At 39.5% G+C, this 62,786-nt stretch overlaps 1 protein-coding gene across 5 annotated transcripts; it reads right to left on the minus strand.

The window, feature by feature from the left end:
* Positions 1-12,375: 12,375 nt before the first annotated feature.
* gab1 (GRB2-associated binding protein 1) lies at positions 12,376-60,564 on the minus strand. 5 transcript variants are annotated; one of them, XM_079337431.1, is made up of 12 exons: positions 60,381-60,564; positions 29,005-29,133; positions 28,074-28,239; positions 24,869-25,091; positions 23,510-24,195; positions 21,816-21,910; positions 20,211-20,511; positions 17,895-17,987; positions 17,027-17,120; positions 16,361-16,484; positions 14,343-14,471; positions 12,376-14,236 (listed from the first exon to the last, which is right to left on the minus strand). In XM_079337431.1, exons 1-12 carry the CDS (start codon positions 60,450-60,452, stop codon positions 14,078-14,080), a joined length of 2,271 nt encoding a protein of 756 aa, XP_079193557.1. In that variant the 5' UTR covers positions 60,453-60,564; the 3' UTR covers positions 12,376-14,077. The 5 variants fall into 5 exon arrangements, with proteins under 5 accessions (XP_079193557.1, XP_079193556.1, XP_079193560.1 ...); XM_079337430.1 differs by having other exon boundaries at positions 24,869-25,094; positions 60,381-60,563; XM_079337434.1 differs by lacking the exon at positions 60,381-60,564 and adding an exon at positions 47,463-47,715 and having other exon boundaries at positions 24,869-25,094.
* Between the last annotated feature and the right edge of the window lie 2,222 nt (positions 60,565-62,786).

Here is a 62,786-nt window from a genome sequence, read left to right on the forward strand (position 1 = left end):
GATCATCATGAGAGCCAGGCTTGCATGAATTGAATATTTTGTGCATGATTCCCACAATCCTGCACTGATCAAACAATGACTCTGTAGACGTGTGCCCAAATCACAAACAAAAAATCGTCATCTTTTTATCTATTTGTTGTTTTTTTTATCACCAGATTTATTTGGGGTTGTTTTTTTAATCTATTTTTTTTTTATGTCTAGCCGCCTCCATCTATTCCACAATCGTGCTTTAGGAAAATAAGTGTCAAGAGGATATTTTTGTACAGCTGACTCAAGAGTTGGACAAGGAGGAGAAATTGATTTTGTCTGAAGGAAGAAAGTGTGCATCTATCTGGATTCACTGATGTTACGTTGTGAGTTGTTTTAAATTCTATCCAGCACTGGCTCAGCTTTAATGTTATTTCAGGTCAAAAAACTGGGAGTAAAAGCTCGAGAGGCAGTGAGAGAAAGACAAGCAGACAGATAGATGGCATGCAGACAAGAAGATAAGAGGTTACTGGGTGTGTTGAGGGCTAAGAGAATGAAACATGGACTGCCAGGATGGGAAGATGAGAGAGAGCGACAGATGCGGTAAACAGAACTATCGATGACTCTGCCAGGAAGCACTGTAAGGAGATGCATTTGATCAGACGTACATCCAACAGTCAGGATGTTCATTCAGAGAGACAGGTACATTGGAGTAAAGTTCAACCACGATTCAGACAAATATTGGCAGAATAATAAAAGTAAAGTCAGCAAAATATATATGGGCCAAGAGTGTAACATGGGCCAAGAGATATAACACCCACATCAACAGCATGCCAAAAGAAAAAGTTTAGCTTAGAAGCAGAAAAGTTAAATCTCAAGGATAACTGGCTCGTAGTGTTTTGGTTCTTGAAATGATAAAATGATCATTTCAAATCGATGTTTTGAAAGATTTAAATGTGCAAAGGTGAAAATGCACGTTGTGAGTTAGTCTCCAAGCATCCTTCACTTTACTTCACATGCTGTTCTTATATGAACCTATTTCTAAGATTATAGGGGGATTACTGAACAATAATGCATCTTTGAGATCAGAACTGACAAACTCATCAGTAACAGTGATGGCTGGGAGGTCAGAGTCGCAGCGTTGGATCAGCAACCCAAACTCAACCCGAGGCATCACAGGACAGGAAGAATAGGGTGAGGCATTACAGGACATCAATACTCTCATACAAGGTCCAACATTTTTGGGCTTGGGTATCAAGAACTACCCAAGCCTAATAATTAAGGCACATAAATGTGTGCTCTGCTTTTTGTTTTCCAAAGAGCAAGATAAAGAGTCAGATATGGGTAGATTTTCCATTTTTCAACATTTCAAAAGGTATTTTCACCACAAGGCAGTCAAATGATTCGTACATAAATAGCCATGTTTACTGGGTACAAAAAGTGTTGACATTATTACCATTGACATTTCATTACTTGAGCGCATAATGTTAAAGGCTACAATAGCTCAACTTAGTTAGCATTAAATTTGTCCATGAGCGTTCTGGATATACAGCACGTATTAAGAAAGTAATGAATGGTACACAGAGGTTTCCCTTCTCCGGCATCGTCTGCAGCTTTATTCAACATACACGCAGCTGGTACAGTGATTACAGTAATAACGACTATTTTACGATCTAGGGACATGTAACTCCAAAGGAGAGGGCACATTTCAAAAAACAAAACAAAAGAAGACAATAACATGCAAGATAGGTAGTACAGCTCTTTCAAGGAAACTGGACTATAAGGTCACCAAACGCTGAGCTACAGTATGACCACGAGCAGAACTTAGCCCTAATGGACTGTCGGATAAGCAAGAAAGGAAAGAACGATCAGTGCACATCAAAACGTGTTTGTTAGCAACAGGGGAAAATATACTGAGACATTTTGTTTAAGAAAAAGTGATGATATCAAAGTGTATAACTACTCTGTTAAAAGCTAAATCTCAAAAATAAGTAGTGTAGTGTGTAGTTAAAATTATAAGAATCATCAAATGTTTTACAGTAACATAAGATAGACGACTGTGTCAATATACAGAATTATGTGTTTTAGAAACATTCATTAAATAACAATAATGCCAATTATTGATGCATTTTTATGTACATCACTTGCTGCAGCTTATAAATGTGGAGCTGATTGGAAATACTCCATATACTGCTGGAGCTTCTGTGTTTTGTAATAGTTGTTTTATCTGAGGTCTTAACAAAAGAGTCAACCCACTGACAGAGACGTGTAATACCTTGCACGTAATACCTTCCTCCAGTACCAATGATATAAAAACATAGCATACTCCCCTATAAACTCAGTCCCACAGGGAAAGTGTTTAGTTACTTTCCAGAAATCTTTTGAAATACTTTGTATCTAAGTTTTGGAGCCAGTCTGGCATTAAAAAAAACAAAACAACAACATTATGTGGATTACAGCAAATGTATTATTCACAGAAACATTTGTCTTTATGAAGTGGATTTCCCTGATGAGGTAACCTACGATGAAGGGTTTTAGATGTTTTACTAGTTGTTTTTTTGTGGCTTTTTTCTATTGCAGTTTAGTTTAAATTCAATTTAAATGGTTTGTTGGTTTAGTTTTTATTTTGTAAACATTTCCAGTTGACAGTTTTCAACTTTTGAAACCGTAACACATTTTTATTAAGTCTCCCACATTGCCTGGGAATATGAGGGGGTAACTGTGACTTATTAAGAATTACATTGTAGGGCTTCAGAGGAGCTGCCTAAATTATTAACTCATATGTAGTCAGCCTGCTGTCAACATAGTATTTAAAGAATAATATACTGTATTTACAGCTGTCCAATGAAAATGCTAAGAGTTTTGGTTTAGTTTTAGTGTACGTTTATTTGTCTCTGTACTGTTAATGGTCCACAGAAAGATATCAAGCAACGTCTTTAAGAATACCCTGTAAAATGTTGTATAACAGGAAGACCAATCCAATAAATGATCCAATTCCTGACACAAATCTGTGGTTGATACAAACTGAGATCTGGGATCTGTTGTACCAAGTGTAACTAGACAGAATCGGGACAGAAAAGAAAGATCTCAGGCATATTGATTGAACCATCTTTTGGCAAGTGTTGCATCTATGATTATTATTCTGTTTTTGAAACTATTCAATATAGACAGCAGTATCAATTGTGTTCTACATTCAACTATTTCCAGTTGAAGATGCATAGCTGCAACAGCTCCATCTTTTCATTTCTCTCCCAGCCCAATGATGCCTGCTAGGGCAAACATGTCTCATGGGGAATGTTCATTATCAACCCTTGCAGTGTGTTCCCCATTAATATGACACAAGTCTGCATAATATGCTCAAGTTTGTAGTGCTGACTTTTCACTCATACTAATGGCATTAATTAACTGGGAATGAGCTATTAGTTTGACTACACAGTACCTTAAATTGGATTGTACATTTTATTTTTGGTACACTATATCATGGCTTTGCCCCCCATTGAGACCAAAACACAGAGCAGTCCCTAGACATATGTACCTCCTCGCACACCAATCCACCCTCCAGACTGCTTCCATCCATTCAGGCTTAGTTCCAAGAGGACAGGACATAGACCCAAGCTCACAGGCTCCCTGCTGCTCAGGGAGAGCCACTGAGCGTGCTTCATAATTATTCTGCTGGCCCTGTAAAGAAGCCAAAGACTATCTCCCTGCTCTATTACTCACACACTGCCAGAGACACTGCAAAGAGGCTAGGTAGGGCCACAACTGTAAACAAACCGCACAGACCAAAGTTGTACTTTAATTTAAACAATTCCCCTGTTGTGACACACAGCAGTAGTAAATATGCTGGTCCCACAACAGCGTATGTTACACAATTTTGCTTGTATAAAGCATTTAATGTTAAAGATGGATGGCGGTTGCTGGTGGCGCAGTGTTTAGTGCGCTCGTCCCCATGTATGGAGACTATAGTCCTCAGCGATTGGACTTGTAAATACATTGGAAGAAAGCATGAAGCCATACGAGTAAAGAATATAATATAATCTTCTATATAGCAATAAAACATGAATAATTCAGTGTAAATATCCCGACACAAACCAAGTCCAAAAATTGGCAGCAGGCAGCTGGAGAGGTGCCAGTCCACTAACTGAGCACTGCCGAGGTGCCCTTGAACAAGGCACCGAAACCCCTCACCAGCTCAGGAGCGCTCATGCTGTGTGTTCATGTTTATTAAAACAGAGTGTAAAACTGAATTTCCCCTTGTGTGAGTAATATATTACTGTTTATCTGTGGGATTAAATGTGGCTCTGTAGCAGGACATTTAGTAAAGGCTTATTCTGAATTCATAAATCCAAGGTAAGTTCAACTTATATCTGACTGCTTTTGTGTTTTCACAAACATCGGGTAAAGAAGACATCAATCCAAGATATAAAAAAGGCTACAACAATTAGAAGAGACCTTACAGAGGACAAAGGCAAGAACCTGAACCTCAAATTCTGCTGAATGTATAAACGAGGGGGGGAAAAAATCACAAGCTGATGATCCATTGCAGTCTAATAATGATAAACAGTCAGGGGAATAATGAGCCTGGATCATAAACTAAATTAAATGAGCAAAAGTTATCGTCTTTAAAACCCTAAATTACCCTTAAAATCACCTTTACTGTGACCTAACAGGAGAGACTCCTTTTTGTCGTCAGACAGTCACTGTACACGCATGAATGAATAGAACAAGTACAGTATAGACAGCTTTATGTCAATCCACATGCTTATTACAGTAATACAGTTGCAAATGCAGTACAGCACTGCAGTGTCTAAGAAGGGGACCTCAAGAGAAGGGACTGCACTGAAAAGGAGTACAGAGAGGAAACAATGTAAGCTAATCAGATCCATTATGTAGTTACTCAAACAATAGCTCCATCTAGTGGAGCAGTTGGCTATAACTACAGCAGTAAACAACTTGAAGCTGTGCAAGATGGCTCCTGCTTATTCACAAATGTTGGCTTGAGTTCATCTCTCCGAAGGCAATAAGCATAAGGTTCTACAGTGAGAGGTGTTGCAAAAACTAGATACGTTAAAAGCTGCAAAAAAAAAATTAAAACAGGGATTCTAAACTGGTCTTGCCTCAAGACTCACTACCAACTGCTTCATGAAAAATCACAACTTTGACACATTTTTTTCCCCACACCCACTGAAAACAACTCTGCAACTCCACTTGAGGTCCTGAGTCCCAGTCTGCCGACACTCTACGGTGAACAGTTGTGTAAAGTCCTGGCAACAGCTGAAATGACGTGCATTTAGAGAAACAGGTGATATATTCAGAAACACTGCACATCCCTAAGAAGATGTAAACATCCAAAACAACATCTGTGGATCCTTCCCCATGTTGAATATCTAACTCTTTAATTCAGTTGAATTTTGTGAACCTATTTGACAAAAACACCTTATTTTCCCTTTATTTCTGTAAAAATGAAACCTTTTCCATAATGAATATCTGGTAGGCCTACTGCCTGCATGGATGTCAAATTTAACATTTTATCACATATGTTTTATCATTCACATGATAATGAACAGGAAAGACACACCTTACACAATTAGACACATTTAAAACATAATTAAATTTCTAAATCAGTTTGAAGTTCCATCATAAAAATATCCGTCTTTTTTAAAACGTCAAACAAATGTCATTTGTTGCATTAACAAGTGTTAATTATCGAAATTTCAAAGCTGTTAATCACACGTCACCACCTTGAGACTAAGATATGTCGGCACAGAATATTAAAGAACAAATATGTATGATACTCTGTCTGTATCGGGGAGAGAAGAAAAGTGAGAGAATGAGAGGCATAGTGTAAAGGCATACGGACAGAAGTGCAGAAGCATTGTGTTACTCTCTGTGTGACTCTAACATCTATCCGCAGTCTGGAGTTTTCAACAGTTTCACAGCTGTCTTAAATGAAGGATCTCTCTGCAGGCTGAATGCACACTCACAGATCAGCGTAGGTGTCTGTAATCTCACGACATAATAATTGGTAGGGACAATTCATTGGTATGAGTGAAGGTCATACCTGTACAGGAGTGCAGTGAAACGCTCTTGTGATAAACTGTTAACATCTTCCTCTTGTCTCCTTTCAATTTTCTTCCTCTTCAGCCTGCTTTCTGCTGCATTGAATTGATTATGATACAGCCTTCATTGGAGCTACAACTGACAAATACACCAGGTGCTAAACTACGTGCTCCATGAAAACACCAGAACGCCAAGATGGCGGTGCAGACGGATTAGCTTTATGCACTTTAAGGTGAAACCAAATCATTTTGTAGTACAATTGTATTATGACAATAAAGGCATTCTATTTTATTCTATTCTATTCAGACTGACAGGCTGTTTGTGGCTACTGAGTATTGAATGCAGGACAAACCAGGTAGATGTGGGGATAATGATCCGCTAGTTTCCTGGCTAGTGGAAACACTTTATTATTACTTCACTGTCATCAAACAATGATGCCTTTTCTACTGGGAAACCCTGCTCAGTTACAAGTTCAATCTCCTGGTTGTCTAAAGTCCCGTTCCCACGCTGGGCAACAGTATGGTAGCCATCTGTCAATGTAAAGGCTTAAAACTCACCTTGGCTACAGCTCTTAGCGTGTCATTGAGTTTCCTGAAAGTTAGGGCAAGTTAAACAGCATTTCAAGCATGGTGACGTGACTCAGGCTTCGTCCACTAATATTTACAAACAAAGTCTCACCTTGAGTAAAGAGAGCGAGAGCGAGAGAGAAAGAGAGAGAGCGAGAGAAGCTGTAGTCCTATTATTACATTTTTTTTTCTTAAAGGTCACTATGTAGTATGGGGAAGAGGATCTTCTTCTTCATAAATTCATTGATTTTATGACTGAGCAAACAAAACAAAGACATTTTCTTCAGAAATATGGATCAAAACATTTAGGTAAGAAAATGTGTCGCAGGTGTATTGTCACTGCGAGCTAAGCTTCATTACATCTTTTTAAAAAAGTCCTGGGACCAGATTGTCATGTGTTTGACTTCAGGAAAAAAAGGAAGTATTCTGTTTTAGTTCTTAGCTCCTGTGTGAACTACTGGAGTCTGGGTGTGTGGAGAGGAGAGATGACTGTCGGCTTGTCACTATTACTCTGCAGCATTATTCCAGTATTCGCTCTGTCAAACTATATTCATAATCAATCAGAAATAAACTATATATACTCAAAAGCAATGCTTATTCAGATAATAAATAAGCAGTCAGAGGGTTTCTTTAGTAGCATGGCTGCGGGAGACTTCTTCTGGATGATAAAATCTGTCTTCTTGGAAAACCTTTGAACCAAATCAACAGCTAGTTCAGATTCACTTGGACATGTGGGTACATGTATTTAGTATGGCCTTAAAGTTCATAGAGATAAGTTAACTTTTTGTTAGAGGGTTTTGTGGGTCTGCAAGCTGACGGGCCCTCCCACATGAGAGACTTACCAGTACTGGTTGTTGCCCTCTGTTGGCACTGTTGGGCTGGTTTGTCGCTGTCCTTTGTCGTCCTCCCTGTATTGGAGCTCCATGGTTGACCCTTTTCCGTGCCGCCACAAAGACGCCGGAAGCTTCAGCATAAAAGCCCTGTGTTGGATTAACTACCACAGAGTTGATTTCAACACCTTTTCAGGGTTTATATAGCTCCACACTTTTTAGAGTCAAATTAAAGGGATACTTCACCCATTTGCATGAAGCTGTGTATCATTAGAAACATGGTAGTAGTGTTGAATGGTCATGAATCCAACCCTCATTTTGCCCTGAGACGAGAAAAATATGTTTTTCTTTGCCTGGAAGTTTTCTTCATGTGATGCAATATGACTCTTTTTGCATCACATGAAGAAAACTTTCAAGCAAAGAAAAACACATTTTTGATTAAATCAGTGTTTCAAATAATTGTTTTTTAAACAGCAGGCAGCCACTATTTACTTATAAGCAAACAATACACTTGAAAAGCTGATGTTTAGCACTTTAAATTCCTCTTTAAGTCTGAAAATGATGCACTTGGCTTGGATCACTGTCAGGTTGAAATTGAAGCTCCCATGGTCTCACCCTCCATGTGTTGATCAACTTTAAACTGTATTTCATTGGCTTCATGAAGGATCTCAGACAGGTTTCTGACAATGGCCTCAGCGATTCCACTTTTTCAGTCCACCCATTTTCTGAGATAAAAAAAGGACACAAATGTTGTGCACAAAGCCACATTACAACACAAATAGGCCTATAGGTCAATGAATGCATCACACATACTTGGGGCCAAAAGTGAGGGGGTAAATATGATGGCCATAATGCTTGGAAGGTGAGAGAGAGAGAAAAACAAACAAATAAAAAAACACATAGCTTCAACTTCAAAATGTAAACAAAAGCGCTTACCATCATTGGTAAAAGGTTTAAAAGTTATTTGTATTCAATGATAGCTGAATGATTTTAATGGTTAGCTAACTACAAGATACAGCTTGCTAACATTAGCTTGTCAATGTTACTGTAGCCATGTAGTTCATAGCAATAAACAAGGCGTTTCAAAGTACATATTCTCCACAAATATAATATTTTACGTAATTCATATAATTAATTCCCTTTATTTAATTAAATTAGACTGTATTTCACTTACCATGTAGAACTTCACAGGAGCAAGACTCTCAACTCTTCTTGTGTCTCTCTAGCACAAAATTTGTACTCAAGAGTATAGTTACTTTAGAATAATATGACTCAAGTAAAAGTATAAAGTAGTCATCCAAATAATTACTTAAGAGTAAGAAAGTATTCAGTGAAAAAAAACTACTCAAGTACTGAGTAACTTCTGATTTATTCTTTCAATAAATAAAAGCTTGAATATAATCACATACACACAAACATAACAATGTGCAAATTCTTTAATAAAACAATGAATTACATTTCTACAAAATAAATTGTCATAACTTTAATCAACTTTTTTTTACTTTAAACTCTCAAAACAGCACAAAAGGCTCAGCCAGCAGAGATTATTTGGAGGAATACGAACAGAGTTCTGTGTCCATAAACTGTGTTTTGCTGAAAATTCATGTTCTGACCCAAAGAGTCACTCAGTGAAGTGACTGTTAAACTTCAACAGTCTCAAGGTTCTTGCAGTGAAGCTGTGAGCTCTCAGCAGTGAACAGGAGACCTGCATGACTAAAGAGTCTCTCACAGGCTGCAGATGCTGGAAGACTTGTGTTGACTTTGAGTGACAGTTTCTTGATCTGAGGAAAGGAGTGTAAGACATCCATACCTCCGTTGGACGGACATGAAAGGTACCTCTCCATCTCTCCTGTTTCTGATTTTCCTGCCCTCATGGATGCAAAAAAATCATCTTCATCAGACTGGCTGCTGTTTGACCAAAATATTAGAAACATCTCAAAACAGTTTCAACACTACTGTGCTACTTCAACAATAAACATGGTCAAATCTATCCTTCTCTGACAGTGTCAATCAAAAATTTACTTTTTTATCTTTGTAAAGACAGAAATCATGGCAGAGTTTTTGTAATGGATCAAATCAGATTGTACAAGCGGACCGAATGAAGTTGCAGGTAAGTGTATGTCAAAGTCTACAGATTCACATTTAAATTGATACATAAGTATATTTACCAGCTTTTAAGACGCTCTCTTCAGAGATCCAGGATGTCCTGAATTGTGCTACGAGTATAGCTGCAGCTATCAGCTCAGGTTCTTTCATGATGTCTCCAAAACATCTGGATCCCATCCTGCAGGGCGTCAATGAGAGGTCCACACACTTTGCAAGCCGACTCCAGCTTCTTCAACTTGTCCTGCGACTGGTGAAGTGTTGGCAGCAGAAAGCCCATATGCACAGATGATTCCCCTTGGAGGATGTTATGGGCCATGGCAACAGGCTTCATTACAGCAGTGTACTCAGCCAAAAATCCCATTTCAGCTGGATTGAGCCTATAAAAGAAGTAAAGAGGAAAATTAGCTATTTCTAGTACATATATTTATTTCACATTATCCATGTTAAATAAAAATGAATAAATACACTATTTCATCCAAATCAACAACAATTATAACACAACCATGTAAAGAAAACTAAATCATATTGCAATATATTAAACTTAAGATTCACCCATCTTAATCAGCAATGCTGACATCTGTTTCATTACTCTTTAACAAAAAAATGTTAAAGAGTGGTGCAATACCATCACACTATAGCCTACATTGTCCGAACATGCATAATTTACCTCAACAGTGTCTCTGTCTCTCTGGATTACTTTGCTTGCTAATTTTGTTTTGTAATGTAGAATCATAGACTGTAAATATTACGCGCAGCATACACCCACAAGTTGTTATTTACATTACAATATATAAAAAAAAACCTCCTTTGTCAACCAAAAGAAATTGTTGAGTTAAATTATTCTTAATGTCTTGTAATCGTGACGGGTCTGGACTGGTGTCTCTTAAACTCATGGATATAGGACAAAAGAAGGCAAGACTTGCTAAACATTAAAAGAGATGGCAGGTCATTATTATCATTTTTAAAGTCACTTTGGTAGTATTTATGATTTCATTAAACATTTTCAGTGTCCTTCCTACCTCATCGACCTTAATGCTAATTAAAAATTCAACAAAAAAAGTCTACCAAACGTGGAAAAAAATGACTTTTGTAAAAGGTTAACTTTTCTGTTTTAACTGTTTTTTTGTATGTTTATACAGCGGTATGCAAACGTTTGGGCACCCCTGTAAATTTTCAGGATTTTCCTTTATAAGTCATTGGTTGTTTTGATAAAAATCTCAGTTAAATATATCATATAGGAGACAAACACAGTGATATTTGAGAAGTGAAATAAAGTGTATATGATTTACTGAAAGTGTGTAAACAGTAAAGTAATGTAAACAAAATTAGGCATGTGCATAAATTTAGGCACCCCAAAAGAAAAATTAACTAAATATTTTGTGCATCCTCCTTTTGCAGAAATAACAGTCTCCAAACGCTTCCAATTAGAGTCTGGATTCTTGTGGAAGGTATTTTAGACCATTATTCTTTACAGAACATCTCCAATTCAGTCAGGTTTGATGGTTTTAAATCACACCACAAATTTTCAATAACATTCAGGTCTGGGGACTGAGATGGCCATTCCAGACCATTTTATTTGTTCCTTTGCATGAACGCCTGAGTAGATTTCGAGCAATGTTTAGGGTTGGTGTCTTATTTAAAGATCCAGCCCTGGCGCAACTTCAACTTTGTCCCTGACTCCTGGACAATGTTCTCAAGAATCTGCTAATATTGAGTGGAGTCCATGCAACCCTCAACTTCAACAAGATTCCCAGTCCCTGCACTGACCACACAGACCCACAGCATGATGGAACCGGCACCACATTTTACTGCAGGTAGCAAGTGTTTCTCTTGCTGTGTTCTTTTTCCGCCATGAATAACATCCCTTGGTTTATCCCAAATTACGATATTTTAGTTTCATCAGTCCACAGCACCTTATTCCAAAATGAAGTTGGCTTGTTCAAAATGCTTTAGCACACCTCAAGTGACTCTGTTTGTGGTTTAAGAGAAAAGGCTTTTTATGCATTACTTACTTCCATACAGCATCTCCTTGTGTAATGTGCGCTGCTGAATAGTTGAATGATGCACAGTGATACCATCTGCAGCAAGATCATGTTGCAGGTCTGTGGAGCTGGTCTGTTGGTTGGCTGTTCTCACCATCCTTCGCCTTGGTCTGCCACTTAGGGCCTTAACTAGAACTGTGCCTGTGCTCTTCCAATTCCTCACAATGTTTCTCACAGAAACTGAGAGCTTACAATTTTGAAGTAGTTTTCTGTACCCTCCCCCTAAACCATGATGTTGAGCAATCATTGTTTTCAGGTAATTTGAGAGTTGTTTTGATGTTGCCACTCTTCAGAGAACATGTAAAGAGGAGAAACACTTACAATTTGCCTCCTTAAATACCCTCTCGTGATTAGTTTAACCTGTGTATGGAGCTGAAGGCTCACTGAGGCGACCAAACCAATTTTGAGTTCCAATAATTAATGCTAAAGGTATTGAAATCAATGAAATGTCAAGGGTGACTAAATTTATGCACATGCCTAATTTTGTTTAAATAATTATTGCACACTTTCAGTAAATCATTTACACTTTATTTCACTTCTCAAATATCACTGTGCTTGTCTCCTATATGATATATTTAACTGAGATTTCTTATCAAAACAACCAATGACTTATAAGGAAAATCATGAAAATGTACAGGGGTTCCCAAACTTTTGCATACCACTGTATAACAGTCTTGTCCTTACATGGGGGTCACAGAATTGCTAACAGTGCTAGCCATAATAAAAATGTCAAAGCGCTTTTAGTAAGCTATGTACTGGAAACGACCATAACTTATGTAAATAAAAAAAAAGACAACAAATACATAAGATTTTGGATTTTATTTAGTCCACTTTTTAAAATTTACATTTTCTGTCAAGATTCATTTAAAAAAAAAGGTAAAGCATCGTCAGCTTTGCAGATCATATCACAAGGACTGCAAAAAGGAAAGAGTGAAGCAGAATGAAGATGACTCAATAGGCACATTTTCAAATGATACATGTTAATCTTATTGATGGCAAAATATGTACAGCGATGATTTTACCTTGTTGTGGTAACACATGCGCGGGATGTCTGAGTGACAGTTCACAGGTTAGTAAAGCAGAGATCTTTGCAGACATAAGGCCTTTTTCACCGTATATAAAAGATGTATCAAGTTTATGTAATGAAGCAGTCATTTTCCCAAAACTGTATGTCACTTAAATTGGAAATAAATTAAAGAGGAGAGAGAAATGAAGACTATGAATGAGTCAAACTAATTGACCAGCATTTGTCAAACTAAGCATTCTGAGTTTAGCAAATGTTCCTCCATATGAATGATTTATACTGAGCTAAAAGTGGACAGAAAATCCACCTTTTGAAATAACTTAAGAAAAAAAGTAGAAATGGATAGTTGTGTTAGTTTGCATCTTTAAAGAGTACCTGATTTTTGTCTCTCTCTAGTCTACGTTTGATACCTTTGCATAACTTATAGAAAACCTGTAACGTTCTTTTTAAAACTCACAGTAATTCATTCATTAATCACAAGACCTGATACCACCACAGACAGGCACAGAATTCTACCCTGCAGAATCCACAAATCTTCGAGTCAAACACACTGGATATTCCATACAAATAAAGGTCACTTTTCCTGTTTATATACATAATACTTTTGTACAGTCGTTGCACTTCCATTATAACAGATTGAAGCATCTCCACATACTAAGTAAATGGACATCAAATCATGTTCAGTGGATTAAACCTTGAGTGAATCCAAAGCTTAAATAAAGCACTTGGTTATATATGAAATTAACAAGTTCAACTAACTTTGCATTGAAAGAAAAACAATTATAAAACTCTGTCATACTGGGTTATCTTAGGGATCAGAGTGCCTAGGACACTGACCGAGGTCAATATAGCATTCCACTATAACTTTGTGAAGAAATGGTTAATGGTTTAATAACTTTGACCTAAGAACGGTGCCCATGGTAACGTCACCCTGTTCAAACAGGAGAAACTGAAAAATCCCAATTGTTAACCAGCTATGCTAACTAGCATAGTGTTGCATTGATAAAGTATCCTGATTATGTTACCAAGTGATTTAAAGTACACTTCAAAACAACATGAACAGCTCTATAATTTAAGGAAATGTTAAAATCTGGATCAGCCAATCGGCCATTGAAAGGTGAACAACGGAACAGAAAAACTTAAATCCGAAATAGGAGGCAGTGTATGTTCAGAGTCGGCTTTCGTCATACTCCATTGACATGTCCAGTCATTCCACCTGCTTTCATACTGCAATCAGCTTATTCCTGGCTCACACCCCCTTCCTACAACGGTCTGAAAAAAGAGCTGTCATATGCCTGACAGCAGTGTAGACTAAACACAGTTGATTGGCTATGAAGCACCACTGGCCCTTACATTCTAAGGATCTTGCAGAGGTGGAACATGGCAGCTGGACCATCATTAAGCACAAACCCCAGCCTGCAGTAGTGTGAAAGGCCAAGTGGTTTGGAGGTTTGGTGGCTGGGCTGGCTTTTCGGACGATGGTCACTTGGATCCTTTGGAAGGGGTGTCTGTCTCTGTTGATTGGCGGCCATCATTCCAGGCCTCCCGGGTGCTCTTAAGGGCTTGTGTCCGATGTTGATCCACAACCACGTAGTCAACACGCTCATCTGATGCTGCCATGCCAGTTCCATTACTTTTCATCTACAGAAGGAAAAGAAAGACTAAGTGTGTCTCACAAGTTCTTTAAATCAGACGTTCTCTTGTTATGTACGAGTGATTAAGCATGCAGGGGTTAAAAAATTCCTACCTTCCGAGGTGGGGTAGACTTGCCAGAATCAAGATCCAAATCCAGGTACTCCACCTGTTTGTCTCCTTTCGGCTTCACCATAGGGCTGCTCCCACCATCCCCAGTCATGGGCGCACCAAGCTTCATGTTCTTAATGGGCAGGAAAGTGTGCTTTTGTTATGAAAGATTAATACTGAGGCCTTTTCCCACAAAAAGAAATGTCATATTTGAATACTATCGAGCACTGTCACAACAAACATCAGTTAACTTTGATTGAAACTGATTTGCCTGATATTTCATAAATTAAAGGTTTGGTACTTTCACAAAGCTTGTTCTGAGAGAGCAACTGCATTCAACATCAACAAGTGGAGATTTTTTGTGTATATGAATATTTAAAACATTTATTAAATCAAACGGATTTTTCTGATGGAAAAAAAAGCAAATTTTTTTTTTAAAGCGCAACAATGAGCAAAATTGCAGACCATGCAAAGTGGTTGTCAAAACTGGGGCAAGTGGAACATTTCAGAACTTTATAGGTGAAGGTGGTTATCAATTTATTTTAATAGCATTTTTTTTATTACTAGTTTATTCTTAATTAGATTTAATACAGGAATGTGTTTTTCTTACTTTCCATGTTTTGATGTTGAATAAAACAGGAGTTCACTCAAATAGTTTTGCGTTTCTCTGTCTTTAGAAGAATTTGTGTAAATGTAATTAAAGAACTTTCACCTTAATTCAAAAGTTAGACTTCTGGTATTGCGACAACACCGATAGACACATTTGACCTATGGGTAGGGTTAATTTCTAACTTTAAGGGAGGTGGACTTATTAGAACTAGAATGATGACAAACTAGGGCATACTAATCAAAACAAAAGCTATGGTTTAAAACGTCAAAACAAAGTGTGCATCCAAGCCAGTTTCTAACTGGTGTATGGGAGAAATAACATCACAGCAAAGTATGATGTATTTGCTGATTTCTTAAACCTAAGATCTGAGTAACATCTCAAACTTGAAACCTCTGGTGTTCAGACAGGGAAGGCCATGCACTTATAACCTGGCAACCCTGCTCACCTCCTCTATGGTGTCAAGTTCCTCCACCTCCCTCTTTACAGGGGTGATGGGGACTGTGCAGTAGAAGGACTCCTCTCTAAACAGTGTAAGAAGGAAGAAATGACAAAGGGAAACAAGAGAACAGCAGATGGTCAAGAACACAATGCAGGAAAAGGAAAATGGAGGAAGCAAAAGTCTGACAAAGCCAGAAAAATGAGGAGCTATGGAGAAAGGAATAACAAAGAGTAATAAAAGAACAGGTCAGCAGACAATATAAAAGAAAATGTTGGAAAAAGTTAATTTGTTAAATCAAGAAAAAAGAAAAATGGTCTAATCTAATACCCCAAATGTAGAGAAAGAAACCCTATCCCATCATCTGCATGTACAATTTATTTATTTATTTTATTTTTATTTTGAGAAACCAGCCATTTGTTTTGGTTTTGCAATAATCATTGTATGATAAAATATCTTTTGACTTGATTGTACTACAACCAATGTCCAGGAAATAAAAAGGGATCTTTTGGACTACAGTAAGGGTACTGATAGGAAAAAACATGTTTGTTTTTAAAGAGCACAATACCTGAAAAGAAAAAGAACAAAAAACAGAGCGTAAAGGAAACGGAGCAGCAGTAAAAGAGCAAACCACTGCCAAGAAAAGACTTGAAGTGTCGAGGAGTCCGTCTGCGGCAATCAGTATCTTGTCCATGCTGACATATGCTTTTGTGCTGTATATGGGATTTCTGTGGGTTTCAGTGTAACACCAAACTTGTTCTGCCTACTGTCTTTCTTATTGTGCTTTTGATGTGAGACTGTCTTTTCTGATGTATTACATAATGTTTTAAAAATAGTTTTAACAAACCCAAAAAAACAAAAAGACAAGAATTGTGGAACATTTTCTCCGTGGCTTTGATCGTCTTTGATTTAATAAGTACAGAAAACAAGTAATAATGTTACTTCTTAAATCAGAGGATAGTTGTGTGTTACATACTGGTTCATCTGTGGACATATTAGAGACCATGGCTACATAATTCTCATCACAGTCTTCGGAGTCAGTGCTGGAGGCCGTACTATGCACTGACAGGGGTCTCGATGGCATTGGAAACCTAGAGAGACTGAGCAGCATTCACAATGTTTACACACCAACTTCAGGCAAATAAAGTCTCTGCTGAGTGAAATATATGTTACAGGCAAAACAGGCACAGCTTAAAACCACTGCAGCTAAGCCTTATACCAGACCATATCCCTGATAAACCAACAAGCACAAACTGTAGGTTAGGCCTGAGATGTCTCCCAGACTGGTTTGTATGAGCAGTGCTACTTTGGACACAGAGTGACTACAATAATGCATGAAGTGTTAGTGCTTCCTTTGCAAGTTAATTGGATCTACTACAAAAAGGGAATGTTCACACTAAATACCATTTTCCATATAAGAAAAGAAACAGGTGTATTTCCTGTTGTTACTATAACAAGCAAGACATCAGGCACTTTAAAGTGCACTGTCCTCCTATTAAAAGATACCATTGTTTCAACGTTGAAAAGCACTTCTTATAAGATGGGTGGCACAGTTGGTCTCCTCAGCTCACTTCAAACTAGTGTGAACACCCCCTTGTTTGTTAGTATAACAGAAATATGCTGAAACACTTTGGATACTTACTCGCGAGCGAATGAGCGTGTGACAGGCGAGCGGACAGGCGTACAGGGCTCTTCCCATTCAGGCAGTGGTTTGATCTCCAATGGAGCGGGTTTTGCTGATGGAAGGTACACAATACAGTCAGCTGCTGCTAAAGTGTGTGACTGAATGTTTGTTAGGCAGACAAGAACAACAGAAAACAGTTCTGTATAATGTTAAGGTACACAAACCCACTGTATGTTTATTGTGTTATAGAACAGGAAATAGTAAATAACAAAATGCATTTAAATAATTCATAAATCATCTATCTTTACCTATTACTAAGAGTAGATTGTATGTGTGAGGATTTAAAATATCTGATAGACTTGGTTTGACACTTGGTTTCCTTTGAGAAACTGACAAACATATGCTGTGCAGTACATGTTTCAGTTTTTCTCTAATTAGAGCCATCAGACAATCATTTAATAGTGTCTGTGTGTGTAATTTGGAAGCACAATGTGCTAAAATGCAAAGAAAAAGCACAATGGGACAAAGAAAAGGAATGTTTGGTGAGAGAATGGTCTGGTCGAGTGCATAATGAAAAGTCATAAAAGTGAGGGAATGTTCATGAGCTGCAAAAACGGTATTAAAAGAAATCTTCCATGCATGAGATACACACTCATCCCCCCCTTCCTGCTAGGATAAAATAAAGTATGAAGACCTGATTAATGCAACACATCTGACATATGTTATCACATTGTGACATATCTTCTAGAATCTCACAAAACCTGAGAACCCGCACAGAGCACTACAAACAGCATGCAGAGAGTCAGGATGAAGTTGAGTTTTTGACAAGTCAGAGAGTAGAAACATTTTCAGACACACAAAGGCGATTTCAATGTGGAGTACCTACCCTTGCGTCGTCCCCTCGGGAATTCACCTACGGTTTGAGAGTCGGTTCGCTCTAAACCAACACCTTTTGCTCTTATTATTTTAGGACTCTGACCTGATTGGTGAAAGAAGACTTTACTTATTAAAAAAAAAACTGGGTGATCACAACAGTTAAGCCCTGCTGTAACAGCTGCCCTGCCATGCAAAGCAAAGGACGAGACTTTGCTGAACAAGGAAACTACAACGTCACGTACACACCCGATCACCTTTTTTTGTGCAACACAGTTATCAAGATAACGATTGTCATGACAACAGCAGACCTTTACTGCCACACATGCACCTGGCTCCATGCACTGCGGCTTCCTACACAAAGACTGATAGCTGTACATGCACGATGAGCTGTGTAGCAGCACACAGAGTAAACAGAGAAATCAGGTGTTGTTGTAAAAAGGGCACATACAAGTCTGCAGAGTAGAGAAACTCATTGAGACAGCTTTGTTAATACTGACACACAATGCAAAACATTTATCCTACAGTGCACACCAGAGAAGAAACATTGAGCCATATTCTATAGGTGAGATCATTATTTTCAGTGGATTTACATACAGTATTAAAGATTTCATTATAGAATCAAAGCTGTTTGCTGGCTTTGACTACAAATGTCAAAGCCTCTGCAACATACTTGAAGCCAACCAAAGCAGAGAAAAATACAGAGAACATGAACACAGCTGTCAGTGAGTTAAATTAGTCCTCATTGAAAAGAAGTTTCACATGGCTCATGGTCAATCACAAATCGAATTATCAAGAAAAAATCACAAGAGTATGTAATGTCCTAATTAAAAATCAACAGCATCCACCAACACTCAGAGTTTTCTTTTAACTCTTACAACAGAGAAAAGAAAAAAACCACCTCAATGTAGGGCTTCGACTTCTATGGATGATCTGAACTACCAAAAACATTCTTCAAAACATGTCATTAATGTCCAGTCCAATAAAGTGAGGTCATTAATAGTGCGATAAGTCAATTGAAAGTGAACAAAGAGGGAAATTGGGTTTATTAGTCAATATGTGTGAGCAGTGAGGGGAGAGATAGTCGTCAAACCTCACAACAGGGTCAAAGCTACACTGGGGGAACGGAGTCCATCAGAGAAGGCTGACATTTTTCTACACCTCAATGATCAAGACTTCTAATGCCGAGAACCTCCCTTTTAAAACTCTGGACCAAAAACTCAAAAAAAGTCAAACATTGAAAATAGAATGGAGAAGGAACAAAGCTGTACAGGTTTGTTGGTTATTGGCAACTTTTTTATTTATTTATAGTAAATGTTTTCCATGACCCCGGGACACAATTTAACAAACAGAATTTGAGCTCTTAGCACTTTGCTAATGTGTCACTGTTCAGTCAATTTACATCCAGGTTTTAGTAATGGTTAGATTTGTCACAGCCAAAACATTGAGAGTAATATTATCCTTTTTATAACTTGTTGTCATGGTAGTACAGGGATGATGTAGCTAAATTTGGAGATGTCTGGCTCAAAAAGTAACAGAAAAAATGACCACAAATTGTGGAAGGGAGAATCACCCACTGGGAAATATAAAGTGCTACAACATGCCCTATTTTGTTCAGTGACAAAAACAGCCCTGGCTTTTGGTCTGCCTATGTGATGACTCCCCGTCCCCTTGACATTCTTCAATTCTTTTTCTCTGTTTACCCACTGCTCAGCCTTTCAATCTGCCCAGATTGTAATTCTAACTTGCTATTAGGTCTTTCATCAAAGAGCTCCATTCAGACGAAGTGAACAAAGGGGATGGAGGTGACCACTCTGGGCTTCGGTCACTCCATGGCACAGGGACCGGCCCCCTCCAAAACGGTCTACAGGGCCTCTTGAGCTCGGGACAAAAGTGCTTTTGACAAGGAGCTTACAGTGTTCGAGATGTGAGTGGGTGTAGAAGCTTCTAAACAAATTCGTCAAGAGGTGAAAAAAGCTGCTCAAAAACTGATGGGAAGGAAGACAGAAGTATTTAATAACCAGACTAACAAGGGGAGATTAAATGAAAGAACTAATACTTTCTTTTGAGTTATAGTTGGAAAGTATCCTCATTTTTTTACTGATGGCTCTATGACCATGAGCCAGCACTGTGAGATAAGTAGGTGAGTGTGAGAAAAAGCATGGTCAGTAGTTGCATTAGTTGATATTGAACATACTGAAGGATGTTAAGTGCAACTATAAACATCAGCATCATCAAATCAACCTCTCTGCAAGACCTTGACAATCATTCAGAATATTCCCAAACTGTGTCAAAGCTACACATGCATGTGCACCCACTGTCTACTCACCTTTGCGATCAGGTTTGAGGTTGCGATCCACAGGTGGGGGCTGGCAGTCACTGAGCATTGGTCTGCGAGGTGGGGTCTTCGGACTGGAGCGGAAGCCCATATGGGCAGGAGGGGGGACCTGCTTTCCAAGGGAGGAGAACTCCATGGTGCCTGGGGTCATGGGCACATAGTTGGGTTCGTGCATCGGCTCTGGCAAACTGCCTGAGTGATGGTGTGAGGGAGAGTTGGCACTCATTGGTACGTAGTTCTGGTCCACCTCCTCTGTAGACTGGCTTCCCACTGGCATCATTCCTTTGTTTTTCTGAGTGTGAGAAGGCATAAAGTACACGTTCAAAATCTCAGGACATTCATAGTTAACAGTGCTTAGCAGCTGTGTGTTTACAAAGCCGAGCAGCAGCAAAAAAAAAAGAAAGAAGCAAAACTGCTGGAGGGAATGATGCAGGAAAGGTTGATTAGAGGTCAGAACTGCAGCCTAACTCAGGATACAAAATGAGACAGAATACTCCGCCGTGATGTGTAACGATCACAAACATAATGATATAGATTCCATAAAAATGTACATCCTATAAAACAATCATATAATGATCCATTACAATATCATATCAATTAAAGACTATGAAACGCCCTTAAATGTGGGGGATATATTTATTTATTTACTGCAATATGACGTCAGTATTCTTTAACTCCTTTTCACAGCTGACCAACATAATCCCAGTGTCGTCTTCTTCTTCTTTGGTTGATTGCATTCTGTGAAGGTTATCCTCATTAATGTAATAAGCACCACTGGGAGGAATCATAACTAGTGACATCATCAATCAAACTGGAAGGGAAATCCACTTACAACACTCATTGTGTAATTTTTTTACCCCAACATTGATTCTAGGCGATTCAGGTCATCAATGTATTATTACTGTTTAGAAATAGTACATTTAAATATCATCCTTGTAAGAATCTAGTAGTTTAGTGACATACTTCTGCAGCATGTCTTTTATCTCTTAAGCCCGTGTGCTTTATAACAAGAATTTCATTGAAGTCCAAAGCTGCAGCAGCAGCAGCTTTGAATGTGTGTGAAACATTGTGCACACGCAGAAATTCTGCAAGTAGTGGATATATGTCAGAAAATAATGAAAGACATTGTAGCCTACAGCCAGTTTGTTTTCTGGAGCAGTGCGGTATCCTTCGAAAAAACATCATATTGTTACATTATACACAGAAGGCTTTTCTCAACACTAAAGATTCTGCATCATTCTGCGTCCCAAAGGCAGAGAAGGGAATGAAGCTTTTGCACTGAGTATCAGGGACTGCAGGATTAGCAAAAACGTCTGGACCTTCTTGCAAAGAGAAACATGCATTTCTTGGCTTGTGTGTGTGTGTGTGTTTCTGTGTGTGTGTGTGTGTTTCTGTGTGTGTGTGTGTGTGTGTGTGTGTGTGTGTGTGTGTGTGTGTGTGTGTGTGTGTGTGTTTGAATAGGTTATGTCTCTAATCCATCAGCCACAGTTACAACATGAAAACTTCCCCTGGAGCAGGCAGCCGATACGTATAAACACACCAGTGTTCTACAGAAACGTAAGCTTATAAACCAGTGAACCTTGGGACAACACTTACAAAGTAGCTGTTGAAACTTTCATTGAAGTCAAAAGAGCAGCTTTTGTCAGAGGGGAATGATCGAGGAATGTCATAGCAGTCCTGGGATCCAAAATCTGCAAAAACAGAAACAAGGTTACCAAACATAGGCATTTATCATGTACATGCACTGCAACTCCATGGGGAAGTAGTGGAAGAGTATTTGCTTCAGTAGGATAGAGTTCAGCAGATATATGAAGGGTTCTACTGTGGTACATTACAGGTTTTTTGCATTCTCATTAGGCACTGAGGCAGCCACTAATGCATTTCACTTACGGCCATAAGAACCACATCAGTGCTAGTAAAAGCTTGTAAAGCAAATAGAGTCAGCTGAGTGAGATGACTTGGCAGGAGGGGAAGAAATATGAAGAGAAATAATTGCAAAGAGAAATGTTTCTTTGAACTGCCTTAGAGAAACAAACAAAAACAGTTTAAAAAGGATTCTTAGTTGCATAATTTCCTTTGACTTCTTCAAACAACTTTGAACACAATGACCTGCAAATCAATCAACCAAGTCTTATGTTGTCAGTAATATCAACTACAATTCAAACTGAATTCACACAACAATGTTGGACCGAGGATTTGCAATGGTTGCAGCTTTGTTGGCTTTGGAACACATTGAGCACGGGTACGACAGACGTTTGAGACTCTCTTGTAGTCTTGTAAACAATCTACTTCTAATCTAATTTCTCTGTAATGACACTTGTCACCACAAGAGGGGAGAGGAGGGGGAAGAATATTTGAAGTCCTCCATCAGTCTCTGAAATTGGGTTTCAGCTATTTGAAGCTTTTCTACAAGTGAGGTTTTTAAATAGTTTCATGATCTGAGCTTTGTTGTTAGAATTCAAATGTACAATTCTTTATTTCTGATTCCATTACTATAAGAGAATGAATGTTTAATCCAGAACGTTTAATTTGTAAAAGAAAAATCAAAAAAGGTGAACTGTAATTCTACATATAAACATCAGATATTAGTGATTTTAGAAAAGTACAAGCAGGAAGGATTCTTTCTTTGTTAGATCCGGACCAGTAACAGTGTGAGACGAGATTTAGCCAACAAAAATAACTCTGCTGATCATTTCTAAGGATTTGTCGTATTTCCAGCGATGCAATAAAAGGCAAAGAATCCTCCACAAGCTATAACTTTTAAAAAATGCTTTGAAATGCAGCTTACTAGCTTTTACGGGTTATAACTGAGTACTAAAACAGATATGAGTCACATTTCTGAACAAACTTTTGATGCGTTACTTTGCTCATCGCCAGCCTGAAGACCGCTGCAGAAAACGGCCTGCTCTGTGTTGGGGTCTGATAAGGGTTTGACGGTTTGAATGGGTTGTCAACAGAACACAAGAGGAAAGGTGAGACGGAGATTAAAGCCAGAAGAACACGCCAAAGACATCTCATGAAGTCTCTCATCATCCATGAAAAGAAAAACGAAAAGGTTATGACTGCCTGCATAAAAGCTGCACGGGAACCTTATAAAAGCTTTGATGGAAAATATCACTGCACATGAAAGGTGTAGATATATAAGTGTGTGTGTCCTATTAAACACAATAACAAGGATAGAATACACCGAGATGATTCAGTGTACTTTCTGTTAAGTTACTAGCGGTGCTCAGGTGCATAGAAAATCTGTAGAATAAAAGGAAAAGGCACATACTCTTCTCAACACAAACCTTTGCGTAGGCGTGAACAGTCCACAGTGCCAATAGTGTTGCTTCGTAAAGCCTTATTCCCGGCACTAGTAGGTACACAGTAGTTTCCGTCAGTCTCTGAGGCCGAGCGTGGCACGTTATAGGTGTCCGTAGGTGAGCGCTCAGCAGGGGGAGGTGGGGGTCCTGAGGTTGAACTGAGCGAAGGCTTAGGTGGTCTTGGAGGGGGTACTACATCTCCCCCTCCCTCTGAGCCTCCCACACTCGTTGACACCGACATAGTGCGGGGCACCTGGTAGGTACAGTTCGCACCAGGCGTAGGCGGGATATCATAACTGATGGAGAGGTTGCGTATTTGTGACTCCATTGAGGGCTTCCGTGACGGAGTGTTAAAGACATAGAGCTCGGAGCCTTCTCCGCTGTCCGGATTGGCTGAAGGGGAGGAGGCAGACTTTGGGAGCAGCACAGTGTCCTGGGAATAGCTGCGGGGGAGGTGGTAAAGGCCACTGTCTGTTGAGAGCGAGGCACCGCGTGATGGAGGCGAGTCGTAGATGGAAGAGGCGGAGGCCGGGGCTGGGTGCTGCGGGAAGAAGCCGTTGTGCGAGGTGTGTTTGGCAGAGGAGGTGGAGGAGGTGGGTGTGCGGTGAGAGGGGACGTTGTCATTCAGGTCTGTCTCTGAAGAGGTAGACTTGGAACACTCGGCGTGGGCTCTGAGAAGGAAATACATATACACACCGAAAATTAAATATTTCATTACAACAACTGAGAAATCCCTGAGTCACGGAAAGCCTTCACAGCACACAAGCCGTTGTTAGTCATTTTTAGTTTTAACACACAGATCTTAGCACATATGATTTGCCAATATTAGCATCTAATTCAGGGTTAATTGAAGAACTATTTTCTTCTGTATCTGAAAACATGAATCTAACAACAAAATCAGTATCAAGTGTAAAATACAACTCTGTCTGTTCTGATCTACGAGGAGTACATCAGCCTTAAGAATTCCTTGTAGAATCCGTGCAAACCATAACGCAGCATTTAGTACGAAGGCAGTGCAAATGTTTCTCTCTCGTCCTAAAACACACGTGTAACACTTCACACAAGCAAGCAGTTCCAGCTGGATGGCTGGCCACTCACAGACTAGCCTGTGGAGGAAGAGTCTTGCTCTCACACTCCTCCAGGAGCAAATACTCCTGGTCGCCCTCCAATGGAGAGTGAAGCTGCACTGAGCTACACATCACACAGCGGAGACAAGGACGAGAGTGGCAGTGCAGATACATTTACAAAGAGAAGAAATGTGAAGAAGAATGTGCAAAAAAGGCTTATGGAATAGAAATACTTCAAGCGCAGTAATATAAATATACACTGATAAAACAAACTCACCTATTGGGTTCTGGCTTTTTACTCTCACAGTTGACCAGCCACAGGTAATCCTGAGGCTCCTCTGTGCTGGACTGTGAGTCGAGGTGTCGCACGCTGACAGGCTGATATGGAGGGGGGACATTGGTCAGCATCGCTGCTGGGCCGGCGATATTACCCTGGGCTGGGAGAGGGGGGGTATCCACTACCAGGCCTCCAATGACCGCCTGGTGAGCAGCTTTCGCTGCTTCTGTCGGAGAGAAAAGAAGGCTGGAGTTCACGTCTTCATGACTGTTTATGTTTACATGTCATCTCTTTCAGTTTATCAGACAATGTGTACCTCCGAGCACTAAAAGCTCAAATGTAAACAGGGTTTTCTTTACAGCTCATTGTTGAGGTAAAGGCTGCTACTGAATTAATTATCGCCTCTAGTGACAACAAAAGAAAGACGTACACTCGACTATCGTCTTCACTGTATTCAAGCAGTTTAATAGATCACAAAGATGAGATGGCATCAGAATCCCTACGTTATGTCTTAGTAGATGTCACCAAGTGACTGATAAAGCTCACACATTGAGCAGAATAGCACTAAGCACATATTGTTATTATTATTATTATGATTGACCATATAATCACTTCTGGAAAGCATCAGGTTGATTTCACCTAAAGGTTGATTTGGTTCTCATTGATAAAGAAAGATCAGAAGAAAGTGTTCTGTAGGACACAAATGAATGTTTTACTTAACTCTAGTCAACATATTGGACTCATTCTACTGAATTTCCAGTTTGAACCTCTTACTATGAATAAACTGCCTTTTGTTTTGCCTGTATTATGTGTGCACAATACCAAAGCATATTAAGAGTATTTCCATAAATGGTTCCAACTTTCTGTTGGCCTGGGACTCCCTCTCATTAAACTGCTCATATTCTGGTCCAATGAATCCCATAGAGATAAAGCCAGTGATGTTGAGGATTAATAATATCATGAAGAGAGTAAACAGAAGGGTAACTCTTTCACATAAACTAGAACCCAAGCTGTTATACAGCACACTAATGTCAAGTAAACAGTCTATACTCAGTAGCTGCATTTTGCCAGTGACACTGTATCAATTAAAGTCTCTTTGATTGAGGTCATTCAACACGAGGAAAAACAAACTCTTCTTCAACCTAACATTCTTCTTAGGTGGATAGACCTTTGGAAATTTAATCTGTGACGGACTTCATATGTGTGACATTTGTGAAACCTCTGACACATGTATGTGAAGCACTGAAAGAACCACTGGAATTGGTAGTTAAGAGAGAGAATGTGGCGTTAACCTTCAGAAACCCACAAACTCCTAGAAAAGCGTTCCCTCAAGGTCTCAGCATTGTCACACGAGCTTTTCAGATAACTTCGTCCTTTTCAATCCCGTCTGCCTGTTCTGATTGTTGGACTGCACAGAGAGCCAAGATGGCTGACGTGTATGATCGCTGGTGTATAGTTTTATTTTCATTCCACATCTTTCTCCTTTTGTCTCTTTTCACATTTCTCCTCCCACTCTCCTCTATAACCGACATGTTTTTTTTTATCTCACACAAGGACCCTTCTTGTCTTCTTTTAAGAGTACATTTCTATTACAGAGCATCAATTGCTCCTCTCCCTCCTCCACTGTCTCGGTTTTTTTTTCATTTGTTTGTTGAAGCCGAGTGATGATTCACACGGGAAAAAGGAAAATCCCCTCTTCTCTTGTAAGTGTTCCTTCCCCTGCTCTCTTAATGTTCCCCACCTCCTCTGATATCTGCCGAACCATGAAGCACTCTGGTTTGGCCACACACGACAGCAGAGTGGGAGTTGGGTCACACATACAGAGAAGTGCAAGTGAGCGCAAAAGGGAGAGCCAGGGACATTATTTCATAATAAGAAAGAAGCCATCTGCAAAATACTGGTCTCAAGACCCAGTTTCTGCTCGTTTTCACGTCGGATAATGGACAACTACTTCCAACAATATCCATGTAACAAACTGGAGGACTTGGTGCAGCATAATCAATGACACAGTTGCCAGGTTTGAAAAGTTTGTGATGAAGTGAATCAACAACCTCAACGGTACGATACATGAAACGGTAAATGAATGAAACTTTTTTTCCCCCACTGCACAATACAATAAAACACGACATTATTTGCAGAGCCTTAAACTGAGCTGTAGATTTAAATGAGGCCTAAAGACAGAGAGACAGGGTGAATAAAAGAGGACATGCAATTTTAAGAGTAGAGAGAACAAGAATGAGATACGAGGGAAGGACAGAAGTCGAGGCAGTGAGGCCGACAGGCACACAATGCTTTGATAGCCCAGTACTGAGAGCACAAGTAATGTGAGCTTCAATGCAACAAGTGGATCAACACATGGATCATTAGACTTGGTGAGAACTTTGCTGAATGGAGGCCTTCTGGAACATTCAGCTGGTTTACCTAACCCTGTCAGCAAGAATGAGTAGACAACATCTAAGGGGCGGCGACGCCTCACGGTTTCATTTAGTGTTTTTAACTATACTATCCTGTTTTTGTTTTCGGAGAAGACGAACTCTTTGCTGACGGTTTGGCTTCCAGTAAGAACCTCTTGAACCACGATCATGAAAAGGAACCCTGACCTGAGCGCAGACAACTTAACAAACCAAAGTCAGTGCAGCACCTCCTGACGTGTTTACGGTAAAGTGTTGAATTCAGTGACCTATTGAAGAATACCTTATACTTTATTTGATTTAAGTACTGCTTTTTATACTTTATTTGATTTAAGTACTGCTTCGAGTACTTTATTATTTAATTACTTGTTATTTAGCCTTATTTCCCATGTTAAATGTTTTTTGCACCAATACACTGACAAACTTCTCATATATGTAAATATCCTTGCCAAAAAAAATAAAATAATAATAATAATCTATCCAATGTAAATATCTTCACAAAGAAAAGGAAGTGCAGCAAAATGCTGACAGTAGCTTAGGCACATGTAAAAATGTACTGCCTGGTTTCTTCAGGCTCCATGATTTTTCTGGATCCAAACACTGGCAGAGCTGTTACATTATATATTGTGAAATATACTGAAAAAATATCATGATCCCATGCAACACTTCGGTCCAAAAGAAAACAATATTACTGGGTTAAATCTAATCTCTTAACTAAGAGTTGACTGGGTGAAGCAACATTAATGAGACTTGTGGCTTTAATGTGTATCTAACAATCAAATGTGAATACTTACCATCATCCGTGGGGTTAAAGCCGCAGATGTCGCAGATGCAGCGAACCCACTTATTCATCTCCTCTTCGGTGTCAGCCACCAGGTAGAAGACACGGTCAATGGTCTTAATGTCGAATATGAAGCTGTGCTCCAAGTCCTTCTTGTTGAAAGTCAGCCCCGCGTCCACCTGAGGAGGCAGCAAATGAGTCTTTGTGTAGATGCTTCACACAGAATTAGTGGAAAGGAATACAAGATCTAGATGAGTGATTTATCAGGAGCATACAGTTTCAGACGAAACAAATAATCCAGGGATCAAGCTTTTTTTTTAATTCTTAGAAATAACTTAATTCATTTTTATAAAGAGAGGAAATTGAATGCCTAAAGGTATAGTTGCGTATTTTAAATGTTAGGTTATAAAAGGTCCCATTGTATACCCTTTTTGGGGTACATATATCTAATTTATGTGTCTACTAAAGTGCGTTCACAATCACTAATGTCAGAACAAAGGGTCTGTTTTCATGTACTGCTGGTCCATGCAAGCTTCGACATCTATCTGGACTTCTAACACTCAAGATCCCAGACGAGGATCCATGTTCTTGGATATTTTCCGCCCCTTTTACCATATTGGGAATGCTAGTGCCAGTCCGAAGGGAGCTTGCGCTTGCTACAACGAGCCAATGAGCTTGGATCAGTGGCATCTCTTGTGATGTCACACCACACATTTTCAACAAGGGGGGCTAGAACTGAGCGTTATATCCACAGTATATACAGGACGTCTATACACGCACAAGTTTGATTTGAGGGGGGAAGCAGCTTATATTTGTGGGGTTGTTCTTGTAGTAATTTACGACCAAAAATTGATTATTTAAAATAGGCCATATAAAAAAAGAATCACATGTCAGAAACAGAAAAGTGGGTTCAAATGCAGGCCTATAGTCATAAAGAATCATACCTGCTCACACAAGTTGAGATCAATCACGCGGATGGGCTTCTTGGCATGGTCATTCTTGTAATACTCCAACACGTCTGGGTCGCCTGTCAAACGGCCACTGCGAAGAACAAACCACCGCTTCTTCCATGCCTGCAGGGTGAGCACAGAAACGAGGCCAAAGGTTTTATGTGTGTTCTCACAATGACGGCTCAATTCTCAACTGACCACTGGCTGGCCCGATGCTTTTTTTTTTCTTTTCTTTCTCCAGTATAGCCAATGTGTGCTAGCATAGCTTGTGTCTCTGTGTGCATTCTCCACCAGCTGCATGAGCCAGAGGGAAGAGGCCTGAAGCAGAAAAAATGTGTCTGGGACAACCGGAACAGAAGCCACAAAGTTTTATATGGCACCCTGCTTGGAGTGAAGAGCTAAATCCATGAAAGGAAACAGGCAATTAGGTTTTTTTTAAAACAATAATTTTTCTGTTAAAATTCATCAATTCAGCCGAATGCAAAACTTTCAAATAACAAGGAAACAAGCAATTCGGAAAACAACAAAATTGCAACAACAAAAACTGAATATGGATCACATGTCAACTGACTGATGATACAAACAGTGCAAATGTAATGAATCCTGGTTTAACTTCTGAAAATCCCCCTTTGTGCCAACGCTTTTTAAAAACACACAGCTGCTCAAGTATCTGAAATAAAAACTCATCTTGTTTACAGATCATTTATAGCATTCACATCACGGGTCGTTGTCTAAAAGATAAAACATTAAGTAAAAGTTAAAAGCCTCTCATGGCCTTAAAAAAATAAATAATAAGCCAGAGGCAGAATAGTTGTGATGCTAAGCAAACAGTGCAGTGTTTTCTAACTCATGGTGTTTGTAGTTTTATTTAGATCATACCCTGCAGCAAGTCATTGAAATGCAGACTTGTGCAGTTCATGAACTCTTGATTTGGAAGAGTCATGGCATATGAATGTTATGTTAATGGCTGAAAATAAGCAGCCTTTAAAGACCTGGTAAAGAGTTCTTGGACATATTCTTTAAAGCTACAGCAGCGGCAGGTTATACATGGACAGTGTAAGAATTAAATCTCAATGTTGGCTTTCAGGTCCTGCTCGTCATTTAGAAGGCTTAGGATCAGAATATAAGGAACGCAAAGAGGAACTTTGTTGCTGTTGTTTTGGGAGAGTGATTTGACCTGTATTAACGATGCTTTCGCCTTTCTTTTTTTTTTTTTTTTTCAATCCCTTGGCTGTTTTTCCCTCATCAGGGTGTCCTTTGTTAGTCAGCCAAGTCCTACACTGAGACAGCATGAAGAGCATCGGACCTTTCCTCCACAAACAGAATGAAGAAACAAGCAGCCCTGCAAAGACCCCTGATTTAAATCTGCAGGCGAAACACTCGAGACATCCAGGACTCACATGGACAAACAACACTGAGACAATAAATACCACACTAACACAGAAAAGGAAACTACTATTCACATCCCACACTGACATACTGCACTCACACATGTAGCACGTTTCACACACTGGAGTTCAAAAGTACTGTTACATAATCAAACACATACACACACACAAGCACACGCACACACACACACACACACACACACTGACCAAATGAGGTTTAAACCTATTGAACAAACAAACGTTTAAGGCAGTCAGACTTCAAGACTACATTTTTAACTGTAAAGTTGAAGTGAATGTGCAAAAACAACACTGACAGGTCTGTGTTGTGTTGGTGGGACAAAGGCAGAGGGTGTGGAGAAGGCACCTCTCATTCTCTCTCTCTCTCATTCTCTCTCTGGTACATGACAAAGCAGTCTTGGGTCAAGTTACCCTGAGGGGAACAGAAGGACCCAGAGCTAAGGTTACAGTGAGTGCAGGCCCGCCTAGAGAGAGAGTGTTTACAAAATGGTAAGTCGTACATGCTAAAGAGGGAGGCAAGAAGTGAGACCTGTTTAACAAAAAGGGATTGGGAGTTGTGGAGTTCCTTGTGAAATAATGAGAAAAAACAAGAGGCCTCATAGATGTTGGATCAAAAACCAGAGAGTGGTTCAAAGAAGAAAAAAAAAGACCTCTTCATAAATTCAATATTAAAAAATATTTACGGTAAGTAAAACTCTAATAGCATACCAGGTAACATATATTATAAAATAAATCATAAAGGTGGTGGACATTTGTTTCTGGAAAATTAAAACTGGACTTCTCAAAGAACAGAAAATTATAAAAGTGAAAAATGTCTCTTTAAAAAAGAAATAAAATAGAAAACACAATGCTTAAAAAAACAACTGATGAATCTCTTCCATCATAAACGTGTGATCAAAAAGAAACATTTACCATAAAGCAGTCGTTTTCTGCCAAAGAGAGCAGAACCAAAAAGCAAGACGTGAGATTTTTTTATGAAATAAACTGTCAATACAGTAAATGTAATAATGATGGAGAATTATTAGTATATCTAGGAAATAATGAATACGACAACAGAGAAGAGGAACAACACTTGTTAAACTGTAGGGTCAATTATTTTAATATTGTTCACATCATATCCTCTGGTGATGGAAGTTAGGGTTCAGTCCCAGTTCAAAAGAGAGCTGAGGAGAATCTGCAACCAGATGTTTGTGCACAGCTGCATTAGCATGCTCACAGACAGTAGTAGCTCTAAGATAACAAGCGGTGTGATCGTTTGAGCATCTCTCCGCCATCTGTGGACTTTCACACAGACTTCCTTGTGAATATTTACATGCATATGCAGTATTATACTGCTGATTTGTGCCACACATTCAGCCCAAGATGCATGCATAACAAAAAGAAGCACCTGAAAAGGCTGAAAAGAGTGACAAACCAACACAGAGCGAAAGCAACTCTAACCTAATGAAATAGTGTGTTTCATTGACATGCACAGAGATACTTTCTACAATTGTATATACACAAGACATTAAAAAAGATAATAATGAGGTTACAGCAGGAAGTCACATTTACATTAATCCTTCAAACCTGGTTACTGGAAATTCCACATTTTACTGCAGATGTATAATCAGATTTGTCCTCGACCTCCCACCATATTTTATGATCCAGCGGGGCAGATTTCATGTGTAATGTGCACTCCAGCCTGGGATGTTCCTTTTCTTTTCTTTTTTCAATAACTTGTGACTGACAGCTCAGCGGGAGAACAGGCACTTTTTTGTACAATTGTGTCTAAAAACGAAAAAAACAAAAAAACACTGCCGGTTCAGCTCAGAAACTGACGTGCAGATTAAATTCTCATGCAGTTCACATTAGCTTATTTTAAAACAAGAGTTCTCTAGTGGCAGTGGAAGTCGTCTATTATCTTGGCAATCATCTCTCTCAAGGACATGTTCACAGTCTGAACTTCATCATGCATGCAGCATCTTATGTTTGTCTTTTTGGATCACGTTGACTCGGTAACATAGCATTAAAATATCAAGGGTCACTGACAATTCATGGATTAAAATAAGCACATCTACTGTACCAAAAAATCCATCTAAAGTTTCCTATCCTATCACTAAATACACTTAGATTTGAACAGAATATGTCACATGATGTTAAAGTTTTAACATTGCTTGAAGTGTATATTATAACATCCTAAATGTGACACCTAAAGACTATGTCAAGATGAGCATTCCCAAATTTGAAGTTCAGCTCTTCTATACATACCGTCTCTTAGGGCTCATGAAGAACATATTGAGACATCTGTTCCTGCTTTTTGGTTTGTATATTCCATAGTAGTCAATGGATCCCAACTTGTCTCAACTGGACTGCATGATACATCCATTTCAGTTTTCCCTAAACATACTCGGATCCTTTCATTCACTCAACATTCACATCCACTTCAGCTGGTAGGAGTCAAGTGTTCACTGCCCCAGCAGCATTGGGGAATGGGACAGCATGGGACGATACTGGACTGGGATGGGGAGGGCTCCCCTAGCATGGCAGCTGTCCACCACCACCCCCTCTTTACCCCCACAGCCCCCACTCGTCCAAGCAAGCGTCTTCTGATAGGGTGAGACACGGGAAGACACCCTCTATTCGGCCACCTAGGTCCTACATCCCTATGGGGACCAGACAGAGGGGGCATTGAGGTTCTGACTCAGACGATGACAGGGGGGAGGAAGGGTGGGAGGGTTTGGACTAGATGCCAACAGAGTGGAGTCACACTGCCGTCAGAGGCCTCTTGACCCAACAACACTGGAGCACGGAAAGGGCAGATGATGGGGCAGTGAAGTAAATGAAGTGCGAAGGAGACAGAAAATATGCAAAAAAGCGAGACTCAAAGAGGTTTCAGAGAGAAAAGAATGGCCAAAGGAGGATATGAGAGATTAGCTGAACATCTAGCACCAGCCTCTGTACAATCTTCAACCACATTGAAAGCTAATGTAATTCAATTCAAAAGCTCTAGAGAGCAGTGGTTTTGTGAGACAGGTTAGGACTCTAAATCTTCTGGCACTTTGGCCCAAAATAATATGCATGCCTACACTCCACTTTATGCAGCTTAATATCTGCCAGGAGTTAGGCCAGTCCTATACAGTACTTTAGCTCTTTAAAACTCTTACAATGGATGAGCATAAATGCTAAGAAGTTGAGAAGACAGTAAAGACTGCTCAGCCGATCACATGACGTAAGGCCATGCAGTGGGGATACATCGAAAACACTCAACCCCATTTATCATGGAAACTAAAAAAAACAAAAACTTGTTCAGCAAAGTCAGATGTCCCATATCTTTAATTCAACAACGCACAATTAGCTCTAACTGCACTTTCTGACAAATACCCCTTACAAAGCTGATAGATGAGCAGTATGTTCTGAAAAGAAATATTCAGTTCAAGACGTCATCCTCTCAGTAATCAAATCTCATCTCCTAGTGTTCACTAAAGTCTGCCTCTTTTCAGTTCTCTGTTTTTAATCAACAAAGACATACATTTAACTTATCACATATTTCAAGGTTCCTTTTTCCTTCCATTTTTGGAAAACAAAAAATGCTTAACAGAATATGACATCATGACATGTTGATTCAAACAATGGCGACTGTTTTAATGATAACACATCAATCGAAAAAATTTGGCCTCAAGCTGATTAAAATACATTTTTCCTATAATAACGATTAATCTTTTTTATTCAAAACATGTTGCCGGTGAGTCCTCCACTAAGCACCACCAACCGCAGTTTTACTGCGCTTCAAAAGCTAATTGTGCTTCATGGTTTGGATAGCTTAATGCGGCCTCAAAAAGCCTTTGAGTGAACTAACTTCTAATGTGCTGTCATCAGAAACTGTACTACTGCATACTTAAACCGACCCTCCATATGTTTAATGCTAAATGACAATAACACAGACCATTTTTTCATCTCTACATTCCTGCAGTAAGCGCAGTTAGGACACAGGATTGTGTCTTCAGGATATACCTAGTAGCCAGTGTTTTCATGTGTGTACCAACTTGTTCTTCTGTCATTCTGTGTTAAAATGCAGGCACAATCAGTGCAATACACCAAAGACAAATATAGGACATTTAATAATCTCAATGTATCGATCAGTGTTTTGCTTTCCTCAGTTCGCCTATTGAATGTTAGCATTAGCTTAGCTCACAAAGACTGGATGTCTAGTTAGCACTTAGCAGCATGAGAGTGGTCTGGCCATCTGTCCCATCTGAGTGGGTTGTGGGTAAATGACCTGCACCCTAGCTGCACTGACTCATTCTGCCTAGGACAGAGTCTGTGTTCAGAAAAACACCGCATCAGAAACAGGGACAGGGAGCGCACTGAAGAGAGAAGGGCAAAACTGTTGGTGAGAACAAAACGAAAAGATGTGTTGCTGTTTAATCTGTCAGACATCACTACCTGCAAACATAGTATGGACAAAGACCAGCTTATATGATCTGTTGATATGATTATGATTAAACACAAATCTCTCTTCTGTTGCTGCACACCACACACTCTGCACACAGTCCAGCGCTCTCAAGCAGGAAATTAAATACATAGCAGTGGGTCAGTATTTATGTGCACAGTTTAGTGACGCTAAGGGTGAGGTGAGAAAACTGTAAATAAAAAAAGTGGTGGCCTTATCTTTACTCAGCATTTATGTGGAAAAATATGCATAAATGTATTACTCAGTGCTTTATCAGATGACATTTGGATCTTATCCGATTCACAGCATCTCAATAGTTTCAGTTAAGAAGGTCATGTTGGTGGGCAAAACGTTAATCAGGTGTCAATGGGTGTTATGGGGCCTTAACTTCATTATACAAAAAAGTAACAACAAAAAACAAAGTAACGAAAAAATTAATGTTTTTCCGCTTTCCTCCATCTTTCCCATTATGCTATCTTTGGAGAAATGTCAGGGTTTAGCAGGGGGAATCTAGGAATGAAATTCAAGTCATGCACATGACTTTTTTTTTTTTTTTTTAATAGTGGAACATTGAATTATTGCACTTTCTGACGCAGAGAAGCAAAAAGCAAATACCTCAAAAGGTTTCCATGACTCTGCAATCTGACACAGATGCAGTAAACAAGTATGCTTTCTTGTAGACCACAGAGCTTCCCCAAGTCTCACATAGGCAGCCTCGGGACCGTAAGACTATTTTGAACAAAGGCTGTTCTAATAGAGGAGTGTCAAGAGCGTCAGAGGCTTTGGCGCTCAAAGCTCTCGATGACGAGGTCTGCAGAAGGAGAAGGAGGGGAGGGACAAAAGCTCCTCTATTCTCAGTGCTACAACTGGTATAAATTAGTCTTTGTTAGCCAGACATGACTAGGATTCTTGCTAAAAAGCTATTTTTACTTCCTTGAGCACCACAGAGGGCAGTTAACATACAAGTAAAAGTGCATGGCCTTCGGCTAAGTGTGGCTGCTAAGCCAACGTCATCAGCGATCTTCAGTATGCTGGGAGGAGAGGGGACTTCCGTAAAAGTCATGCACGTCTGAGATCCAGTCTGCTGGACAGTGGTAAAGAATAAACCTGTCTCTGTGCCCTTGTTAAACACGCCTGATTCCTTCTGTTGTTATATGCATGCATGGGTTTTATGTCATTAGGTCATGACTCCGTTTCTGCTGAAATTAATATCAATGAGAGGTGAGAAGATTCATGTCACTGTGTTTTTGGAAAGAAACCGTTCCAGCCTACATGCTGATCCATTACATGCACAGAAAACCTGGATTCTGGATGACTTCCTAAGCATGACTGGGCTAAAATAAGAGCAAAGAAACACAATCATAAGCTGCTATTATGTAAAAGTATAAAAATAAATGTGTGATGCATCTTGCTTTAATGTGATAAGTAATTTGAAGATAGATCAATAAACAGGCTTTTACAACATAGCAGACAACCCAAAAGGTAAACCATTTTAAAGTATGTTGAACCATTCACTTTAAAATAGTCCTAATTTATCAGCAGCTTGCAGGCTGATTTGGGTGACATACAAAATGGGACACTAGCAATTCCATGCCATTCACACAGACCTCCAATCAAGGCCAGCATCAGGCATGCAGCTGAGAGGAGAACTGGTTGGAAGGAGGTGAAAGAGAGCAGATGTGCATGTCCTCATATGCTGCTTAGCAATGTACAGAGACTGCTTCAATAGGCATCAGACATCACAGAGTATTTTGACATCTCTGCACTTAGTTGTACATTGATATTAAAACATTAGACAATATGATCTATTTAGTTAAGTGTTCAATAAGGCTTTCATAAGATGATCTTCTTTTTCTGAAGATAAAGAACATATTTTACTTTGTCCAAAACTGAATGGAAATGTATATTTAAGGCTTCAAATAAGCCTCTAGAGGCGAGGTAAAGTGCTGCATGCCTCCACCAGTGCACACCTGTGTTGTTGTTATTAACTGCAGTAATAATTACTCTCTTTGTCTCAGTGCGTCAATGCAACCTGAGGAAGGCGAAGCCGATGCGCGTTGATGTATTTTAATGTTGCCCAATGAGTTAAAGGCCTTTCATATTTCTCCAACCATCTTGAGGGCCGGGATGTGGATTTATTTATGCCAATGTTTTCCTCCACTTTCTTGAAGTTTTCCCTTCCATGAACGTCAGTCATTTGAAGGAGGTTGTCTCTCTTTTTCAAACAGGCCATGTTGATTGAACTACTGAGCTCTTCGCTATTGTCCCAGAGCTTTGGTGCAAATGAATCATCGCCACTTGTTTGGAAGAAGAATGTTGCAAAAAGAGACAAGCCTGCGTGTGAGTTGCAGGTTAAACAGTGACAGGGATTTTTAAAGATCACTGGCCCCTCCATTGTAACCACTGGACCAGTAAAATGTCTTTGATCCTGAAAATAACACACATTTACTCCCTAAAGAAAATCGACCAATCTGATGCAATGAGGAATTCAAAGATTTTAGTTTTTTTCTAATTTCTAACAAGTTTTTCTCTTATTCCAAATTTCTACATCCTTCCTTGCTTACATTACGAGTGAAGTGAGCGCTAGCAGGGAGGTTGTTGGCTGTGGGCACTAATGACTAATGAGGAATCACTGACAAAACACCAGTTTCAAAGGAAAATGACATGAAAATAAGAATGATGTGTTACTGGTATTTTATTAAAGCAGTGTTTTGGCTGGCCCGAGCTGGCCTGTTATAATGTAATGAGTTATCCTCCAGTATCACCCTTCTACTTAAAATCTAATAAAATGCCACTAACCTCAACAGAAAATCCACAACATCATTTGCAGCATGAGAGCTTCGCAGGATGATAAGCATACCTTGTAAGCTGTTAGTCCTTTTACTTTCTGTCTTGTAGTATTTCAGCTCCTGAATGGGAGTAAATAAGTGTTGTTTTGGTTGTCGCTTGTGCCTTCTGTCTTTATCATCTGCTGCAGTCTGTATGAGGGTCTGTAGTTTGTGACCTCTCCCTCCTCCAACTTCCTGTTCAATGCAATCAGGTTGTCCCAGACGCTCTTAACTGCCACCGCTAAATCAGAGGGGGAGGGACTAAAGGGTGATGCTCGGTGATGTTTACAAAAATGAAGAGGCAGTGAACCCTGTCACATAACTGTGGAATCATTACTTTAATGACTTCTATTTAAGGTATAGAAGTTAGTCATGGTGTAAATAAATGTGCTTGGGTTTTGTTTTTTTTCCCCTTCTGGGCATTATTACTGTCAGCCATTGTTACATTTATGCACCACTTTGCTCTGATTGAAAAATATAGTTCATGAGTTATGTCCTTAACAATATCCGGTTACAAGAGGAAAGACATCTTTTATCTGGGGCTTAATAACTTGTATCCTCTCTCCTCTCCTATTACTTGCCCTGATGATTCTGTCCTCAATTATTGTGAAGGGCTCATAATCGCAGACAGATCCCTTCCTTGCACTTTTTTTTTTTTTGCTGCATCCGAAAGCTCAATCCTCTCCCCTGCATGGATTTCAGTCTTCCTCTGCTTCCTGACTTTATGTTTCCGTTTCCTATTTGCACTCTAAATAAAAAGAGGTCTGAGCATGGACAGCTTCCTCTATGGGTCTTCTTCACAAAAAGTGAAGAAGCCCGGAGTCTTCTGCTTGAGCTGCAAAGATGGCTCGTCACAGAGACTGGATGTCTTTTAAGTAAAGGATAAAGAAGGGCTTACAGGGTGAGCTGACTGCTTCGTACAAACAGTTCAAATAGAGTGACAACTTAACAACTTATCAACGACATGTTAGAGGCTATGATTTACTTTTTCTATCCCGACAATATGCAACAAAAATCTTTTGGAACTTAAGTCATGCATAAAAGCTTTGGAGACTGCATGTTTCTACATCAGGGATGAGATCGGAAGAGGATGAAAAATAGGATGAAATATAGGATACTACATCCGTTTGAAATGATTACTTCTGCTTTAACCACTTTAGATGTGCATCCCGTTAACATCCTTTTAATAAATGTACCAACGTGTTTCAGCACTGTTTAAATAGAATATTTCAACACTGCAGAATTTCTACAGCAGTAGGATGTTTACAAGCAGCCTATGTATAATAAATCTATGCAAGGATCGTTGAACATAAAAGGAGACAGATTTATTGTCTAAATAAAAGGAACTAGGAAAGATAAAACTCTCATTTTTGAAGGAATGACAAATATTAAGTCTGACTATTAGGGAATAACCTGAGGAAAAGCTACTGTACAAAGGACCACCGAGTCAAAAAGCAGCACTGAAGCTACATCAACCCTATCTGAGGTGCGTGTCTGCATGTTGTGTTATATTGAAACCTTACATTTCCATCTTAAAAAACACCCGCAGCAGAAACTTTATCTCCCAGTCCCAGCTCACTGGGATAACTTCTTAATTGTCAACATGTCCGCAGCACCGCTCCCCCGGTGGAGTAGTAAACCCCTACTTCTCTCCTCTCCAAAAAGAAACAAGAACTAATCTTTGTTAAACTGTAACATCACATCATTGCTTTGTGTGCGAGCGCCCCATCTTCCCACACAGGTCAAAGACACAACAGTGAGCATTTCAACTCTCAATTCTTCCAGTAGAAGCAAAGCACAAACTCTCCACGGAAACTAAACGCCTAGTTTCAATGGACAACAAAGGTCTAAGCTTGCATTAGCACACCAGGGCATTAGACAGCATGTGTGTCTTATTAAACATGTTCCATGTTCTATTACATGTTGTCCAAGCATCGTCACAAGAAGGCAAAATAGTTCATAACAAAACAATAAACACACATTTCTGTTATTATTGGGTTAGGGTCTAAAAGAAGTTGAATAAAAAGTACGAACGGGATAGTTTTATGGTTTTATGTTTACCACTTTGATCATCTGCTAAAAAAAATATATATATATGCAGGACAATGTGCGAAAATACAGGAAAAAAATATTACTGATATTAGAACTGCATAGAAGGACAAGAATGAAAAGCAACATGGCTGAATGAAGAAACATAAGTACATTTTGTTTTTAACAATATAATCATTTTTAATAATTTGAGACCGCACTCAGCAGTCTGCAACAAAAACCTTAAGTTTTCTTCTTTTTTTTTTCTTACCACAACCAAAACATTCATGTTGTAAGAATTTCTCAAAATGCATTTAAACAATAATAAACATTGGGAAATAACCATCGTTGAGATTTTCCCAAACCAGGTGGTAAGCAAACAGGTGCAGCAATGCAACACCAACAGCCGTGAGAGCAAACAGCTCTCTACTTGAAGAAAAACAAAACAGAGCAGTCGTTTTGTGCAGCTGGGCACTGACTGTGGAGGTAACACTTGTGCATTCCTACTTTGCTACAAATAAACTGGCAAACTGACATCTGCTGTGTAATGTAAAGGCAGTGTGCATGTGACCCATGTTTTAAGTGTGCGATAAAAATAGCCCAGTTTGTGCCTGGTTCTGTTAACACTAACTGACCAAATGCCTAAGAAAGATAGAGAGCTGTGTTAACATTAAGAGCTCCTCCTGAGAGTGGACTTCACATTTGCAAGCATGCTTCCTGTATGCATGCTCATCAATAGTGTATGGATCCATAAGAAGCGCCTGAACAAGTTCCACCATCGTCTACGCAATCCTTCACTCTCAACCGCAACTTACCATCCCCGCAGTCGCTCCTCTTTCATGTGCAGCTGTGAAATTCTCACCCAGCCAGGCGCCATCTGACCCCAACCCTAACAATCTATGCTAAGTGTCCAAAAAACACAGACCTTGGTCGTCATACTGCTATCTTTGTAAACAACACAAACAAAGATCAACATTCTCATGAAAGACAAACAGGTGTTTTCATGCATTTATGGGCTTTCACAGGTGACCAAATAACAAGATAATGTCATGAGTCTTCAAACTATTTTACGTCAAAGAATAAATATTCTAGTTGAGATCAGAAACAGCAACCATCCTGACATAAAATAGAATCCACAGACAGACGGACAGACAGCCATGACTTTAACCAAAGGTTAGACTTTAATCTCTATGCTAAGTTCACCTTTTTCACACATTTTCCACCCAAAAAAAACTAGAAGTAGAAAAAGTGATGCTTACCAAAGTTCTCCTCTGTCACTACTTTGCTTCCCTAGGCTTTGTCACACATCTCTCTTCATCAAACACTTCTGAGGTCCTGCTGCACATGTTATTTCACAGGACGACAGTAATGCTTTTACTCCAGTGTCTTGAATAGGCAACTGTCTAATTGCTCTCATTGCTGCACTAACTCTCTCGTAAGGCGGGGTCAGGAACTCTCTAGTCAAGTAATCATTCAGAATCATTCATTCGATTATCCAGAGAGGGAGGGAGGGAGAGACAAAGAGTAAGAGAGAGAGAGAGAAGGAGGGGAAGGCAAATGACCAAGAGGAAGTGAAGGTCAGATCTGTACTCCTAAACTAAAGCAGAAAGGTTTTTAGAAGCAAAACAAAGGAATGATTCAATTACTCCTCTGCCAATCATATTCGACATCTGCTACTTTCAAGAGTAATGAGTCCCCTTAAAAAAAGCAGCTACCCCCCGGCCTCTCCACCTAGCTCTCTGACATACAGTCTCGCAAGGTAAAGCATTAACTCAAGGGGAGCAGGTTTAAACATTAACACGACTACGTCACAGCGCGTATGACTGAGGGAGCACTCAAGTGTCAGTAGCTGCATATAATGTAGGAGACTGTTCAAGACTCGCAGTATTCGGTTTTTCATCAAAACTGAACCAACTACCTCTTTCTGTGTTTTCCAGGAAACACAGGGCTTTGTGCAACAGAAAATGAGGAAAAAAAAAAAAACACACACAAGGCAAAATAACATCCCTTAGTGGAAGTTTCCACTTTGTTAGCGCTTTTTATCTTCCTGGTCATCTGTTCCCAACACACACTCTCGGCACAAAGATTTCCTGTTTTGCCTCCTTTTGTCACTGCGGTTGTGTTTGGGGGTCGGGTGGGGAGCTAACTTTAGAACTTCTGCTACGTTCACATTTGCTGCAACAGCTCACGTCTCAAAAGCTGTCCAGAAAACTGGAGTATGGTGGTAATGACATCTCCACTGTGAAAACTCAATAACTTGAGGTAATCATTTGCTCATCTCATACTGCATATAATCAGCATTACGCAACAGTTATGGCTGCTCAGTTACGGAAAAAGTCCTGATCGCAATGATGGTGATTGATATTGAAATCAGGATTTTAAAACTGGACTGCAAAGTCATTTCAAAACATCTGCATCACATGCATTTAAGGAACACTTCCTAATGTAAAAAATTAAATACATTTGCCATGTTCTTGAGGTAGTGGTGATGTACTCCTGTGGCCAAAATAAAATCACAAACACTGGACAGAACGAGTGTGACACGGCACGCTGCGCAGAGATCGTCTTTTCTTGATTATCTTGTTTTCATGATCGGGAGAAATTTATTATAGATGTTCATTTTAATTCATCTTAAATTGCCCAATTAGCATTAGTCTTTGGAAAATTTAGCAACATACAACATGTCCTCATTTACAGCTATGCATCTGTGCGAAAAGAAGAACGTTCGCCAAATCATTTATGGATAAAGACGAGTGCATTGTGCAGCAACAGAGTTGAATCCCTGAGAGTGCTTCAGAAGAAGAAACGATGTGAGAGATACAACTGAAGGGTCTACATGGAGAGGTGGCTGTTTTTGTCTCACCTCACCTCCGAGCCATGATAATATCTTCAGACATGTCAATCACAAACGCAGTTAGCTTATATCTAACTAGCAAAACAAAGTCAATCTTTTTTTACAGGAACAATTCAGTTGCAAGACACCGGTCTCGTTGCATATGAAAGAATGTCACATATCTTTGTAGTACTATTTGAGTGCTAGCCAGATTATCCTTTCCTGCCAATGTATCGAGACTCATTCATACACTCTCCATTGAAAGCAGTTAGCTTATGGCTGTTATTAATAGACTGCAGTTTTGTTCTGCATGATTTGCTTGATAAAACAGCTAATCAAAGGGAAGATGGACATGCCCTTGACAATCTGATGCCCCATACAACGAACACCACAACTAAGTCTATCAGGTTCTAGAAGAATCATCGCAAACTTATGTCGTCAACATTTTTGGCGTACTACTACACATAGACTTTAAGAATAACTGTTTGATGGTTGAGTCTCTGCAGAGAGTTATGAGCTAACGTCTGTAAAATACTGATTACAACAGTTATCAATTAAACAGTTAATAAAAAAAAAACCTCCAATAGTGCTGAATGAGAAAGTCGCTGGTTATTACAAAGCAATGGAAGACTTTTTACCTGGTTCTGTATAGTCCAAGCTGTGTGTAAGTAAAAATGAAGAACATAGCGCGAGAGTGAAGGTAAACAAGCTGCTGACCAACCACTGTTGTCGAGTGAGTCTGGCCCTTTTCCTGCCTACCCTGCTGACTTCCCTCCCCTCCACTTTACTCCTTACAGTCTGCAACACCCTGCTCCAATAACCCCTGACCCACAGGAAGTAGACACAATGGACTGAAAATAACACACCACCACCCCCTGGCAACAACTGCCCACCCCAGCCCCCATATGCACACACTGCCTCGACACTATGCAGTACACCTTCAATACGCTCGCCCAAGATAGGTGAGCGGTAGGCACAACCAGAAATATCAGCTACTGCTGAACAAGCCGTGCTCACGTGCCCTGAAGCGTGCCATCCCACATTAAATTTATGGCAAAGCTTGCGTCATACAAACGTCCATTTAGGGGGCTCGACATTATCGAGGCCTTCTGAGATATTTTTAAAAAATGGCTTTCAGTAAGAGTCTGCAGAGGCTCATCTGTGCAGCTCTCAGAGAAGAAGAGGATTTCACAGTGCAGCAGGTTGTGGGTTGAGCGGGCAGACTCATAACAGTCCCACTGCTTCCTGTAGGGGAACCATGGGGTGAGATGGATGACTTCTCTATTCAGTCCTCAAAAGCATCTGTGGGTGAGTGTGCAGCCTTATGTGTGTTTATGAGTGACTGTTTGGCTGATTTGTTAAATGAGTCAAATTTAAACACATTTCCTATATTCATTATAAACTTGTAAAAGCTACAAAGAGTTGAGTGTATATAGGACACCAGTTGACTTGTTAATTCTGTGTTAGTCGACTCTGCGTTTGTGTCCAACCCAATCTTTATCCATGCAGTGAGGAGCAGCAGTCTAATCCAATAAACTCAATGAAAATTATTCTAAATTACATTTAGTGGCCAGTGAGAGGTTGCCTTAGACATGATCTAATTAGCCCCTCTTTTGCTACAGTCAGTCCACTAGGAAATGGCTTAAGGTATCATACACACAGATAAGGAAATGGACTGGGATATTCTCTTCTGTGTTGCCACCAGTGAAAAAGGAAAGTGGTGTCTGTTTATTCAGAAAATCAGTCGAAGGAAAAACATTTAAGTACATATTTTAATGACTTGAGAACTAGTGAATGCTCTTATACACTCTGTGGCTACTGTACATTTTTTTGATTGGCTGTCATGATCGGGTCAGAAAGAAATGCAACATCTTAGTTCTTGCATTAGCAGTTAAACATGCCTAGGCTTGTCAATATGAAGACACGCCTCCTTTTTCAGCCAGTCGCCTGAAACTGGTACACACCTCCACTTTCTGTTGTCACATTCAGATGATACCGCCTCACTTTCAGCAGTAAGAGAATGTACACGGTGTGAACACATACCTTGAAGGCTGTGAGCTCAACGTGTTCATGTGATTCCCACACAGTGATTCACGTTAGGGAAGGAATGTGTGGAATCCCTCGTTCACATTCATTTTAAGCCAACAGTACTTCCAGCAGAGGTAGCGATGCAAAATATTTTTCCAACTTAACTATTACACACAGGAGCACAAAAATGTCCTCTCTTTCGCTGTGGGTTGGATTCTGTGGGTGTCTGCCTGCAGGCATGCCTCGAGACATTACTAGTTACTTACTAGTCATTAGCTTAGTAAACCAGCTCTTGTGCAAAAAGCTTCTCTTGAAAAGCTTTATTTTCTGACTGTTACAGTCCGTGAAGCATTGGGATACATATTCTAAACTAAGAGTCCGATGAACATACTCAAATATTTTAACTAATGGCTATTACATGCATGTACAAAGGCAAAAAAGTTAGGTTTAGACCAACTGGTAACACTACATTAATCCATTAACAATCCAGACTTTTCAGTCAACTACAACTGGCAATCTTTCCAAAAAGCCCTGACAACAGCAGCCCTTTCTTTTTTATATATGAACACAAAAAAAACACTCCAATCATTTTGTATGAGGTTGTTTACACCTTGTATCAATGTAATGTGATGGTCCATAATACATCCTGACAGGCCAGCATTATGGACCATCAACTCAACTGGAATACAAATGCTGCCTCCTGTAGACTGTAAACATTAAACAATGCATTAAGTCTTTTCACAAGGAAATGGTTGTGCTTATTTGGGTGTGAGGCAGGTGAGAAAAGTCTGAAGTACTTAATGGAGACAAACTGTTAATGCAGAGACAGACAAAACTCGATCTCCTCAATACAATCTTTGGTAATGATGCTAAAAAAGTTCATAATAATAATGAAAATAATTAAAGACATTATTGGTGGTGAATTTCCCTTGGGATCAATAAAGTATCTTTCTATCTATCTATCACATATGAATTGTTCAGGATGTTCAGACAAACATTGGTTGTGATTAACACTTCCTATTTCCTGACTGATTTAATCATTTTAAGATGGACTGTTAAACCAAGTGTAGCAATATGACACATTTTAGCTGCTGTTAAAAGGTACAATTCCTCCCAGTCACACAAAATATGACTTGTTTGTGTATAGTGTGAATTGAGATTCTGACTAAGCTTTTAATCTGATCATTAGGAGGAAACGGCCTCTGCACAAACCCTGCTAAGGATACTGATGGTAAACAAAAAGCAACGCAAATAAGGAGTATGAAGAAAGAGCGTAGTCGGCGCATGTTGGGGATTATGTAAGCATGAGTTGTGGCAGATTAATAAAATGTTCTATTACTGAAGTATCTGAATATGTTTGAAATTCACAGTCACTGTTCCTCCAGCATGGGGACAATGCACTTAGTGGTTTGTGGTGCAAGGGAAAAATCCAGGTCACCAATCATTACCTATTACTCTACAGAGTAGGACACAATGTTAAGCATGGAGAGTGGAGTGTCTACCTCCATAATGAGAATTGTGCGTAATCTTTTCAATTTTCTTTTTTTGTGCACATTGTGTCCATATGTCACTAAACAATATATTTCTTTTTATATATATTTTGAGATCTCCAGTCAGTTGACCACTCCAATCTTGAAATCAAAGGAAAATGATGCCACATTAATTCATGAGAATCACTCCTCACCGTGATTACTACATTCTTATTTGTCAAAAGACAAGTGTCTTATGGATAGAACAAGTATTTGACTGTCTTTATATAGATACTAAAAGAAATCAGGGCTACTCCCATCGCATGTACTAAGTCCTTCTACATAATCAATGGGAATCTTCACTGAAAATGATTCCCAGCCCCAATGTGCTTAATAACCCGTGTTCATACAGTGCCCTATTCAATCTGCATACTCTGAGGACGGTTTGTAAGTGCAGATGGCAGCCCACTCTCAGCCATGAGCAGCGAAGCTGTGCAAGAGATAAAGACTGGCTCATCTGACTTCAGGATATGTAACTCCCCGAAACACAAGTTTATCGCATTCCCACATTATGTCTTTGTTGTTTGTTCTTCCAGTATTGATAATGTTTTGCCAGATAAGCAGTAGACTAAAATGTGGCATGCTTTGCTCCTCCGTGACCTTGAAAGTTAAATCCTGTGCATTCTTCCTTTTGATTGCCTTCCCACTATCTCCTCCTGTTTTCATCCTATCTGCCTTTGCTTCTCCTTCCCTTCGCCAGTCTGAGCACTTGCACTGAGTCACATGCACTTGTAAAAGCTGCATGGTTAGAATTCAACACATTCCTTTGGCAAGGCAGACTTGGTTCACATGATCACGCTGTTCCTTGACCGCTGACGAGAGAGGCTTAAACAATTCTCCTTTCAGCCCCAAATGGCCAGCATACAGTGAAACACTGCAGTCCAGCCAAATGTGTACACAGTTCAGAAAAACCATGGTGCAAAGTGGAACATAGACGGTGGCATATTGGTTTGAAAGCAACACATCAATCTCTGTTAAAAGATTTAAGGTAAGACTTCTGAGAGTTGAAGCAGATTTCCCTTTTGTTATGCCAAATCAGAACAGCAGTTGCACCGTGAACTACTTCATAAGTTGTTATATGGGGCAAAAAAAATTATCACAGTGGAAAAAAAATAACCATAAATCTCAGCTAAGCTGCAATTGTGTTTTATACTGAACATACAGGACTAAAACTGCTCGTCATATAACACTTGTGTTGAAAATTCTCTGTACAATGTTGAGCAGCAGTTCACCAGGACAACGAACCACAGAAAAAAATATCACTCACAGACTTTCTGATTTTCTTTCGCATGAATCCAAGGGAATACATGGGACCTTGTTTCTCAGACCATTTCCAATTTGTAATCAAATCAGGCACAACTAATCACCCACCTCGAGCTCTGCTTGGATGTCAAACTGTTAGTAGGTATTATCCAAAAGCCATGGGCTAAGAAGTGAGACAAGTATGGTCGAAAGGTATTCCACAAGTTTCTCAGACACTCCCACAAGATGTGTAGAAAGAAGAGCAGTGTGCCAGGAGAAAGTTCAGAGCAATGCCAAGAAGTAGATGGACAAGGAGAGGAGGTCGTCCGGACTCAAAACTCAGATCAGGCAGGAAACGAATGCTCGCAGAGAGCAGTGGTCTCAGCTGCATCTCTGTGTCTCTATCGTTGCATGTTTTGTGTGCGCTTGTGTATGTGTGTGTATGTTTGTGAGCATGTGCACAAGTTCAACACTGTCCTCTGGCTTGAAGCCAGGCCAAAGATATCGGGCAGCACCATAGAAATAACGCAATCACAGACAGTAGCCACAGGAGGACTAGTGGTGAACAGCAAAGAGCCATCCATCTTTTTCTATCCATTTATGTTTCTTTTGAGGATTCCTACAACAAAACCCAGGGAGAAAGTAAGGTTGGAAATCTACTAAGAAGACTGTTTCACCGTGATTAGAAACAGACTTTTTATTGAGGGCCTGTCTGAGTCACAGTGCCTTGGGAAATTACACAGGTAAGTACCAATATTTCACATCTAGTCTCGAGGCGGACACCCCAACACCCCGTCTAACTGAGCAAGTCCTCAGGCTGGGACAAACATGCACCTCGATTGGAGCACAGAGCAAGAGTGTGTGCGTATGTGTGTGTGTGGGGAGGGGGGACTACCATGACAGCAGTGGGCTATATTAAGGGGCTGCAGACACAGCGGCTGGGGTCAGATCACACAGAACCACATAACTAAAGTGCCAGCTGCATCTGTGTGTGCGTGTGTTTGTATGTGTATGTGGAGGGGAAGTGACAGGTGAACCTTTGGAGTTAAATGTGAACAGATAGAGTCACACATATTCAAAAGCCACATTCAAACCAGAGTTTCATTTAGTCTGAGAAATATAACACGAGCTCATTGGAAACGTCTCTTTTCCAAGAACTGGCCTTGTCAATGCAAACAGAATCTAAAATTCTGTGCGACCTGTTGGGAATTACTTGGTAACCTGCCTCTCTCATGTACCATTTTTTTTCCACAGGGGCACATTTCTCCTTAATATCTTTGACATTTCAAAAAAGAAATTCCATCTTAAAAGTGGACCATCTCACCATAACGGTTTTTTTTTGTTGTTTTTTTTCCCCCAAGGCTTGGATCACAAGACTTCTGGTGAAACAGCTTCTCTTTTCAGCCTTGGTTGATCATCAACATGAAATTAACCAAAGCCTTCCAAGCTCATGCGTTCCAGCCTTGGGGCAAGGTTACCCTGAAAACATCAAGTCAAAATCCAACATCTGATTTCAAGTGTCACAAGTGACTTTGTCATTCTTAATAGTCCTGTGAGACTTTATACAAGCGGGATCCACAATACAAAGAGATACTGAATCAAAAGAACTGGTTAACAGGTCTTTGGACAAACAATAACATCAACAATTCAGTTGAAAGCTTTAGAGATTATACACTTATAGCCAATAGGAAGCTAATTCTTAACCATACAACTTAGTTGAAATTGTCTATAATTTTATTTATGATTCTTCACTAAAACTCTCCCTGTGTTTTTTATGAAATATGTAATTAAGCATGCTTAATGTAATACTGATAATGCAATGTAAGCTGAAGTCTGAAAGTCCATATGACCAGCTACAGAGTGAGCGCTGGTCTCACTGTGCAGTGAGTTTAGGGGGCCTCCTGTTGGTGAGGAGTGGGCTATCAGACTCAGTCATGCTCAATTCTTGGGACTTTTCCTGAAGCCCATCGATCGCCACATGTACACCTCGGCTCCTGCTGAGCAGGTGTGACAACGGGCGCTGTCTTTAAATGGTACTGATGGTCTTTTAAAGACAGTGGTGTGTCATGAGTGGGCTTTCAAGGTATACAATTCTTCGGTGAGTCATGTTCGTAGATGAGTCACAGTGTCATCTTTTGTGTCTCCGGATATGCAACACCTCCAGAAACACAGCATAGTATAGTATGTACCAGCTTAGATACAGCAAAAATCAGACTGTGGATCCCTTTCCATTACATCCTCAAGAACAATGGAGATGAAGACAATAATATAGATGAAACAATTTTAAATAGAAAAGTAAAGGAGAGTCAAGCAGCAAAAAAGGATTTTTCAAAAATGCTGAAAAGATAAAGAAAATAGGGAGAAAGTATAAGACCCCTCCTCCTCTCTTTCCCCCAACCATCTGGTAGCCATCAGCGCCTCACACAGGAAGGGGCGGCTGTGCCTTGCTGGGGCGCCAGGGAGCGGCTCCTCTTCCCTCCTTGGTGCTGCAGAAACAACAATTGGCCAGTGCGTTGCATTGCAGAGCAGTGCAGTGCAGACTAGCCCATCCTCGCATAAGCAGAGCCGTCAACAGCAGCTAAGGACCAGACGCTCACACCCCAGCAGACCAGCAAAGAGGAGCACAGTGCAACCTCACATTCCTGCTGTGTGTGCCTGCCAAAAAGCACTGGGAACGGAAAGAAAGAGGCAGAGAACAGAGAGCTGCTCTCACTGGAGACTGCCTAATGCCACTGCTTTGAGAAGCACTCCGTCTTTCTCATCCCGTTTCGCTCCCTGTGCAATGATGACATAGTTATTGATTGCCTTTGTGGTGTGTCCCAGCATGATTGTTACTGCATACATATTCATGATAATACACCACAAGTCTTGAACAGGTTTCCCCTATGTTTCAAAAGTTCTGAGAATGCACATTATAAAACATTTGGCACAACTTCTGTCTTTTTTTTTCCAAGAACGACACCCACATCAATCTGATGGAACACAGACCTCTGCAGCCTTTTTTGTTGGTGGAAACCATCCTTGGCCATCTGTGCTCTTCTACTAGTCTTATCCTATACCCAGAACAAACTATCACTCGAGCTGCGAGCAGCACTTAATGAGCCCTCACACCTTTCTGTGTGTTGGTTTTGTGCAGTCACAGTGGCTTTAGTGTGACATAAACACACAGCAGTTACCCTGCAGGTGGTTTATCAGGGATTGGTCAACATTCAATGTTACGCTGTGTGGAGAAGGGTTTACTTTAGCTCGTATTAAACAACTTCAAGTTGCTAACATGTGAAAGCGTCAGGGAGAAAAAACCAACAATCAATGGCAAAAATGTCACACTGGAAATCTGCTGTATAAAAACAATGATTGCATGAAGAACTGTGTTTACATGGAGAATATCCACAGTCCATTTTAGTAATTCACTTTTTTCTATCTGTATAAGATCACCAGTCACAATAATGTACTTCATCTAATGTAAAGCCTGCAGCAGTAAATGACATTTCTTTTTATAAAGCCTGTAAATGAGATTAAATACATGTGTAACTAATGTGAAATTAATGCAAAATACTTGTGATGATTGTGAAACTTGGATTATTCCTCTGACTATAATTGAGATGTCAAAATCCATAACTGTTGCATCCCTCTTTCCAGCATCAAGCCCGGGCCTTCATTACACTCTGAAAATAGCAAGCAGCTTAATGACAGATTACATTTAATGCCTGTTCTTGTGACAGCTGAAGCATGAAGGATATTTTAATTGAGTGAGACTTTTAATAAACCAAAACATTCTTAAAACGAATCTGTGTCATATGGCAACGTGTGAGAACCATCTCAAACAATCGCAAGCAATAGATGGAACACATGATGTTTTTTGGCCTTGGCAAGGAGTCAAGAGGTTTTTTGTCATCTGCTTTTAATAAGTACTTCACTTGAAAACTGTTCGACTTGGCAATGTGACAAGAAGCACAAAAGACTCACTTTCAAATTCAATAGAATCTGACTCCATAAAAAAACACGATTTGCAATCTGCTCCCAAACCGTCAAGACAAACACAATCAACATGAGAGTGTGTGCTGAGCAGAACATAAACAGCTGCAACATGCACAGAGAGATGCACCGTTTTACAAAACGCTCCACTTCAGCCTTGACCTACTAATAGACCATGTAGGTGTGAGTGTAGCGTGATGATGTGTTTTGGTGGCAGAAGATAAGTTAGCAGGAGCTTGCTGCTAATTCACATAAGAAAGTTATGGACCCTCTGGAAGCTTTCTTAAGTTGTTTTAATTGTTTGACACTAAAAGACTAATTGTTCTTACAGTGACAAGCTCTCCATTAGCTATGGGCGGAGGCTTCCTGATCTGTACCCACGCTGTGGGTCAAGGATCCAACTAAATGGCCAAAGTAACAACACCACGACATCTTATACTTTGTGGAGAATATCAGCATCTATACTAAAGACAAACTTACAAATCTATTGATGCATACAACTTTCTATTTTGCAGTCCTGTCCAGGACATTGAAGAGATTTGTCTGAAGTTGTTTTGTGTACTTAAGAGCGACTTACTGCCAAGCCAGCTGCAAGGACATGATATAAAGCTACACAAGACCTGAGCGATCACGTTATGTAATTAATAGTGTAATGTGTGGGTCTCCGTATTTCTCTCCACTTGCATCAACGTTTTGTTTTTTTCTGCAACCACATGTGCACACAATGTCTGTGGGGTTGTTGACAAATCAGGGGTAAGACAGGGTGACATCAAGTTAAATTTGCCTCTGGCCCAAAATCACTGGCCCAACCATTAAAACAAGCAGCCCAGCAACATTACTTTAATTAAATTGATTTCATTTGACAAATGTTTCTGATTCACTGAGTTCCTCTTATGTGATATATTCTGTATTTTATCCTTTTTTTTTTTTTTTACCATGCTGGTAACAGTCTGGTTGATATTAATATGCAGCTGTGATAAAGCTGAGATTGTTGGTGTGATCCCCTATCTCTCCATCTTTCCTCTCTACTTAAGAAACTCTTAAACCCCTTAAAAGTCCTCCCAACTTCTATATGTTCACTTTCAGAGCCCTCTTAAGGGCTAAAAGGCCTTTTTGAATAGCTTATCTTCACCAGCATCTAGTCTCTGATCTGAGGGGGAATTCTTAGGAAATGTCATGATTCTCAGAATTTTCTTCGAATTTTGTCCCTAGGAAAAAATACTTTCTATGAACAAAGCATTGTTATTATGGCTCATGGTCTTTATAGCCTACTCATCCACTTCTGTCTGCATTTATCAGCAGACGTAATGTTTAGCTGCAGTTCCAGCTGACTGCCCTACATATATATATATATATATATATATATATATACATATACACACACATATATACATATATACACACACATATATACATATACACATATATACACATAGACATATATACATACATACATACACACATACATACTGTATATATATATACATACATATATACATATATACACACACATATATATACACATATACATATGTACATATATATATATACATATATACATACATATATATATATATATAGTGTCTGAAGAACAAAAATTTAAAAACACAGGACAACATGAGATGAGATTATAATTATGAAGTGAGGCCAAAAATACACAAATTGTTGCAGAAAACTTTGTGATAATGCCCAAAAATAAATGTTTAGTGTAGAAAATGTTCTGGAGGAGATCTTAAAAAGATAGTTAAAAAAGATCATAATGTGAAAGTCTCCATCAATTTAAAGCTGGAAACAAAACTCCTCAGCAAACGTCTTCTTTCACCTTTGGGTGCATTCTTCTGTCTTAGACATAGACCAAAGTTTCTCCAGTAGTAACGCTCTTGGTTGAGAAGTAAGAGCTAAACAATACAAGTTTCAACTTCATTTTGAAACAGTAAACAGTTGTGTGTTGGAATAAACATCACCAAGAAAAGCAGTAGTATTTTTAGAGAAGCTGCCAAAAGGGCTCCAGTTTATAAGGCAAAGAGCAGAGGTTCTTCTTGAGTATACTTTAGTGCATTCTAAGCTATCTGTTGTTCCAGTGCAGATGATCAAATCCTAGCCGACAGAGCCAGACAGCAAACCCAGTGACCAGAGGGAAAAAGGTGCATAAATCCCTGCGTGCTGTTGACAGAAATATGAAAAACATTCATCCAAAGGAGATACAATCAGATCTCCAGATAAGATCAATTTTGTTGATGTATTTTAAACTGGACGGCCAAATTGAATCATCATTTCAAATACAATGCACTGCCTTACTTCAGACAGACCTTGTACTGGCCGTTTTATTTTTGTGGCCGTGTTTTACTTTGTGATGCAATAAGATAATTTCAGGCTTACTACACTCTAAAAATATCCCAGAGAAAATGTGGACAATGTTCACTTCTATTGTGTTTTTTTTAAACGGAGGCCTAAACAAAGATCAACAACTGAAAAACAACTCAGTGTGTTGACTCAAGGCTCTGCCGGGTAGACGAGTGTTTAGAAATACAGCTTCAAATCTCATTGTTCTACATTTGTGAGTCGTTACCAACCTGTATGGATTACAAAATGACAACGGTCTGCGTCTGGGACAAAAGTGGCCCAGTAAGGATAACTATTGTAGTAGCACATATGAATATTTAATGTTTATTTGTTTGTAATGGATATTGAATAATTAATGCCACAAGCAATCCATTTTCAAGCTGTGGCAGATCACACAACAGTAGTCTGCTGGCTCGAATGGAGAGCTGCTCGTCTGCGGCTGTCAGGACATGGTCCAATACATTTTCTCATTGTATTTTTTTTTTTTGTTAGCCTACGAGCTTGTTGCTGCACAAGTCCCCCACTGTTGCGTCCTGTCCGGCCAGATTGTTTGTTTGTTTCTTCAAGCATTTGGAGTGGGGGGGGGGGGGGGGGGGGGGGGGGGGGGTCACAGAAAGTGAGTGTTTGTTCTCTGTTCCACTTGCTAAGCAGATTTGATGAATCCTCCACTTAAATCAAACCTTTGTTTTGGCTGGACGGAGTTTTGACATTTGTTGTGCACATACAGTATGTGTTGACACTTTGTAAAGGACAATTGTTTGGAGTCAGCCACAGACAGACGTAATGGCTAATAGCAACAGTGGTGTACACTGTAAATGCATTTCCCCCAGCTGAGAGGACTCAAGACTGGTTTGGAGTTTATCCTCAGTCTCCCTTTACAGCCATCAGAGGAGGACCTTAAGGGTTCAATATTTTCCTTCTTCCGGTCCACCAAGCAGCTTTTTGCTTCAGCACTGAGGCCCTATTAAGGGCTGGACAAAGTGTATAACAAAATGCTTATCTGTTTCCAGGGAGAACAAGCCAGTGGATGACAATAATTATATAAATCCATAGTAATGTGCAGGGGGAGAGAAAAGACAGCAAATATGGCCAGATAAAGAGGCAGAGTTCAGCCAGGCTAAATCCTTAAAAATATATATTTTTCTGACATTCTACATCCCATACGGATAATAAACTTAAATTATATCTATTGTCTATATGTCTATTTTTTAAAGAAAATACTTGTTAAAAAATGTGCACTGAAAGGCATGATCAAAAGTAGAGACTGAGCTTTACTAGATGTGTTTTTACACGGACGTGTCTAACTGAATCCCTTATCTATTGCACTATATTATACTTTATAACTGTCAAACAGCTGTTTACTTAACTCACTGCCTCTGAACACGCGTCACTTTCAATCTTCACTATTCACTTTAACCTGTCATTCACTGTACATCATTTCTTCATTGTCCTGTTGAGTTGACCCCCATGTACAGTGTTCTGTGTTTTTTTATTTCTGTATTGCTGATGCTGCTGCAACATCTGAATTTCCCCATTGAAGTAATATCTTACATAAAGTGAATGATTCATAACATAAAATAATATCATGTCAAATAGCTCATAAGAAGGAGAACAGTCGTGGGATGAAAGAGGAGTATGGGCGTGATGACAGTATTATAGTGCTTAAGCCACAGCTCTGAAAGCAGCTGGGTGTCACTTGTGAACACATAGTATAGGTTGAGGGACGTCCTGTATGTCACTAGTTCAGAAGACTTTCTGCCAGCAGAGCCAAAACCAAAAACATTGCTCAGTTTCAGATTATTTTTTCATGAGATTTCTTGAGCTCATTGGCATGCTATAACATATTATAATTGTCCTGGCATTACTTTTACTTATTTCAACCAACAACTCTGTTCTTTGAACAAGAAAGTAAGGTTGTCCAAATGTTCTCATAAGAATTAATAATTGCGTTCAGGGCGCGCTAATCACTGCATGGATGCTGCTTCTATAATACCTCTCTGTGCGTGTGGGGTCATCGGCTAGAGGCTGTTTGACCAGGTTGAGGTGAAGAGGTCGCAGGTCTATCACACGGCAAATACAGGTGGACAGATTGAGATTATAAACTGTATACATGTGTGGGCTTGGTGGGGAATATGTGCCATTGAATGTTATTAAATTTACTACATACAATAAATAGGCGCAAAGCCTCTTGAGGTATTGTTTGAGGTCACGAAGGTTGAGCTAGTTTTAGACGCAAACACGTTGACTTGGTTTTCTTTTTTTTTTTTCCCCAATATGGCTGGCTCAATCATGCTGAAGTCTGGGAAGTAAAGGGCAAGAAATTATTCTTTTTCAAACATAGGTTTGGGCTAATTAACTCCCAATAGTTAGTTTACATTTGTCATCGTCTGTCACTTTCACTTTAGAAGCATTAGTTAAGAGATGGTAATATTTTCTCAGATTAGCACAATATTTCATGGCAGGATTAGGAGAAGATAAAAAAGTAGAGTTACTTGTTTATGTTCTTCTTCTTCTGTTGTTTTTCTTTTTAGCTGTGTGCACTTTAAGGTGAAGCCAAATCATTTCATTGTATAATGACAATAAAAGACATCCCATTTTATTATTTTGTTCCCTGAAGCAACAGTGAAAAGCACAACATGGCCATTCTACCTCCTTGGTTGAGCACTCAATTGAAAAAGAAATGTAGCTCAGAAAATCTAAAATGAAGCTGCTTAAAACACAAAGGTGGCAACTAAGACCACCAAAAACTCCATCGGTGCAGCACTAGGAAGCCTTTCTTGCACGCACTGGTGACAGTTCCATAACTGTGAATAATGACACGTACATGTATTAAGTGCCAATGTTGTCAGCAGATTGTAGAAGGAGGTGAGGAAGGGGATGTATACTTTTGTCAGAAAATACAAAAGACAACACAAGACCACACCTTCAACCATTCCAGATTAGTAATCCCATTGATACCAAATCCATACACTATAACTAGTCATAAGAAAACTCAGCACTTATATCTGACGAACAACAATGCTAAAATGACAGTCTGGATCACCATGTTACATGTTTATAAATCTTGTTATGAGGTTGAATCTCTTCACATTTCCAGTATAGTTTCAGCTGTCCCATCCAGATGAAGACAAAAGCCCCCCAACTAATATTTAACATATAGATATCGTGTCATGTTTGGAAGGGTGTTGTCCCATACACGCTCTTTCTTAACAGAAGTTCTCTGAAAACAACCTGGCACCTCCATTCCTGAACTCCCTTAGGTCACCGTGACAACACGCTGCAGATGTCGTCAAGATTCCAGTTTGCAAGCTGTTCCTTTGAAGAAGCTTTTTACGAGTTGGCTTCCATAAAAAAAAAAATCACGAGAAATGAAAGTGGAAAAGGAGAAGCAGATAGAAACTGCAGTGTCAGTGACATCGAAAAAAACCCACAGGGAATTGTGTTATGATCAAATCTGTCTGGGAAAAGTCTGAAAAAAGTAATGCTGTTAAGATACCCTCATGCTGCTCTGAAATGAGACATCAAGAGCCAGGAAGTGTTGAGTCTTTTTCTTACCATTCTCCTACAATTTATTATTTATGGAAACATCTCAAATCACATGTTTAGTGCTCTTCCATATGTATATTTTGTTTTTTACTCATGCTTTGGTCACTATTTACTCTCACCGTTAATTGTAAGAGGCTTTAAATTACCTACATTTGGGGATTTCAAATACTGCCTTTATGCAAAGTTTATTTGAAAGACAGAACACTTCATATGGAAGCCCAGGAGGAGCTCAGACAAAGGCAAAGATAAGTGAACAGCTTTCACCTTTGTGTTCCAGTGATCAGCAGTGGAAGCTGTATGGTCAAACTTTGCCCTCAGTTGTTAATCAGTGGAGAAGGGCCCCGACTTCTCGTCTACTACTGCTCAGTTTAGAAAAGAGACTAATAATATTAGTCTGTATTTGGGGGCTTGTTCCCATACTGTTACAATGACATGTTTGGTTTATGTATTTAATGACACTAGCAATTAATGCTTTCAAAAACCACAAGTGTTACACTTGATCAAGATGGATGCAGAGAGGGTTAGTTTGTCGTTACAACATTGCTGTTGCTTATCTATTTGCATACAATACACAACTGTCCTCCAGTTTGACATGAAGCCTTGTTGAAAATGTGAGCAGGTTGAAAACAGTTCATCTCCTCTTGCCTGAGAGTACTGAAAGAGGCTCAGACCCTGGATAAGTTAAAGAACAGTAAGCCAACAAGTTAACCAAACAGACAGCAGAGTAAAATTAAACAATGAGTTTGATATGTTATGGATCCCATTTTGTCCACAATATATCTGTATCTCTTAAATAACTTGAAGAGTTGCATAAATGGTTTACTGCATTTGTATGTGTTATATGTATATTATATTTGTATATGTTATCAGGTTTGAAAAGGTCGGGTTATATACGCATCATGGAGGTGCAGGGCAATCAAAAAAAATATTAGAAAGAAAAAGATGTATTGGCACATTAACAGATAATTTGATGAAAATAATGGGCTGGAGAAGACCTCTGGTCAAAGCGTACGGACTAAATACAAACTTTATTTGACATTTCAGCAGGTGTGTTATCTCCTTTCTCCGCATATCTTCCTTTTCTTTTGAATATGTTATCAATCAATCTTTATTTGTGGTGTCAATTCATAACAAGTGTTATCTCGAGACACTTTACGATCAGCAGGTAAGAGACCTTCATCTCTGATGAATTGTCAAGGAACAATTTTATCTACTTTAATTTCACTTTCAGAGCGTTCCATCCATGCAACAAAGATGGGGAAACTACAGCAGTCTTGGTCTCGAGAGAGATTATAGTGAGTCAGTGATTCAGTCTGTGTTCCAATCACATACAGTAAGGACAGCATCATCTGATAAAACCACAATATTTTAACATGGCTCACATCCAGACCAATAATCAGAAGCCACCTGAACTGAACAAACACACCAAATCATGCGATAGCCACCGCAACTGTTCTAAAAGCAACCTCATGCACACACACTCAAATAAACTAAGTCATCATATTGTTTTAATACCACAACAATTCCTCAAATCAGCCCTCAAATTCTCCCTGATCTTTGCAGCCTATATCTTAAAAACACCGGATAAATTGTCCATACCAGTGTACCACCGACCTGCAAAGGAACAACTAATTAATTCTCAATGCAATCCTTTTTAAAAGTAAAAACCTTTTTAAAGTTTTTGCTTTGTGTAAAATCTCCTTCAGAAAACGATCACCACAGCAGTTTTCATCCTCCTCAGACAACATTCAGATGCCCTTCTGGCTATTCTAAACTTCTTGGTCCACAAATCAGTTACAAAACTGGAGCAGCTAGCTGCCATTATCCCCATATGAACAATTAAATCCTCCACCAGCTTTCTGTTTACTGAGAGAGAACGATTCCAGGTCACGACAGCTAAAACTTTGTTTTCAAGGTCATCTCAAGTCATAAAGAAGTACGTTTATCCAATAGTGCTTGTGTTAAGTTCCCAGCACCAAAAATAGCCCAGCATAGTGACATCTGACAGCAAACATGTCCAAACCTTCGCAATAATGTTCAAGTCCTATGTCAGCATTATAAAAAACTATGAATGCCACAGACTTTTCTAAAAAAAAAAAAAACAAAGTTGAGGAAATTGTAGTGAATAAAGACGTTGTCCTCTATCAGATGTTATGCTGTTATCATCCAGAGACAGCGCTGTAAAAACCTCTTTGTGGCTAGATTTTCATGTATTCCTTTCTGAATAAAGGCCCTGTGGTTTCTACAAAACCAACCCTCCTCTCAAGTTGCGGGCCTTGTACTTCAAAATATCAATAACAGAGATACTCAATGACTGAAAAGGAGAGCATGTAGACTTGACAGCTCCACTCATTTGCTACTGAAGTTATTTGTTGTTGCAGTCGCACTTTCTCTGTCAAAATGCACAACAACTAAGCAGAGAAAACTACACTGAAAATACAGAGTAGTCAGAGCAAATGTGAAAAAAGCACGGCCGGTACAAAGACTTGTATTGTCTTCATGCGTGAGGAATTATTCGGTTAAAGGCAGTAAACATTAATAGTAGCTTTTTTTCTACTACTTGAGCACTTCATCAAGCGTGACTGACAACTTTCAACAAACACTGTTTGAATTTTACAGGAACAGGGTCATCCTTTGATGTTGGCGATGCCACAGACGTGTAAATCATTTAACCCAGGTCGTCACCATCCACCACCTGTAACACAGTCAGTGCTTCTGTATGGGACTGCACAAGCGTTAGTTCCCAAAGCAATCTATATTATTGAGTTATTGGTGTCAGAAAATCAAATGTCGGATTGGCGACTGTGCAGAGGGAAACATTTATCATTACGTTTTCATAATGAGACAGCTTTATTCTGGCTATTAAGGAAGAGAACAATGTCACAAAAACAAACAACAATATGTCATGTTGTAAGGCAATATGCAAAGACAACTGCCTCTTCATTCTTAAATGAAAAAGTGTGCTGATTTACCTCTTAAAGTTAATTAACTACCTGGTCAAGTAAGCTCTGAAAACTTACACACCATGTCAGGTTCAGTAACATGTGAGTTAAAGTGCACACAAGAGGAGGCCTACACGTTTTGTCCCCCAGCACATCAAGTGTCCAGAGAAAATATTTGCTCATTCTGTGTAACAGGTTAACACATTACAACGTAACAACACATAATATAAAGTGCACTTACGTAACGTCTCAACTTTTTTTCAGGAGGAGACTTTCTCAGCCACCCTGAGCACACCACATCTCCCCCACTCATATCTGCTGCTTTCTTGCTCTCCCTGGAGTTTTGAGCGCAGATTTCTGTCTGGCTGGTGTTTCCTTCAGGGAATGTCTTCTTTCTTTTTTGTATCTGAAAATGAACACGATGGCAAAAAAAGGCTCGAACTGTGAATTTGAGACACAAGTTAATATAACGATTTGTACTTGCAACAGCAATAATAAACACTCCTCTTCGAAAGTCAACTCACCGACGAGGCAGTTGTCTGAAATGCACAGACCAGATTTTTCTTCACGAGTTGTAGTCAAATTAACGCGTATATCCTGAGCTTGGAGTTCATGTAAACCTCGACGGCACCGCCTTTTGTACAAATATAAACGCTGACTTGTGTACTTTGTTCAAACTGGAACGCCTTGGGGACAAAAAAAAACAGACGAAGGCAACTGAAAGTAGCTAACTTTTTTTGTTGTTATATGCAACGCTTCATGCTAATTCCCGTCAAAGTGGAAAGATTCCCAGTTGGCGAATACAGGTCTGACCGTCCCGCAGTGTACCGGTGCATAGTTGTTGTTTCTGCTGCAAATTAAAACAATCTTCACCGTACACACACACTGTGGTTCCGCCGAGCTTCCCTAGCAGTTTACTCCCATGGTTCCTTAATTATGATTGACAGGGTGGCTCCGTCTTTCCCTCAACTCACCCTCCTCTGGAACATGGCGTCGTCAAGGCAACGTCTATGACGGCGGGAAACGGGATGTGGGAAATACTGTTTTCAAAATAAAGGTAGATATTATCGCTTGCTGCTTACTTTGTGTTGCCATTATTAAAGCCAACTTCTCAAAAATAGTTAGACATGACGTCTTTTTTTGCCATACAGATATATTTAGCAACCCTGACTATCTACACCTATTTCTTCAAAATGTCAAATGTATGTCTTGATGACACTAAGCAGGGCGAAAGTTATATTCTTAGAAAGAACAAATGAATTTGAGTTGTGGATGAAAACCCTATTCTGTATTTTGTCATTTACAGTTTATGGTTAATACTTTTTCCTTCAAGGAAATATTGCTGAATATCCACAACCTCAACAGTCTTTCAACATATTTCATGTTAGGACCCGAGATGCGAATACATTTTAAGTCCAAACCGGATGTTTCTTTTGTGTAGTTCCGCTCGCTTGAATACTAGTGTAGAGGACGAAGAGAAGGCGGCGGCACACTGGGACAACTGCTCCAAGCATGGGACATGTAGTTCAAAATTACACTGTAGTACGTCCGTACGTCCCAATTATGAGATATAAGTATATTCAGCGGCTTTACGATTGACACAGAATTTGAAATGGGCGCAACATTCTCTGAGTCAAAATATCTTGTTCTAAAAGACATCAGTAGAAAAGAAAACAAAGAAATAACCCACTTCGGTCAGTGGAAGGCTATACTGCTCAGAATGACAGTGGTAAGGATAGGGATAACTGCTGTGTAGACCAATACTGATCTGGTTTACCATATATGATCTATAAACTGAACTCAACTATGCACGTATAATTGGGATAATCCATCGGCGAAGAGATGTTTACCATGGATTTAGTATGGTATCTCTGGAATCTTATTGGAATGCTATTGTTATGGTAAACAGTTCCCCCAAAGGATGTTCCCTGTTACTCCGTGATTAATGACTTTGCCATTGTGCAGGCACATAGCTCTTTCTGCAGCCTGAATATTGATGAAGAAATGGGGAGCAATTAAAGACTGATAACACAACACACCAATATCAGTAAATGACACCCTGATCATGATATAGTATCATAAGGACATTATGGCATTTAATTGTAATGCTTCAGGTATCTGTGAAGCCTCAACGTTGTCTCATCAGGGGTTTAGGACAGACATCGATCTTTAGTTTCTGTGGGCTCTACCGGGTCCAAGGTGATTCATCTGGTCTGAGTCAAGGTGCATTATTTTAATTATTTTCTCAAGATTTATCATACAATTCATAGGAGTGAAAAAAATCATTGAAATTGAGGAGAAACGTGAATTGGAAACTTAATAGTTACTGCATTGTTTTGACCTTATTTATTGCTAATTTGCCAGTAATAACAGTTTTGCAAGTCATTGGCTCTCAGGTCACTAAATTTGTATTTTGTCTATATGTAGGGGTAGATTGTGGAATTTCCTGTGATTTTTCAAGTTCCCTTTTCATTCACTGCCTGGTCTGTTCTCACTTCCATTTGTGCATAAAACTGTTTTGCAATATGACAAGAAATGAGGACAATACATGTCCTTGTTTTGAGGAATGGAGCGAAAATAGACGCTTGTGTTTTGTAACAAAGAAAAACAGAAAACTAAAAATGAGAAACATATTAGACTGGAATGC

The sequence above is a fragment of the Symphodus melops genome (assembly GCF_947650265.1).
Source record: "Symphodus melops genome assembly, chromosome: 2".
Taxonomy (NCBI): domain Eukaryota; kingdom Metazoa; phylum Chordata; class Actinopteri; order Labriformes; family Labridae; genus Symphodus; species Symphodus melops.

Excerpts from the sequence above, each read along its gene's own strand:
- gab1 (XM_079337430.1), bottom strand. The coding sequence starts at position 60,452 with ATGAGTGGGGGAGATGTGGTGTGCTCAGGGTGGCTGAGAAAGTCTCCT. Across the intron at positions 28,240-29,004 it reads ATCTCAACTTGTGTGAGCAG|GTGGACGCGGGGCTGACTTT; the intron begins GTATGATTCTTT and ends CTGCCTCCTCAG. Across the intron at positions 24,196-24,868 it reads AAAAAGCCAGAACCCAATAG|AGCCCACGCCGAGTGTTCCA; the intron begins GTGAGTTTGTTT and ends TTTCCTTCTCAG.